The 66,635-nt window shown below is 43.1% G+C and overlaps 1 protein-coding gene across 1 annotated transcript; it reads left to right on the forward strand.

Annotated features, from left to right (window-relative positions):
* Nucleotides 1–24,345: 24,345 nt before the first annotated feature.
* LOC143958913 (uroplakin-3b-like) lies at nt 24,346–56,422 on the forward strand. The gene is made up of 6 exons (XM_077467897.1): nt 24,346–24,503; nt 36,472–36,615; nt 36,706–36,904; nt 39,850–39,929; nt 46,169–46,298; nt 53,358–56,422. Exons 1-6 carry the CDS (start codon nt 24,449–24,451, stop codon nt 53,491–53,493), a joined length of 744 nt encoding a protein of 247 aa, XP_077324023.1. The 5' UTR covers nt 24,346–24,448; the 3' UTR covers nt 53,494–56,422.
* The last annotated feature ends 10,213 nt before the right edge of the window (nt 56,423–66,635 follow it).

Raw genomic sequence — 66,635 nt, forward strand, 5'->3', positions numbered from 1 at the left:
CACCCAATAAACATAATATCTAACCCATCCAAATATCTCCATAAATGTCGTGACAAGATTTTGGAGCATATGGCCTTGACGGCCTTTTATTACCGCTTACCATAAAATTAAATAAATAACATTTTAAATAACTCTTAACCAACTTTTTATGTACTTTTTGGGGTCTTCAAAGGGAACACACACCACTGGTCACTGCGACAAACTTCTTTTAACTTTAGACCTCCAGTCACAAGCCCCCCCGGACTCAGAGATGGTACTCAACCTTTGCAGTGACCAACTTTTTACCCCTTCCTGGTAAACCCCTCATAACTGGAAGGTACCTGATAACCCCATACCACAGATGGGTACCAACCATGTTATATATACATATAACATCCATCTTCTTCTCCTCCAAAGACCCAACCACTGCACAGGCTGTCTTTAACGCCCCTATTATACTTAACCATAACTCGGGAGGGTGGGTGGGAATCTCTTCCTCCGCTGCTCTCTAGTGACATCACTCCCCCTTTCTTCCTCCTTGCCTGTTACCCGAGCGCCTCCTCTGCTCCGGCCACTCCCCCTTTTTTAAAGGGGACACATTTTTTTTCTACAGGCATGACTATGCGATCCACACCTGTCATGCTGTCCCTATGCTGATCCCCTTCTCTCCTCTGCTCCGGGACTCTCTATCTCAAGGATTCCTGCATGAAGAGAAGCCTTGCCGAACCTGCTGCAATTAATTTATGGAAATAAGAATACATTTCATATGTGTCATTGAAGGCAATTATTATGAGCAGGTATAGTTGTGTTGACTCACCGACTGCGGAATGTACACAGGACTTTTTTATTGTCAAAAATGTTTGAAAATTCTTTATTGTCAAAAATATTTGAAAAATGACATAATTATGTGACCTGGCACAGTATAGTACAACAAGTTGAAAACATACAAGTAGAAGAATACATAATAGACATTGACATGGATGACAGAATGGGGTTGATTTACTAAAGGCAAATAGATTGTGTACTTTGCAAAGTGCAGTTGCACTCTGCAAGAGCAGTTGTTCCAGAGCTTAGTAAATAAGTAGAAGCTCAGATGACTTCCATCATTCAATCATGTGCAAGCAAAAATGCTGTTTCTTTTTAAAATTTACCTTGCATGTGATTGGATATTCTTTATAAAGTGAAACTTTACCTAATTTACTAAGCTCTGGAGCAACTGCACTTTGGAAAGTGTACACTCTATTCAGGGGCGTATCCAGAATCTAATCTAGGGAGGGGCACTGCCAAAATGTATGCGTGCAATTTGTCGGGGCAATGGCTGATGTTGGCGCTTCAATCATCACCACACCATGGTTAATATGGTGTCAGGATGATTGAAGCGCATTATTTCTATTATTACATTGTAATATAAAATGAAATATTTCAACTCCCCATAATGCAGAATCAATAGGAGCCCTGAGCATGTCACTTGCCACCGGCGCATGCCACTAGATGCGGATTGTCACTTGCCAGTGGCCAGTGACAGTGTCCCTGTTGTCCCAGAGTGAAGGTGGGCAGTGAGAGGTGATGTCATGTCTCTGCTGCCTGTGCCTGCACAGTAATGTCTTTTTTAGATGCAGAAATGCGGCGATGCGGGGGAGGGGCGTTGAGAGACAGTGCCGTCTACAGCTTTCATATTTAGGGGGGCACATGGGGGGATAGGGACAAAAGTAGGGGGGCCAACTATAAAACACAATTGTATTATACACACACACACACACACACACGCACACACGTAAATACAGTGTCTTGAAAAAGTAACCATTATGCAAAAGGTGGGGAGGGGGGAATAATTCTCAGCCATGGTACCCCAAGGGAAAAACAGTGTTTGGTGGATACATTTAGATGTATATGAGGAGGTGAAATAGAAAGTGAGGGACTCTCAGACTAAGTTCACACATGTGTTGAATGTTAACACTGTTCCTAATGCACACTAATGCATCTATTGCGTTAATACAAAATCAAGTCGCATCAAGCAACGCTCCTCAAATGCCCCACTGTATATATATATATATATATATATATATATATATATATTTTTTTTTTTTCATCCTGAGCACTCCTAATGCTTTTCAACTACATATTAAACAACAGAAGTCTGAATTTGTCACTGATTTGCAAGCCACTATACATTTTTCAGGGACATACCTATCAACTTTTTACTGATCTATCTTAGCTCACCATCTCGAAGCGTCAGAGTTTGAAGCCACTTCTTCAAGTTCTACAGCGACATCAAATCACCTATCAATGCGGCTTTCCATTTTCAATTCGCTTCACCAACCAAGGATCTAAATATGTTTGCTGTTCTGTTGAAGAACTCCAATCTTCTTTACAAAACATCCAGCTTCTAGAATGCCCTCTCAACCAAAGCAATGCAAAAGTCGAATGTTTCTCCGTTGCCTGCAAAAATCAGCTGGTGCTGAAGGAAATAAAAGTCGCAAGGGGCAATCAAAACGTGGTTGTTTTTCTTCTTCTACGCCAACTCCTGAGGACTCTATGGACTGACTTTTTTCTTTTTGTTTGACTTGATGTCAGGTACTCTTATATCTTTAACTTCTAACTAACTAGATGTTTGGTAAACCCCACTTTTTTTATTTTTTATTACCAGTTTAGAACTCACTCAATGCAAATGTTTTTCTATTGTTAAAGTCCTTACTTTTATGCTGGTCTATATATATATATATATATATATATATATATATATATATATATATATATATATATATATTACTGACAGCAGCAAGTTGTTTGCTATATTTGTTTATTTCTTTCCGCCGACAGCTTCAAAACTGCTGCTCTGGGATGGCGGGTCTGCAACCCGCGATCTGGGCTTGCCAACCTGCCAGCTTAGAGCAGGAGGTCGAGGGCCACATTAGAGGGCTCCACGGGCCACATGTGGCCCCCGGGCCACTGGTTGAGCACCCCTGCATTACCCCATTCCTTCCATCTCTCTTCATATGCTTTCTCATAACACATGATGGGTATGCAACTTAAAGGGACAATGGTATCATTTCTATTTATGTATTACCTTTTATTGTTGGCAGCGTTCCCTTTGGTGGTGTTTATGCACAACCCATTTGCTACCCTCTGATTCCCATTATTATGTGGGCATCTGACGCTAGCTCTTTGGCCTCTGGTGGACCGATTTTCGCTCCTCCAGTACGCCATTCTGTTGAGCTATTAGCTTTCTTTATTATTTTACAAATCTTAGTAAAATCTGCTCGACGAGAGCCAATTACTTTCCTTTTCTTCCAGCCTATTCTTTTTCTTACCCCTATATTGAAATCTATGCGATCCTACTGACAGAACTTAACATTTTTATTATGCAACTCTTTAAATTACCAATATGGCCCCCTTAAACATGCACACTGGATGTTAAAATAACATTATAAAAACACCAGTAGCTTTGCAGTGAGTTTTTCAAAGTTTTTTAACATTTTTGTGATAGTAGTTTTTAGCGTTTATTAGCGCTTATCGGTTTCCACGTTAGCATTTTTAAAAAAAATTATTTTTTAATGGATTAAAAACTTTAAAAAACACTGGTAAACCGCGTTTTTGAGCGTTTATCTGCATTTATCAGCATTTTTTGACATTGGAGCATTTTTACAGCTGAAAAACTCCTCTCAGAACCCACTAGTTTTGGGCTTTTTTTTAAAGCCAAAAAAACGCCCAAGCCAACAACTACTAATAACAGCCTATGTGTGCATGGACACATAGGATAACATGATGGGGAGTTTATTGACTATAGAAAAAAAACGTCTGAAGCCAAAAACAGCTGCTGTAAAAATGTCAAAAACATCCAGTGTGCATGAGGCTTAAATGTCTTAGGTCTTAATCTACTACAAAAATGCACTAAAGCATTCTGTTCATTTGCCGCAGCTAAAATCCACATTCTTTGCCTGCAAGAGACCCATTTTACTGAACAATCTATTCCTACATTTTTCAGCTCCTCTTATCCACAGGTATATACAGCCTCGGCAGCTATGAAACAACGAAGGGTTCTTATAACTATTCACTGTAAAACCCCATTTGTACTTTCATCTGAAATTAAAGATCTTGGAGGTCGCTACCTCATTCTTATTGGGCACATTTCTGATGTTGCTGTAACATATTATGCTCCTAATAAACGTCCATTATCATTTAATTAACATCTTTTTCATGTAATTGATTCACACAAGTTAGGTACAGTGATATGTGGAGACTCGAACCAAGTCCTTTTTCCCTTCTTGGATAAATCTCCCACCTCCTGTTCCCCCTAAGCTTTTGTTTCAGGAATTTATCTCTAAGCATAACATGTTAGACTCTTGGCGTGAGCTCAATCCAGCTCATAAATGCTTTAATTCGAGGTACACTTATCCGGCAAGCATAATTTCTCAAACACGGGTCTAAGCTCCTTCACCAAAAATTTGAAAATTACTTCAATCTGTGTCATGATGCATTCCAAAATTCTCCCTCTCCTTCTACTAATGCTAAGCTTAATAGAACCTGTTTAGAATTCGACCTGTTTCTAACTGACTCTGCAGATAAATGAATATGTAAATCACAACACCTTTATTACCTCAAAGCTCGAACCTTACGGTCACTGCAAAAACTTATGACATCTGTGCGGCTCAAATTAAACCGTGATTCATACACATGTAAAAATTTTACATACATTCCACTCAAATCTTGCTAAACTATATTCGCTCAACCATAATTTTGACCATGCTGCTGCTGATTCCCTTTTTTCACAAATGACCCTTTCAACACTCACAAACTCACTGTGAACGACTCGAGTTTCCCATCTCTGCATCAGAAGTCATCGTGGCTATTATAGCTTTAAAACTTAATAAACGTCCTGGCCAAAATGGATTTTCTGCTTCCTACTACAAGAAATTTTATGATATATTATCTCCTATCCTAAATGAGGCCTGCAATACATTGTTGAGGGGACACTCTTTTCGTTCAGAATCCTAATGGCCATAATTTCCATGCTTCCAAAAACTAAATCCAATACAACCTCTTGGACAAATTGCTGTCCTATTTCGCTTCCTAATATTGACATTAAACTTTTAGCTAAAATTGTTGCAACCTGCTTCAATCAAGTATTAGACGAACTTGTTCATCAAGATCAAGTTGTGTTTATCTCCTCGCACCAAGCAAGTGATAATATTCGTAGAGCTTCTTGCCCCTGTCGCTAAATCCAGACGTCTATCTTCATGTTTTTTGTCGCTTGATATAAGAAAAGCATTTGACACTGTTTTATGGCCCGACTTAGAATATATTCTTCAAAAATTGGGGTTTGGACTGCATTTTTTTAAGTGGATTTCATCCTTATACGAAAAACTGAACACATTTATCAAATATATTGGTTTTAAATCTGACTCTTTCCTTATTGGGAGAGGCACCCGTCAAGGATGTCCTCTCCCCCCCCCCCCCTCCTATTTGCACTCCTCATTGTACCCTTGGCCCATTTAATTAGATCTGATCCAAACATAAAAAAGTATTGAACTAGCTGGATGTCATCATAAAGTATGTCTTTTTGCAGATGATATCTTACTCTTGATGTCATTACCCCATATCACAGCACCTAATCTCCTCTCTGTCCTAAACCATTTTGCACACATTTCAGGCTTAACAGTTAACTATAAAAAACCATCTGCGCTCAACATTTCTTTGCCTCCTTCAGACCTACCTTCAGTTTGCTAAATATTCACTTGCCTTCTCTTGGACACCTCATAGACTTCCATACCTGGGAATACAACTCACTCCTAAAATAACTGACATATACTCAGCTAACTTCCCTCTATTACTAAAATAGGCTACTGAATTACTATCACAATGGACCTCTAGCTCTCTATCCTGGATAGGCAAAATTAATGTAATTAAGATAGCTATATTGCCCAAGTTTTTATATCTCTTTAGCCCACCCCCGTTCCATCTCATTTTTTACGGCTTATACAGCACAGAATTATCTCTTTTATCTGGGGTAAAAAAAGAACCTTGAACCTCTAAATCCACTCTCTGTTTCCCACAATGCTGCAGAGGTTTAGGTCTCCCAAAAATGTCTGCTTACTATCATGCTGCACACCTTGCATATTTACCAAAATACCATGAGATCAAAGAAATTCCTTTATGGGTAACAATTGAGTCTTTGACCCTATTTCAGTATCTAACATGTTATGGTTAAGATTAAGACCAACTGATCGTACATTTATTCGCAATCCTATGAAAAAAAATAAAAAATTTCCGCCTGAGACAGATTCAAAACTTCTCTTGACCTTCAATCTGCTCATTTACCGCTCCTTTCTTTTGTTAAAATCCCTCTTTTTACCCTGCCTGGATCACTCCTAATTCTTTCAAAGCATGGAATAACAGCTAATTTATCTGTTTATATAATTTGATATCTGCCTCCTCCATATGTTATTTTCCTACTTTGTGTGATACATTTGGACTTCCTCAATTGGAACTGTTCTGATATTTGCAAATCAAAATTTTTTTCCAACCTTATCTCAATTCCAAGTCACAACTATCCCAGATGTCACGTTTGGAATGCATATGTATTTGTGACCCTCATGCTAGAGGACTTGTTTCCTTTCTCTAAAAGCAAATTTTAGGTAGTACTAGCACTGCCCCCCCCCCCCCCCCCCCCCTCATATGTCTCCAAATGGGAACTAGATCTTAAGACCTCATTTTTTTTTTTTTTTTTGCAAATCTGTTTATTGGAATTTAGACAGTGAACAAGCAACCAAAAGCAAAACAAAACAGACAAAGACAAAAACAAAAACACATACATTGGTCACGATTAGTGTTACAGGCGTGACGTGTAAAGAGTTGCAATATAAGACAGTGCGTTACATACAAAACATGTCGGAGAATTCAAGGCATCTCACCGGCCTCCATGTGCAGTAGGACGACTCGGGACTAAACCACGCTACTCAGATATATAACATTTCCACTGGTGCATATTCCTATTTATTAACAAACGAAAATGCGTTAAGTAGGCTGTGGGTCTGAGGCCGTGGAGGCATCCGCCAGCCAGCTGGACCAGACCTTGTTATATTTTTGCGGGCAACCTCTATTAACATAGCAGTCCTTGTAGAGAGGCAGGCTCTTAAGCCCTCATTTAATGCTACTGTTTTGTCTAGTATATGGTCCACCACTAAGTCTGCTTCTTCTAATGTTGTTGCTGTGGAAACTAAGTTTAAGGTGCTAACCCATTGGTATTTGGTACCCGTTAGAATATCGAAATATGCTTCTGATTACCCTGGAGCTTGTTTTCATGGCTGTTCAGAGTCTTGCACTCAACTTCATATTTGGTGGCACTGCCCAATTGGCCAAAAATTCTGGAAGACAGTTTTTGACTTGGCCTCCAAAGTCTTTGATACACCTATACAGCCCAATTCTGCTACAGCCCTATTAAACCTGATTACACAGAATCAATTTTGCCTTCTTTTACAGCTCCTAACAGCCGCAAAATAAACCATTGCTAAGGCATGGAAAACGTAATATTTATTTCTAGCTGAAACCATACACAGAACTATTAAAGCTCTTATTCATGGTAAAATGGAAGCAATCGAAAGAGATCGAATTGGTTAATTTGAAAAACTATGGCTTCCTTGGGTTAAGCATTGTTTACCTCCAGACTTTGATGACACACTATTATTTCCTTGGTACTTTTCTTTTATTTGCCTAGACTATACTTTCTATTCAATTGGGAGCGCATCACCACTTGGAACCCCCCCCCCCCCATTCCCTTCCCCCCTTTTTTCTACCCTCTTCTCTCGAGCTACTCCTATTTTTTGTTTTCTACCTTTCTTTTAATATTGTGTGGTACTAATAAACTCATTGTCTCTTCTGTTTTTAATATACAGGCATACCCCACTTTTAAGTACACAATGGAGTTTATTTACTCAAGCTAGAAAGCGCAAAATCAGGCTCACTTCTGCATAGAAAACAATGAACTTCCAGGTTTTATTACCAAAGTTTAATTGAACAAGCTGGGGTCAGAAGCTTATTGGTTTCTATGCAGAAGTGAGCCTGATTTTGTACTTTCCAGCTTTAGTAAATAAACCACATTGTGTACTTAAAAGTGGGATATGCCTGTATACTGTACCTATTGGATTGATCTCTTTATTACTGCTCTTGCAAAATGAACCAATAGTCAGTAGCTTACTCGTGTAATACTTTTTTGGTTTATTTGTTGCACTACTTATTACATTTTTACATCGTTATGTACTCATCCGTTCATAGATATTTTTAGCTTTATTGCTATTTTAATATTGTACCACCATCCTTGTATGTACTCAATCTCTCAATCTTTGTTATATTTAAAAAATAATATACAAATTTGATGAGAAAAAAAATGAACGTGTGGACCCAGCTTAAAAGAGAATTCAATTTTTTTTCCCGCAGAATTATACTTACCTAGGTGGATGTAGCATGGGACCGATGCTGCATCTGTCCCTCTGTGCCTCTGCACTGAGAACCAAGTGATCAAACACCACCGGTCGCTTGTTTTTCAGAGCTCCGTGAGCAGAGAGCTGTAGACTGTCAACATTGAAATGCTCAGCTGTGGAGGGAGAATAGCAGCCGTCTCAGGCTCTCAGCATCTCGCTGAGATGCTAAGCCGGGTGTCAATCCAGACTCCATGGTCGGGATGTCTCAGGGATGTCTCAGTGCCTGGACTGGTATAGGTGATGTCAGCAGAGAGCAGACTTCAGTACACTCTCTGCTGAAACTGAGTCACAGGAAGTACAGCCAAACAAGCTTTGGCTATACTTCTCCTTTAAGTGTCACCTTTGTATCTAATAGAGGAGATCTAGATGACAGTGGCTCCTTCAATGGTAGCTAAAGTCATCTTCTGTTTAAAGAACCAAAGATTTTTTTTTCTATGTTACCCCACAGAGCTTTTAAAAGCTGAAATAAGCTGTTTATGATGTGGTTTACACAGTGTGGGAATCATAAAGGGGTCCATGTGCTGAGGAAATTGTTAGTATTGTTTCATTTGTGTTTTTTCATATCCAGTTTATTTATACGCATAGGTTTATGGATAGTATGTTAGGAAAATTGCGTAATATGCAGCAGGAAGCAAAGATGCCCAAGTTGAAGTTAGTGGTTAATTGGATAGTCGTTTGAAGCAGGGCAAGCATTTTAAGAAATGTTTGCAATGTCTTCTGAAAAATGTTTAGGTGTATTGCCAGTTAAACTGGTTTTGCCAGCATACATTTAGAGCAGACAATGGGGTATGAAGTGGCTGATACTAGCTTTGCAATGCCAATATTTTTTATATGTATAAGCAGGGCAGCCATCAGAAATTGTGGGGCTCCTTACACAGCTTTAGCCCCCCCCCAGGGCCTGGCCGCCAACATTTCCCTGGGCCCAACCGCTGGCTGTCCCATCTGCCCACTGGCCATTCCACGTCCTCCTCCTTCTCCATCCCATGTCCTCTTCGTCCTCCTGCAAGCCTATCTCCTCCATCCCATGTCCTCCTCCTTCAGTCAAATGTTCTCCATCCCATGTCCTCCTCCTCCAGTCCCATCTCCTCCTCCTCCTGCAGGGGGGGGGGGGCAGTGGGTTAGGAGGGGAAGTGGGACAGGAGGGGGGAGTGTCACAGGAGAAGAGTAACGTGACAGGAGGGGGCAGCCAGATGAAAGGGGTGCAGCGGAACTGGAGGGGGAGGTTTCATGGGAGGAGGTCAGAGGGACAGGAGGTTGGTAGCAGGACAGGAGGGGGAAGTGTCAGGGAATGGGGGCAGCATCCCAGATTAGAGGCAGTGTCTCAGGTGGGGGACAGTGGGGCAGGGGAGAGGCAGTGTCACAGGTTGGGGGCAGTGGGACAGGTGGGAAGGAGTGTCACAGATGGGGCAGGGGGGCAGGTGGGAGGGAGTGTCAAAGGGGGGCAGCCCGGAAAGGTGGGAGGGAGTGTCGCAGGTGGGACTGGTACCTCAGCGGAGCCTGCCTGACTGTGACAGCAGGCCCAGACCTGCATGCACAAAAAAGGGGGGCTCCTCCACCTGACCTCCTCCTCCATGGGGCCCTCCGACCTGCACAAACAAAGGAGCAGGTGGTGCTCCTCCCCCTGATGTTCTCCTCCCTTGGGACCTCTGACCTGGCACCTGACCTCACCCCATCCCGTACAGCGCATAAAAGCATGCCAAACCTGCACACACGTGGGATCGGCCCACCTCTCCACCTCTGATGGTAGCTGTTTCGTGATGAAAAAGGCCTGGGTTGTGACCCATGGTCCAGGCCCCTTCATGGGCCCCTTACATGTGTACTTGCTGTACCCCCCTGATGACAGCCCTGTGTATAAGATATGTTCAACTGCTTCCCAAATGGACAAAATTACATATTAAACACAGTTGTCACACAGTGAATTTGAAAAGAAAAAATGGGACCCGAAAGTATCTGGATTTTATACAATCAGTGGGGTACCTATGGGGGGGTCAAGGTGCCACACTTTGGGGGGGTGTCAGGCCAGGTATCAGGGATGGGACAAGGCAGGAGGGTGCTCTGTGGCTGTCGATGGCTCTCTATATTCATGCGTGTCAGCAGTGGCTGCTCCGATGTGTTATTCAGCTCACAGTCGGGCTCTTTACTGCCACCTCTGGCTGCTTCCCACATGTGCATCCCTCGTGTGTACTATATTTTGTATGGCAGCTCCTCTAATGTCTCACAGGGACATGTAGAAAAGGGACCTGGGACTAGGAAGTCCACCTTAGAAGTGGGGGCTGTGAGTACAAGTGAAGGTAGGAGACTGTTAGGTAGAGGTGAGAGACAGAGACAGCGGAATGTATACAGGTGTGTGTGTGGGGGGGGGGGGTGCGGAGATTAGTGTGTACAGTTGTGTGTGTCTGAGAGAGTGGGGAGCTGAGTGTGTACAGGTGTGTGTGGGGGGGTGGGGAGCTGAGTGTGTACAGGTGTGTGTGTGGTTGGGGGGGCAGCTGAGTGTGTACAGCTGTGTGTGTGGGGGGGAGCTGAGTGTGTACAGGTGTGTGGGGGGGGGCAGCTGAGTGTGTACAGGTTTGTGTGTGTGTGGGGGAGCTGAGTGTGTACAGGTTTGTGTGTGTGGGGGGAGCTGAGTGTGTACATGTGTGTGGGGGGCAGCTGAGTGTCTACGGGTGTGTTGGGGGGCTGAGTGCGTAGACGTGTGTTGGGGGCTGATTGTGAAGACGCGTGAGGGGGGCTGAATGTGCAGATGTGTGAGGGGGGCTGAGTGCATATACATGTGAGGGGACTGAGTGCGTGAAGTTGTGAGAGAGACTGAGTGCGTAGAAGTGTGAGGGGACTGAGTGCATAGAGATGTGGGAGGGCTGAGTGCGTAGATATGTTTTGGGGGGCTGAGTGTGTGGACATGAGGGAGCTGAGTGAGCAAACGTGTGAGGGGGGGCTGAGTGTGCAGATGTGTGAGGGGGGCTGAGTGAGTAGATGTGTGAGGGGGGCTGAGTGCGTAGATGTGTGAGGGGGCTGAGTGTGTAGAGGTGTGAGGGGGCTGAGTGCATAGAGGTGTGAGGGGGACTAAGCGTGTAGAGGTTTGAGGGGGACTAAGTGCGTAGAGGTGTGAGGGGGCTCAGTGTGTAAAGGTGTGAGGGGGCTGAGTGCATAGAGGTGTGAGGGGACTAAGTGCGTAGAGGTGTGAGGGGGACTGAGTGTGTAGAGGTGTGACGAAGGGGCTGAGTGCGTACAATTGTGAGGGGGGCTGAGTGCATTCAGGCATTATCAGTGAAGGGGGGGGGGGGGTGCCAGATATAGGATCCACCCCAGGTGCTAAATGCTCTAGGTACTGTACGCCCATGTATGCACTTTATATGTTTGTTTTTACTTTTATAACTTTTCATTTTATATGGGTTTACACTGTATGTATTATTGAAATATTAATTGGGTATTTTTATTTATTAGAAATATGATGACAGACTGATGTGGAAATGAGGTACTAGAGATAGCCATTTCAAGACCACTGTATTTTTTGGTTATATACACATTATCATAGACCTCTGTGTTATCCAAGCAGGCCAAAGTAGACCTCCTCTTAATCAGACATCATTGCTTATTGCTCACCTATTCATTTGCCTGCAGGCAATGGTTCTTTCTATGGCCCCCATTTCTCAGATGAACGTATCTCTAATGTCAATGCAGATATCTAGAGCATTGCTGTAAAGCATATTTTATCTTTTGCGTGAGCCTCTCCCTGCTACCGTGCATAGTTGTGGAATGACAAATTTATCTTAGTTCATGTCAAACAGGTTAAGCATGTTTCAGAAAAACAACACAGTATTTGAAGCAATGTTCATTAGGGTAGTTAAGGTCCATGATTTCCTAGAGGCAACTATTATCTGATTAGACATCTCATGCTTACCCACTTGTAGTTATTTTCTAAAGCAGTAGCTCTTAACTTTAGTAAACCCGTTTTGACTTTTGACATTCAACCTTTTGCAAGAGAGGTTACCACAATGGACTAGGGATTTTAAGTGAAGACAGGTTTACCTCCTAAACCAATAATAACATATCCAGATATGAGATATGAATGGGAACTATAATTACAGTACATCTAAGGGCTTCTGTGTGGCAGTCCAAATAGGTCTCAAATTAATTTACTGCAATGCAAGAACCTTAATAATAACAAATTAAAAAACTTATTTTACCACCCTTGAGTCAGCCAATCCGCTTTAATTTGGGTCTTACACACTCCTCCTCGATAGAGGAGGTTAGATAGAAGTTGAAGGGTTTTAGCAGAAAAGTCAGTTCTGACAAACCAGAAAGTAGCGGGCAGGACACCAGCTGCTGATTGACAAGCTGCAGGCTTATGAATTTGTAGTGATGATGCTGATATTTACTCCCCCTGCAATATATTTTCATCACACTGTAGTGCAGGCAGTCACAGCCTACATGAGGGACAAAACTAGCAGCATTGTCCCCATCATAGGAAATTACATGGGGTAGACTTTACTTATGGGATTTGGGAGTTTTTTTTAGGGGGAACTAAGGGAAACTGATAAATGCAGATGCACTTACAAGTACTTCAGCATATATTTGAAGTCTTTGGTTTACATTTAGAGCATATGCAGCAGATTTTGTGTTTGTCCCATAGAAAACAATAAAAAGCAACCCTCATAATATGCTTTTTCACTTCCCCAGAAAAACCTCAAAAGGCATGTGTGAGCATGGGTGTCCGCAGCAGGGGGCAAGGGGGGTCAAGTGCCCCCCCCTGGAATCCCCAAGGTGTTGCCGCCGCTGCCATGCTGCCTTTTTTTTTCTGAGTCCGCTGGCGGCTGCATCCTCCGCTCTCTCCTCTGGATCACAGCACTGCCTCTGTGTTCGGCGGCCGCTCTGTAACACAGTCCCGCCCCCCCAGACCAGCTCGTATGATAGTAGAGAGAATCACGTTCCGCCTATCACATGAGGCGGTCTGGAGGGGCGGGACTGTGTTAGAGCGGCCGCCGAACACAGCCATCCAGCGCTGTGATCCAGAGGAGTAGATGCCCATCTGTGCCACAGTGCCTGGATAGGAGGATCGAGGGGGGGGGGGGGGGGCTGCAGTGCTCTCCTTCACCACCGCACTCTCCTGCCCCCCCAGTGCTCTCTTCCACCACCGCACTCTCCTGCCCCCCCCAGTGCTCTCCTCCACCACCGCACTCTCCTGCCCCCCCCAGTGCTCTCTTCCACCACCGCACTCTCCTGCCCCCCCAGTGCTCTCCTCCACCACCACACTCTCTTGCCCCCCCCAGTGCTCTCTTCCACCACCGCACTCTCCTGCCCCTCAGTGCTCTCCTCCACCACCACACTCTCCTGCCCCCCCCCTCAGTGCTCTCCTCCACCACCGCACTCTCCTGCCCCCCCAGTGCTCTCTTCCACCACCGCACTCTCCTGCCCCCCCAGTGCTCTCTTCCACCACCGCACTCTCCTGCCCCCGCAGTGCTCTCCTCCACCACCACACTCTCCTGCCCCCCCCCCAGTGCTCTCCTCCACCACCACACTCTCCTGCCCCCCCCCCCTGTGCTCTCTTCCACCACCGCACTCTCCTGCCCCCCCCAGTGCTCTCCTCCACCACCGCACTCTCCTCCCCCCAGTGCTCTCCTCCCCCACCGCGCTCTCCTCCACCACCGCACTCTCCTGCCACGCCCCCCAGTGGTCTCCTCCACCACCACACTCTCCTGCCACCCCCTCCAGTGCTCTCCTCCACCACCACACTCTCCTGCCCCCCCCAGTGCTCTCCTCCACCGCCACACTCTCCTGCTCCCCCCCAGTGGTCTCCTCCACCACCACACTCTCCTGCCACCCCCTCCAGTGCTCTCCTCCACCACCACACTCTCCTGCCCCACCCAGTGCTCTCCTCCACCGTCGCACTCTCCTGCCCCCCAGTGGTCTCCTCCACCACCACACTCTCCTGCCACCCCCTCCAGTGCTCTCCTCCACCACACTCTCCTGCCCCCCCCCACAGTGCTCTCCTCCACCACCACACTCTCCTGCCCCCCCCCCCAGTTTTCTCCTCCCCTGTTCTTGCTGCTCTCCAGCTCTCCCCATCCTTCTCTAGCCACCATCCCAGTGCTCCCCCCCCCAGTGCTCTCCCCCCTGTTCCCCCCAGTGCTCTCCACTCCGCCCAGTGCTTCCCCCCTGTTCTCCCCCCCACAGTGCTCTCCTCTCCCCCCAGTCCTCTCCCCTCCGTGCTCTCCCCCCGTTCTCCTCCCCAGTGCTCTCTCCCCTGTTTTCCCCCCAGTGCTCTCCCCCCTGTTCTTTCCCCCCCAGTGCTCTCCTCTCTCCCCCTGTTCTTCCCCCCAGTGCTCTCCCCCCAGTGCTCTCCCCCCAGTACTCTCCCCCCTGTTCTTTCTCCCCCCCAGTGCTCTTCAGCTCTTCCCATCACTCTCCAGCCCTCACCCCAGTGCTCTCCAGCCCCATATTCTCCCTACCCCTGTTCTTTTTGCCCCCCTGGTGCTCTTCAGTTCCCCCAGTGCTCTCTACCCTCCGTGCTCTCCACCCCTGTTCTTTTTGGTTCCCCCCCAGCACTCTCCACTCCCCACCCCTGTACTCTCCACTCCCCCTGCATTTTGCCCCCACCCATGTGCTCTCCACCCCCCATAGTGCTCTCCAGTCCCCCGTGCTTTCCACCCCTGTTCTTTCTGGGCCCCACTGGTGCTCTCAAGCTCCCCCCATTGCTCACCACTCCCCCCTGCTCTTTGTACCCCCAGTACTCTCCAGCCCCGTGCTCTCCACCCCTGTTTTTCTTCCCCCCCAGTGCTCTTCACCACCCCACACTCTTAGCCCCCCCAGTGCTCTCCACCACCCCACACTCTTAGCGCCCCCAGTGCTCTCAGCCTACCGTGCTCTCTACCCCTGTTCTTGTTGGCCCCCCCAGTACTCTCAAGTTCCCCCCCCAGCACTCTCCGCTCCCCAACCCTGTGATCTCCACTCCCTATCACTCTTTGCCCCCACCCATGTGTTCTCCAACTCCGCCAGTACTCTTTGCTCCCCCTTCTCTCCAACTCCCACTCAGTGCTCTCCACTTCCCCAGGACCAGAGGACAGGCTGACTGGGGCCGGAAAATGAGGACGACTGAAGGTGCAGGTGGCCAGGGACCACTCCATCTCACAGCAGACAGATCCTCTGGAAGGAGCACCGCCCCCATCCAAAACGAAAACAGACCCTGCCTGCTGCTGGCCGTCATGGATATCCTGCTGGCATGCAAGGTACTGTACTGAGCATCAACAACACACCTTCCCACAGACAGGGACTGCAGACTGGGATATGGGGCACAGGAGGGGCTGCAATGATGGGCACAGTGAGACTGCATTCACAGCACAGTAAAGCTGCATTTGATGGACACAGTGAGGCTGCATTTGATGGGCACAGTGAGGCTGCATTTGGTGGGCACAGTGAGGCTGCATTGGTGGGCACAGTGAGGCTGAATTTGATGGGCACTGGTGAGGCTGCATTGAGCTCTTGCATCAAGTCTGCAGTCTCTGTCCATCTCCTGTAGCATGTCTGCAGTCTCTGAGGGAGTCTGGAGAGGAGTCAAGAGTGGGAGCACCGCCAGGATGGGGGTCATGGGAGAAGTCAGACTGAAAGCACCGCCAGGCCAGAAGGTGCCCCCCCCCACGTTCTGAGTTTCTGGGGTCCCCCTTGATGATTGATCACTTACCACTATTAACTGGAATTTGAATATATATATATATATATATATATATATATATATATATATATATATATATATATATAAAGCCCTATGTGATTTCATATCTAATACTCTCTTCATCAAATGTGCTTTAAAATGTATGGTTTTTCCCTTTCATGAACAAGAAAATAATGACGTTATGCTGTTGGGCTGGTATAATAATGCTGTGAGGCTGGTATGAAATTTTTTCCAGGGCTGGTATTTGAAAGCATGGGCGTCCGCAAAGTTACTCAGGTGGCTGTGTACCATGCCCATATAGCCTAGAGAATGTACATCTTTTTACATTGCAATACATCTGTTGTTGCCATATTTTTATCTTGATGAAAACGGCCTATACAGTGACAATATGAGATAAAAATATGGCCACAACAGATGTATTGCAATGTAAAAAGATGTACATTCTCTAGGCTATATGGGCATGGAATGCAGTCGCCAGAGTAACTTCCAATACAAAGTAAAGATGAATTATCTGTTATATAACACATACGTATTACCAGTGGAAAGATTTTCATGAGATTGCCAAAAAGGGGAAGAGCATGAGTGGCCTTGAAATGATGCCCCCCCCCCCCCCTTGGAAAAAGTTCTGTGGACGCCCATGTGTGTGAGTTCTTCAGTTCACCAAAGCACAACATTCCAATGTAATAATTTCAGCACCATTTTAGATACAGGGAAACTGGTGCATTGTGTTCTAGGGCTTAAGCCCTATAAATGGGTCAAATCTCAGTCAGTTCATATACAAACAAAAAATTGTGGCGCTAAAATCTTGTATGAATTAAAGTAAAAGCATATACATACCAAAACTCTCAAGTGTATAAAAAGCAATAATAAACATTGCAACAAAAACGAAATAAATATAATGAATGCATAAGAGGGGTAATTGCATCGGTGTGCAACTACTCCCAAGAGTGAATAAAGTGTCCCATAAAGTGCCAAATGTTCAATGGATGTCTATAGGAGTCTCTATGTAGTCAAACGCCGACACTCGAACAGACTTGCCAGAAGTAGACTTCACAGACGGTGTCACAGTAAGCAAATAATGAGGTACTCTTACCAAATCCGTTGGACACAGCCACCCTACAGTGGTGTGTCATACAGGCTTATAGCGCTCAACCTCCTGCGCTAAGGTAAGGCGGACTCCAGGACCGAAACCAGATGTAAAGGATGATGACAACTCCCATGCTGATCAACGGACATCAGGACTGGAGGCTCACAGTACCATCGGTAGAATTCAGTGTATGGGGAAAAGAGATGCAGAAAAAAAACTGAAAGATTCCGATAGTGCAGGTCAAACTTAAAAAATTGGATTTATTCACATCAACATGTGACAATAAAAGAGATCTCAATGCATAAAAAGGCAATGTGAAAATCACAAGACAAGCTAGCCCTGGGCTAGCTTTTCTTGTGCTTTTCAAAATTAAATAAATATGTCTAAAATTAATATACCTGGCTCCAGCTGGGCGCATCCATTTCTTCCAGGATGGAAGGCCCAGGTTGTTCATCATCAGCCTCTGCTGGGGTTGAGGGAAGGGTGGAGGGAAGGCTACAGGGAATGGTAGAAAGAGATTCCCTGCCTTCAGTCTGGTCATCCAGAAACTGGAGTTTGTTGAAGTACCACAGCCTGGGGACATACACTTGCACTGCTGATGCTCCTGATCGGAGTGGTTTCTGGATCTTATTATGCTCCTTCTTATACATGTTCCTCAAGATCCCAATTTTCTTTTCCAAGAACTGGATGGTTGCATCTGGGACCCCGAGTCTTCACAAATTCCAGAAGTTTCTCCAGCGTTGACTTCCTAGCTTGTTTATTATAATATAAACTGTGTTTCACCTCCCAAAAATTCTGCATCTCCCTGTACTTGTCAATGAAATGGGCCATAAATTCTGGGTCCTTAAAGTGATTCATATTTTCTGTAAAGACAATACACAAGATAAAAACACTAATGTCAGCCTAATGTCTTATGATCTTATCCCAATATAGGGCTCGTTCTTGAAGCAGTGTAGGCCAATGATGTACCAAAGTTAAGAATTTACCTTCGTTAGAACGTTTGTCCTCCTTCCTCAGCACAACGATCATCCTTCCCAGCTGCCAGCAGAGTCACCCAATGCACAGGGAAAGATAGGTAACGTCCCTGTCCATGCCTGCTGCACCATGAGTCAGAGGTAATATGTACCTTACCACTGACTGCCCTGTCCAGTGAGGCCAAGACATTGCCTTCCACATGCCAGTAGAGAGCCGTAATCGCCTTCCGTGAGAAAAAGTGGCATTTGGGAACCTGCCACAGAGGAACCGCACATTCCACAAACTCACGGGGGGAGACAGTTGAATTGCTAGCAATTTAGCCAAGCTAGCATTCAACTGCTGGGCATGTGGATGGCTGGGAGTGAACTTATTTCGGTGGTGCAGCAGCTGGGGCAGGGAAATTTGCCTGGTACAATCTGACGTCGGTGTACCGATAGCAGATTGCCCGCAAGTACTTGGCTGTGACACACCTAATTCTACACCTTCATTCCTCTCAGTGTAGGTTTCAGAGGACTGAAGGTATAGTGGGGTTGGAGATCCCAGTTGATGAGGAGCAAGGAGAGGTCCCCTTTGTTCTTTGGTGTGGGTCTTTTAGGTACGCTTGCCAACAAACTGCATGGCAGGTCAATATATGTCTGGTCTAGCATGTGGTAGCCCAAGCGGCTGATGTTTTGGCCACGGGAGATACTCTTGAGACATATGTTGCAAATAGCAGCTGTGCGATCTGATGCACTCGTCTCAAAAAAGGCCCACACCAAAGAAGACAGCAGTGCCCTGCACATGCGGAGCTCTGTGGTGTGCTGCCTTTAAGCTGGCCCCTGGAGGGCATCCTGCCTCATTGGAGATGTGCCTCCTCTTCCTCCTCTCTCCTATCAGGCACCCACATGGAGTCAGTGACCTCATCATCCCCTCCCTCCTCATCAGTGGAGCAAATCTGGCAGTATGCTGCAGCTGGGGGAACATGACTGCCAGATTGCTGTCCTTCTTGGGCACCTCCTCTCTCTGGGCTCACATTACTGCCTTCTTCTAGCTACGTATCATCATCAGAGCCTTCAAAACACTGGGCATCCTCCTGGAGCATGTACCCAACACTGTGGTCAAACAGTTCGACTCCTCAGGAGGACATGGTGGGGCTAGGGAAGGAGTGACTGATGTCATTGAGCCGAGGGAAGAGGCCGTATTGACAGCTGCTTTTCCAGACCCTGAGCCTGTGTGAGAGAGGATGAGGATGGCTTGGTCATCCACTCTACCAAGTCTTTGGCATGTTGTGGCTCAACACGGTCAGCTGCCGAAAAAAAGGACAAGCGTGTCCCGCGGCCACTTGCTGATGAGGATGCACCGTGTATTTGTATGTGAACACTGGCAATTGTATTCAGGTAAGCTTTAGGTGCACACTGTGCAAAGGACACTAAAACAAAATACTGCATCTCCCTGCCTGTATTTGTATGAGAACACTGGCAATTGTATTCAGGTAAGCTTTAGGTGCACACTGTGCACAGGGCACTAAAACAAAATACTGCATCTCCCTGCCTGTATTTGTATGAGAACACCGGCAATTGTATTCAGGTAAGCTTTAGGTGCACACTGTGCACAGGGCACTACAACAAAATACTGCAGCTCCCTGCCTGTATTTATATGAGAACACCGGCAATTGTATTCAGGTAAGCTTTAGGTGCACACTGTGCACAGGGCACTAAAACAAAATACTGCAGCTCCCTGCCTGTATTTGTATGGGAACACTAGCAATTGTATCTAGGTAAGCTTTAGGTGTACACTGTACAAAGGACACTAAATCAAAATACTGCAGCTCCCTGCCTTTATTTGTATGAGAACACCAGCAATTGTATTCAGGTAAGCTTTAGGTGCTTTAGGTATACAGACGATGTTCGAGTCGAACATGGGTTCGACTCAAACTCGAAGCTCATCCATAGTCAGGAGCTTTTTGATTACAGAGTCTGCCCAGAGCAACAGTGAGAGAAAAGGAAGATATAAACAAGCTTGAAATGAGAGATATACAATGATGAGCAATGTAAAAATACCAATAAATGTGAGTTCAACTTTTTTCATTTTAATATTTTTAATAAAAGCTATTGCTCAAGGAGAATTGGTGCACTGATAGCTTGCATATACAGTATACTGCTGCAGAGACTGGACAATCAGAGGTCAATGAAGAGGGATCTGAAAAGAGTTAAAGTGGAAGTAAACCCACTTTTTTAACTTTTACCTACAGGAAAGCCTATAATAAGGCTTACCTGTAGGTAAAAAAAATATCTCCTAAACCTGTACGGTTTAGGAGATATTCCCCTCGGTATGCGCCGCTGACTGCAGCGGCGCATGCGCACAAGGGGGTTCTCTCCGCGAAAATCCGGCAGCGCTCGTCCGGCCGGATTTAAATCTCCCGCACGCATGCGCGGGAGTGACGATATCGCGGCTCCGGCCACTCACAGCGCCGGAGCCGCGATACCCGGAAGAGACGCCGAGGGAGCATGTCGGCTTCCTCGGCGTGGATCGGGCGAGATGTCGGGGCCTCGTTCTAAGGTAAGTATTTCATAATGAGCTAGTATGCGGTGCATACTAGCTCATTATGCCTTTTGCTTTGCAGGTTTTAAAAAAATAAAATAAAAAATGCGGGTTTACTACCGCTTTAAGTGAAGCAAAATGTCTGTGAGAGAGAATGATGCAAAGGATGCCAAGTGGAGCCTAGGAGACTAATCTCCTGTGTTTGCTTTTATAAATGAGGGAGAAATGATCTGGTAAGTATTAACAAACTTTTTGCTTCCCAGATCAAGTTCTTCTCTATTGAAATTTGCATTTACAGGCATTTAGACATATGCAAAATATCAAATTTTTGCCCCTTTTTTCTCTGGTGCAGTTTCTTTTCTTTATGTAATCTGCCCCTAAGAAAACATTCTAAACACAGCTAAACAGAATGTTTCTAAGCATAGTGTGAATTCTGACATTTAAAATCATTTTATACATTTATATGCATTCATAAATGCCCCAACACACATATAAAATCATTTCCAGTGTGAATAAGGCCTTAAAGTGGAGGTCTGCCCGCCTCTGCAAAATTTAAAAGCCAGCAGCTGCACATACTGTATTATAGGCTTACCTGTAGCAAAAAGTGGTTTTAAAGGGTTTCTAACCACTTTAAAGAGGGATTCCGCCCAAAAAAAAAAAAATATTAAAAGCCAGCAGCTATAAATACTACAGCTGCTGACTTTTAATAAATGGACACTCACCTGTCCCGGGTTCCAGCGATGCTGGCAGCCGAGGCCGATCGACCGATCGGGCCTCGGCTGCTGCCGCCGCCATTCGAGGTGAGGGAATCAGGAAGTAAAGCGAATCGGCTTCACTTCCCGGTTCCCTACTGCGCATGCGCGAGCCGCGCAATAGGAGATCTCCGCGCTGTCACTGGGACCCGTGTGTGTCCCAGCAGACAGCGCGGCAGGGCAGGAAATGGCGTAGACTCCCGTGGGAGTCTTTGCCCGGAAGTGGGTGAAAATACCTGTCTTTGACAGGTATCTCCACCCCCCTCCCCCCTGAAAGGTGTCAATTGTGACACCGGAGGGGGGGGGTTCCGATCAGCGGAGGTTCCACTTTAGGGTGGAATCCCGCTTTAAAGTGGAATGTCACTCAGAAATTGAAGTCCTGCTGGTTCACTACCTCACCGCAGCCTGTACATGAGTTACATTTGTTTTTGTTTTTTTTGGGGGGGGGGGTAGTGAGTATTGATTTTTATTGGCACCCTTTACCCATCTACCCCCCCCCCCCCCCCCCGCAACCATCTGGGAAAAGTCACATATCCCAGGAGGCTGTGGGAGTATTAACATGCTGTGTGAACTCGCACATGTGCACTAGGAACCTACAGTAAGGGAAAAAGGTATTTGATCCTCTGCTGATTTTGTACATTTATCCACTGACAAAGAAATGATCAGTCTATAATTTTACTGGTAGGTTTATTTTAACAATTTAACAATGGGAGACATAATAACAACAAAAAGATCCAGAAAACGCCTTTCAAAAAATGATTTTTGTTGCCCATTCCAGTCTTGTATGGTCTTGTAGCCCATTCCAGTCTTGTTTAGATCTACAATCTTGTTCCTGACATCTGGACAGCTCTTTGGTTTTGACCATGGTCGAGAGATTGGAATCTCATTGATTGCTTCTGTGAACAGGTATCTTTTATATAGGTAACAAGCTGAGATTAGCAGCACTCCCTTTAAAAGAGTGCTCCTTATCTCAGCTCATTACCCGTATAGAAGACACATGGGAGCCAGAAATATTGCTGATTGATAGGGGATAAAATACTTATTTCACTCATTAAAATGCAAATCAATTTATAACTTTTTTGAAATGCATTTTTGCTGGATCTTTTTGTTGTTATTCTGTCTCTCACTGTTAAAATAAACCTACCATTAAATTATAGACTGATCATTTCTTTGTCAGTGGGCAAAAGTACAAAATCAGCAGGGTATAAAATACTTTCTTTCCCTCGCTGTAGCTGTGGTTCCTCAGGAAACCACAGCTGACTCCTGTATCCAAGATGGTGGCTCTGGTGATCCACAAGATGATGGCTCTGGTGATGGTAAAAAGAACCAGCTAGGGGAAAACAGTCATGGACCCCAGACACTGGTAGGTATCTAATTTTTTAAATGTCAGCAGCTAAAGTATTTGTTCAATTCAATTTAAGTATTTGTTCAAGCTGAAGTTCTTCTTATTCAAGGGCATAGTGTGGCACAGCATTGGGAAAATAGCAGTGTGCACTAACAAATAAAAGTTTTCCTAGCATACTTGCCAGCTAGCCTGCAAAAAAAAATAAAACATGGCATTGGCTAACAATTTACATTAGAAAACAGTGGTTTTCGTTGCAGACATTTGCAAACATACAGTATGTGGAAACCCCACTGCTTTATCAAGGCCCCTCTGTAAAGTGTGGTCCTAACTCTTCTAACAAAATGAATACTATTAATGGCCATAAAATAAAAAAGGCAATTAAAAGTGCTGCTTATCCAAACAATGTATATCATGCCAATTAAAAAATAAATTAAATTAACAGGTGTACTGTGGCAAAACATGGGAATAATTGTAGTGCGGTTTGATAGTGTCAGGCCTTTAGGGGATACAATTATAGTAAGGTGATCGTGTAAACAGAAGTGATCTGATAATATGTAGTCAAAAAAAAAAGTCAATCTTTAAAATATATAGTTTTTTTTTATACAATATGCAGGCAATAAACTTTTAACTGTTACAATACATAAGTAGGAAACAAATAACATATTATGAGTATCGCCTCTGATCTATATCATTATAATACCATATAAAGTACCATCATCTAGGAATTACAATTTTAAAAGGAGGGCTAGAATGGGGATGCCGGGTAGTCGCTCACACCAAACCCATAGGCAGTTCCATTCAGCCATATAGTGAATTGGACTAAAATATCACTTAAAAAGAATACAGTAATATGCACATCACAGCTCTAGCTGTGATGTGCATATTACTGTATTCTTTTTAAGTGATATTTTGTCTTGTGTCTTTATTAAAATTATATTAATTTTTAAATTTTCATTAGTTTTTGTTCATTACCAAGTACCGGTATAATCCAATTCACTATATGGCTGAATGGAACTGCCTATAGGTTTGGTGTGAGCGACTACCCGGCATCCCCATTCTAGCCCTCCTTTTAAAAATATAAGTAGGAAACAGATGGAGACAAAGTAAATAGTGACACATTGGCCACTTTCTCTCCATACTTATCCATGCCACTCCTAAGTGACACACCTGCCGTGCATGGTGCCCTCACCCATCTCCTGTCACCATTGCCTGAAAAGCCCTGTGCCTGCACTCTTATGATACTTTGTAGCTGGCTTTGTACAGTTTTTAGGTTGCAAAGCCTCCTTTTTTTTAGCTAGTGTAAAATGAGTGTACTTTAAAATGTCTACACAAAAATAAAGTATTTTTCCCCTCCCCTAGCAACGTTCTTGGAACTGGTTTTGTCACATTTTAGTGGCAGGGAGGATAATAGGTTACACTTAGCCCCTTGTGGGTCTCCTTAAGACAATGCTTTGTATAGTAAAAAACAGGACTAACATGTTTTCTTAGGGATGAATTATAAGAAATGTGAAAAATGCAGTTATCTAAAGCATCTCATTAGTTATTGAGTGTTTCTTAGGGGGAAGCTTGTAATCACACTTTCCAAAGTCTTGTCATACTGATTCTGTTCCTCAACACGTCCAGTATTTTAGAGAGGACCACATCAAAATGATCATAAGCATCAAGTTATGGCTTCTTGTTTCTTTATCTTCTGTTGCAGCAGGTAAGTGAAGTTTACTAACTTGCTGTTGGATTTTTAGCAGTAACCATTTAGGACTTACGGACTTACGAAATTTGTTTTCAAAATGCAGTGCAATATGCAGAATTGTATCGCATGGGTGTGAACACCCATGCGATTTGATTCTAGTGCGGACAAAAAGAAAGGTCCTGCACGAGTTTGGTGCAAATGCGTTGCAATTTGAGCCATATAAATCCATGGCTCTAATTGCACCCCAGAGACGCTGCATGTAATTTGCACGGTTCCTGTGCGAATTACATGCGGTGTCCCGCAGCGCATCGATGTGGACCCTGCCTTACATAAAATCATTGTTAGAGACTGTCATGAACAGGGGCTTAACAACAACAGTCCAAAACGTTCTTTCTTGTTGGCTATTTCCTCTCTGGTAAAACACTGTCAACAGAACAGGAATGGGGGTGAATCTCTCCAGTGTAGCGTTGATAAACAGAGAGGGGTTCCAGATAGACATACACCTTTAACATAACATTTGCCTAAATCATAGTTAACCTAGTCAAGACTTCATGAGGCTCCATGCACACTGGGCTTAAAAAAACGCCAGTTCCCCTGGCAGAAAAAAATGTTTATATAGAGCATTTTTTGTAGACAGTTTAGGCGCGTTTAGGAGAGCTTTGCATTTTTTCTACCAGAAAACTCCAATCAGAAACCCAAACCAGAAGGGTTTTTTTTTTCCTGCCTCCAAATGTTGAACTTAAAATATGCCTGTAATCGTCCTAATGTGCATGGACACATAGGATAACATTGAGCTGGTTCTACAGGCAGAAAACAAAGCTACTCCTAGTAGCAGAGATTTTTAAACCAGTGTACATGGAACCAGTGTACATGCCTTGTACACATGGTCGGAAATTCTGACGGAAAAGGTCCGATCGGATTATATTGTTGGAAAATCCGATCGTGCGTGGGCTCTATCGGACTTTTTCCATCGGAAAAAATTTGAGAGCAGGATCTCAAATTTTTCAACAACAAAATCCGTTCGGACTTTTTCCGATCGTTTTTAGGGAATTGCGATCGGACAAAGTGCCACGCATTTCCCTGATCAAATTACGAGACCATAGCTATTGGCTACTAGCCTCAACGAAGTCCCATCGTAATGAACGAACGTCATCCGAACGATTGGATTTTCCAACAACTTTGTCCGACCGTGTGTATGCAACACCAGTTTAGGACAAAATCAGTTGGAAAAAATCTGACGGATTTTGTAGTCGGAATGTCCAACCATGTGTACAAGGCATTAGAGACCAGAGCTTTGGACAGAAGCTGTCAAATAAGAGCAGCAGTGCAGCAAAACAAGTTAAAATTTTGCTCAGTAGCTCACCAGTATTTTTCAACATCTACTTTTTTGGGGAGGGGGGGGGGGGGGTATAAACCCTTGCACCACTTAGCCATTCAACCATCCAAGTCACAAATAATTACCGGGTAGTGAGTAGGAGTTAAACAATTAATACTGAGCATTTTGTAGAAATCTGTAAATCAAAATCAGTAAATCAAATTTACTGTATTTGATCTTCCAGATTGCTGCAAAAATATGTGAAATTGCTGGTAAAAGTTCCTATCCTCATCTAAAATAACAGATCTTTCTATGTTTAAAAGGATATCAAGAGAAAACACAAGTTATCAAAAAAAATAAAATAAATGAATTTAAGGATAAAGGTTGGCAACAAGGTTTTTGGGACAATTTGCAGGACGAGCAAATACTGTATGAAATGTGTTATGGTATTAATGAAAGATGAGCAGTACTCGTTTATTACACTATGTACCATTTTACTTTCATATACAAAGAAAAGTATTTATATATATATATATATATATATATATATATATATATATATATATACACACACACATATATGTATATATATATATATATATGTATCTCTGTAAACATGTTCACATACTTTACATGAACAGTGTATGCAATACAACCAACACTCACTTGACGCCAGGGGCAGATCCAGAATCTAGTCTTGGGAGGGGCACTGCAGAAAATTTTGCGGGCAATTTGTCGGGGGAATGGCTGGTGTTGGCGCTTCAATCATCTTGGCGCCATGGTTGATATGGTGTCAGGATGATTTAAGCGCATTATTTCTATTATTACATTGTAATTTAAAATTAAATAGTTCAACTCACCATAACGCAGAATCAGTGGGAGCCCTGAGTGTGTCACTTGCCACGTCGCCTGCCACCAGATGCAGCATGTCACTTGCCACCGTCGCCTGCCACCAGTTGCAGCATGTCACTTGCCACCGTGGCTTGCCACCAAATGCAGATTGTCACTTGTCACTGTCTCCTGCCACCAGATGCAGATTGTCACTTGCCATGTCATTTGCCACATCCCCTGCCACCAGATGTGGATTGTCACTTGCCAATGTCGCCTGCCACAAGATGCAGATTGTCACCTGCCAGTGGCTGTGTCCCAGAGTGAGGGCGGGCAGTGAGAGATGATGTAATCTCTCTGCTGCCCGTGCCTGCACAGGATGGCAGTGTTCTGTCAGAAGCTGAGCTGCAGTGATGCAGGGCGGGCAGTGAAAGATGATGTCAGAAAGCTGCTGCCCATCAGAATATGCAACCAAAGTGACGTTGCAATGTGGCCATCTTGGTACACCCGCACTTGTCCACAGTAAGCTTAGAGTTAGAAGTCGACATCTTTATACACCTACCGGAGTCTTGCTTTTCACAGTTATTTTTAACAGTAAACTCAGCTTATATAGTGAAATATAAGTTGAGTTTACTGTTAAAAATAACTGTGAAAAGCAAGACTCTGGTGGGTGTATAAAGATGTCCGCTTACCGACTTCTAACTCTAGGCTTACTGGGGACGAGTGCGGGTGTACCAAGATGGCCACGACGCAACATCACTTCAGTTGCATATTCAGATAGGTAGCGGCTTCCTGACAGAACATGTGCCTGCTCGCTTAGTCACACGCCAGTCCACTCACCAGCCTGACTTCCCGCTGGCATGTTCACTCACTCACCGGCCTGCTCACCAGCCTGCCTGTCTGCTCGCTTGCCCGCCGGACTGCTCAGTCACCCACTGGCTCACCCACTCACTATTGTCTCGGGGGAGCAATTGCCCTGTTGCCCCCTCCTGGATCCGCCCCTGCTGCACTTGACTCAAGTGAGTGTTGGTTGCATTGAACGCACGCATGTGAACATTAGGAATGAGCTTCGAGTTCGAGTCAAACTCATGTTCGACTCGAACATTACCTGTTCCCCGAACAGCGAACAATTTGGGGTGTTTGCGGCAAATTTGAAAAGCCGCGGAACACCCTGTAAGAGAAATCTACAGTGCTAATTTTAAAGGCTTATATGCAAGTTATTGTCATAAAAAGTGTTTGGGGACCTGGGTCCTGCCTCGGGGGACATGTATCAATGCAAATTTGTTTTTAAAAAACTGCAGTTTTTTCGGGAGGAATGATTTTAATAATGCTTAAAGTGAAACAATAAAAGTGAAATATTCCTTTAAATTTCGTACCTAGGGGGTGTGTATAGTATGCTTGTAAAGTAGCGCTTGTTTCCCGTGCTTAGAACTGTCCCTGCACAAAATGTCATTTCTGAAGGTCATTTCTGAAGGTCATTTGAAAGCACTTGCGGCTACAGTCACTGAAAGTCATTGATTAAAAAAAAAATGTGTGGGGGTCCCCCCAAATTCAATTACTAGGCCCTTCAGGTCTGGTATGGATATTAAGGGGAACCCTGCGTCAATTTTTTTTTTTAAAAATGGCGTGGAGTTCCCATCAAAAATCCATACCAGACCCTTTATCCGAGCACGCAACCTGGCAGGCCGCAGGAAAAAGAGGGGGTGACGAGAGAGCCCCCCTCCTGAACCATACCAGGACACATGCCCTCGACATTGAGAGGGTGCTTTGGGGGTAGCCCCCCAAAGCATCTTGTCCCCATGCTGATGGGGACAAGGGCCTCATCCCCACAACCCTTGCCCGGTGGTTGTGGGGGTCTGCGGGCAGGGGGCTTATCGGAATCTGGAAGCCCCCTTTGACAAGGGGACCCCCAGATCCCGGCCCGCCCTGTTTGAAATGGTAATGAGTACATTGCACCCCTACCATTTCACAAAGAAAGTGTAAAAAAAACACACAGACACCATTGGGATAAGTCCTTTATTAAAAATAAAATACATTTAAAAAAAGATTCCAGCGGTGGTAATCCACACTCAGTATCCTGCGATGGGTGATCATCTCTCCGGGGTCCAGCGATGGATGATCTCTCCAGGTCCAGGGTCCAACGATGATGTCCAGTGCAGCACATCCTGTCTCCACCGGAGACACACCGTGGGAATCCCGGCAGCCTGACAGGTCTCTTAGCTGAGGACGGGGGGCCACCCGTCATGTGACCCCGCCCCCTCTGATGTAATGCAGCGCGGGGGTACCCGCACGTCACTGGGAAGCCCGGGTTTCCCCTTGCGTCAGGGGGGACAGGCAGGGTCACGTGACGGGTGGCCCCGTCCTCAGCTAAGAGACCTGTCAGGCTGCTGGGATTCCCGCGGTGTCTCCGGTGGAGACAGGATGCGCTGCGCTGGACATCATCATTGGACCCTGGACCTGGAGAGGAGAGATCATCCATCGCTGGACCCCAGAGAGATGATCACCCATCACAGGATACCGAGAGTGGATTACTATTGCTGGAATGTTTTTTTTGTTTTTTTTTAATAAAGGACATATCCCAACGGTGTCTGTGTGTTTTTTTAAATTTTTTTACACTTTCTTTGTGAGATGGTAGGGGTACAATGTACCTGTTACCATTTCAAAACAGGGGGGATCTGGGGTCCCCTTTTAAATGGGCTTCCAGATTTTGATAAGCCCCCTGCCCCCAGACCCCCACAACGACTAGGCAAGGGTTGTGGGGATGAGGCCCTTGTCCCCATCAACATGGGGACAAGGTGCTTTGGGGGGGCTACCCTCCCAATGTTGAGGGAATGTGGCCTGGTACGGTTTGGGGGGCACACACTTGCCCCCCCTCTTTTCCTGCGGCCTGCCAGGTTGCGTGCTCGGATAAAGGGTCTGGTATGGATTTTTGGGGGGAACTCCGCTCCATTTTTTTTTATTTGGCATGGAGTTGCCCTTAAAATCCATACTCGACCTGAAGGGTCTGGTATGGATATTTGGGGGAACTTTTTTAGAAAAATTTGATGCAGAGTACCCCTTAATATCCATACCAGACCTGAAGGGCCTGGTAATTGAATTTGGGGGGACCCCCACGCATTTTTAGTTTTAATCAATGACTTTCAATGACTGTTCTCTGTATTACTGGGAGCAGACAATTCATTATAGCCGCGAGTGCTTTTAAATTACTTCAGAAGTGACACTTTGTGCAGGGACAGTTCTAAGCACGGGAAACAAGCGCTATTTTACAGGCATACTATACACACCCCCTAGGTACGAAATTTATAGGAATATTCCACTTTGATTGTTTAAAATCACTTCTCCTGAAAAAACGTCTGTTTTTTTTTTAAATTGCATTGATACATGTCCCCTGGGGCAGGACCCAGGTCTCCAAACACTGTTTATGAAAATAACTTGCATAAAGGCCTTTAAAATTAGGACTTTAGATTTTTCATGTTCGAGTCCCATAGACGTTAACGGTGTTCGGATGTTCAAACTAGTTTATTGCATGTAATAATGCGCACCTAACTGGGGGGTGTTCGGCTCATTCCTAGTGAACATGGGATTTGTTGTATTATGCATTCTAACTAAGGTATGTTTTTCTGAATAGAAATATTCAAGCTCCTAAAGAAGCGTCATTCTAGGTTGCAAAACATGTAGAGCAGAACTGTTTTATATCAAGGAGGACAAGTGGAACCCACTCTGAGAGGAGTATATATATATATATATATATATATATATATATATATATATATATATATATATATATATATATATATATATGTGGGCATATCTCAATTATTGTCACACAGGAAGTATTATCTATTACACCCTCCAGGGGAACCACATTGAGTCCTACCTATTTTTTGTCACATTATTGTCTTATATGTATAATGTTATGAATTTTATGTAGATCAATAAAATATATTACTTTTATACATGCCTCTTAAAGTCCATCATTCTAATTCTTATTCATTTCAGACTATTTGGGATGTGGCACATTATTACTATGGGTGCCTTATTGCCACCTAAGGGCACTGCAATTTAATCTAGTATTACATTAAAGTGGTAGTAAACCCGCTATTTTTTTTTTTTTTTTAACTCCTGCAAAGGAAAAGGCATAATGAGCTAGTATGCACCGCATACTAGCTCATTATGAAATACTTACCTTAGAACGAGGCCCCGACATCTGGCCCGATCCACGCCGAGGGAGCTGACATGCTCCCTCTGCGTTTCTTCCGGGTATCGCGGCTCCGGCGCTGTGAGTGGCCGGAGCCGCGATATCGTCACTCCGGCGCATGCGCGCGGGAGATTTCATTCCGGCCGGTCGGCTACTGCCGGATTTTCAGGCCGGGAATCCCCTTGTGCGCATGCGCCGCTGCAGTCAGCGGCGCATACCGAGGGGAATATCTCCTAAACCGTACAGGTTTAGGAGATATTTTTTTTACCTACAGGTAAGACTTATTATAGGCTTTCCTGTAGGTAAAAGTTTTAAAAATGAGTTTACAACCACTTTAAGTCTGTAAATCTTTCATGTTTTTAAATTATAAACTGCCATGCCATCTGTAGTTAATGGTGTGCAATCATCATGCTTGTCATCTTGTTATTTCAATTAAATAACTTCAACTAATCTGTTGGGCATAGAAAAGTAAACAGTATAGTTGCATTTAAATGTGTTCTTGTGCCAGCCATTTTTTTTTATTTATTTACATTCTTAAAATGTACAGATTTGGGAGAGTTTTGCATACATATGTTTGTTCGCGGAACTTTTCTTTTTCTTTTTGAAAGTTATAACTTCATTGCTAAAAAATAAACAACAGTGAAACATTACAACACTTAAAACAAAGATAAAATAAAAATGCATTAGGGTCAAATAAAGGAAGTTTTATACAAAATTGTTCAGACATGAATCATTTCCACCATAAATTGGCAATATGTGTATGTCAGAATTGGCGTGCCCTTAAAGCTGGACAGTATGCTGGGAGTAAATTGAAAATGCCGCTGATTTACATATATACTGTACTGTTCACAAAAGATCATAATTTGTGTATGATTTTGATATGGAGGACTAATATTGTTATTCACCGTGAAATAAAAATGCTTTTTAATTTTAACCCAAGATAATGTAAAGGTTTTGTAGCCAAGTAGCGCCATCCCTCTATACATAGTATACTATTCATAATGTAGATAGCCATTCATTATATGCACACTTGTCATTGGAACATATAAGCATACCTCCCAACTTTTTGACATGGGAATGAGGGGCACCTATTAGCAAAAATATGTAGGCATAGGACACACACCCCTGCCACACCCCCTTAAACTAGAATTGTACCAAAAAAAGAAAAATGCAAAAAAAAAAAAATGCAAAAAAATGCAGCAATTTAGAAATTTGTTGAAAGGTTTAGCACTGGGAAACACTTTTTGAAAGATAAAAAGTGCATTTTATATCCAACTATACAGATCAGACCAAAATGAGGGAAAAATTAGAAGGAAAGAGGGACAGAGGGACTTTGTTCCAAATCAGGGACAGTCCCTCGAAATCATGGACAGTTGAGAGCTATGCCTATAAGATTAAAACCTTTGGCAATCACAGTAACACACCTCTGCTAGGATCCCCACTACTAAACAAAATCTTTTCATGTGTTACTGGTTATAACCTGATTCAGGATATTATCAACGATCTGACCCAGGGATAAAGATCTTTAGGTCCCTTTCACACTGGGGAGGTGCAGGCGTCGGCGGTAAAGCGGCGGTATTTTTAGCACCGCTTTACCGTCGTTTTAGCGGTGCTATTCGGCCGAAAAAGGGTTTAAAAAGCACTGCTGCAGCAGCACTTTGCTGGCGGTATAGCCGCACTGCCCCATTGATTTCAATAGGTAGGAGCGGTTTAGGAGCGGTGAATACACCACTCCTTCACCGCTCCAAAGATGCGGCTAGCAGGACTTTTTTTTACCTTCCTGCTAGCGCACCGCTCCAGTGTGAAAGCACTCCAAATTTCACACTGGAGTGAAAGGAGCTGCTTTTTTCAGGCGCTATACAGGCGCTATTTTTAGAGCTGGAGCGCCTGAAAAACGCCTCAGCGTGAAAGGGGTCTTAGTTTATATTTGTAGTTTACAAGTTTTATTTGACACAGCTGAAAACAATTGTAACTTTTTTTTAAGATAAAGATCTTTATCCTGGTGTGTTTGTTTTGTAAACTAAAGCTGTGTATACAGGTTGACTTTTTTTTTTTATTTAACCAGTGGGTTGAAGGAAAGAAAAAAAAACTCACAGATCCCTGCATGCACACAAGCAATGTGGAAGCAGGAATGTCCCCCCTTGCTCTATTGTATTCTGACAGTGAGGATTCCTGATCAGAATACACAGATCAGAGGTGCAGCCATTGGCTGCAAGTGCTGATCGAATTCTGGTTTTCCAGCATGATCGTTTAAACAGAAGCTGGTCGTTAGACTGGCTTCTGTTGAACAGACATCAGTAGACACATACTAAAAACCCATTTCAACCAGTTGCTATATGTATACCTAGGGTTGCCCCCTTATCCCTTTAAACCCGAACACATATTAATTACACAGGTTCTGAGACTTAGTGCAGATAAGGCACTAAGTGAGTTTAAAGTGGTTGTAAACCATTTACAACCACTTTAACCTGCAGGTAAGCCTAGATTAAGGCTTACCTTTGGTGCTTGAAAAATATCCCAGACCTGCAAGGTCTAGAAGATATTTGCAAATCGCTGTAAGGTGATTTCTTCTGCGCATTTGCTGAAGTTAGAAAGGGAACGCTGTGCCGTTTCTAGCTCGGGTCATGCCGTTAAAGGCGGCTCCGACACGCATGCGCGGGAGTGACGTCACACGACTCTGGCCAGTCACAGAGCCAGAGTTCGTGGCCCCGGAAAGGAAGAGGGGTGAAGAATGGATGCTCGCTACTAGCAAGGAAGACGGGGACATTTCGGGCTTCTAATGCAGGTAAGTGTCACATAATGGGCTACTGTGCTTTACCTCTGCAGGGAAACGAAGAGGAAGAAACACCCATCAGGGTTTACTTCCTCTTTAACAGTGAGTGACTTATCAAAACAAACAGGCCAAAAATTGTCAAGCAAATTAGCTTCAGGCACTACTCAGTGACATACAAGCATATCCCACTTTTAAGTACACAATGTGGTTTATTTACTAAAGCTAGAAAGTGCAAAATCAGGCTCACTTCTGCATAGAAACCAATGAGCTTCTAACCCCAGCTTGTTCAATTAAGCTTTGGTAATAAAACCTGGACGCTTATTGGTTTCTATGCAGAAGTGAGCCTGATTTTTCACTTTCTAGCTTTAGTAAATAAACCCCATTGTGTACTTAAAAGTGGGGTATGCCTGTATGGTGTGCAGATTCCTCCATCCCCTTTTTCCTTGTTGGGGTTAATTGGATATTTGAGACATAATTATTTGAAGGTGGATGTTTGTTCATTAAGTATTATTCTCAGAGGGTTCATTCCCCCTCCCATCTTGGCTGCTGGATCATGTCATATCTGTACACAAGAATATGGCTCTGTAATTTTATATTGGCTGGCCATTCTCTTAGATTCATACTAAGTCAACAGAGGTGGCTTCAGACAATTTTTTGGGGGGTTGCTGTGCTGGAAGTATGAGTGAAGAGCTAACCTACTGTGTAGCTGTGGGCTGGACCAAAACTCGTGTGTCCAGCACATGGGCATAACTAGCAAGTGGGTTTTTCTTCATAAAGTGCTTTACCAAGGACAAATAAAATAATAAAGCTCAAATTCCCCGAATTTACTAATGTTGCTGCTCACACTGTGCTGTGTTTATCAAATAGTGTGGAGCAACAGATTTACACTCAATGAATATACCCAACAACTTAATATTGTGTATAATCAACAAATCAATACTCAGATAAATGTTAAAATATTTACAAAAAGTTAATACATGAAAACAATCCCATATATTACTTTGCCACCTAGAAATTAATAAAAACAGTCCTATATATTGCTGTACTGTATGCACAAAAAGAAATGAGTAAAAGTTCTTCAGTGAATTAATGAGTTCCACCACCATTTTTAAGCTGCAATCATAATATGTGAAAAAGTTACAAAACAACTTGTTCAGATCTAATATGTCTTGCCCACACTCCTTGTTGTTAGCGTTATCCACTGAGTTATGGTTGTAAATAGGTCAAAATTTTAAGATGAGTGCAGATTGTGAATGGTGGGGGAATTCACTAGATAGCATTTACAACAAGGAGTGTGGGCAACACACTGTGCAGGGTTCCGGAGTACGCTATGCACAGGGTGCGGGGTACAGGTGTGTGCTGTGCATAGAGTAAAGGGCTGAGGATTGTGCAGTGTGCTACATACAGAGTGCAGAGTTCAGGAGTGCACTACTTTCAGAGTGCAGGGTTGAGGAGCGTGCTATATGCACAGTGCAGGGTTTATAAGTGTGCTACATTCAGAGTGCAGCATTCAGAAGTGAGCTACATACAAAGTGCAGTGCTCATAAGTGTGCTAAGTACGGAGTGAAGAATTCAGGAGTGCACCATGTACGGAGTTCAGGAGTACACTACGTACAGAGCACAGGGTTCAGGAGTGTGCTACGTACAGAGTGCAGAGTTCAGGAGTGCACTATGTACAGGGTGCAGGGCTCCTTTCAACAGTGGAGGAAACAGAGGAATTGCAGGGGCGCTGCCCCATGACCATCAAACTTTCTCCTAAAGAATTGAACATTGTTTATAAAACACATAGAGAAATCCTGGTTCTATCAAACATTGGGGTGGATTTATTAAAACTGTAGAATGCAAAATCTGGTGCAGCTCTGCATAGAAACCAGCCTCCAGGATTTATTGTCAAAGCTTAATTGAACTAGCAAGTTAAAAGCTGATTGGCTACCATGCACAGCTGCACCAGATTAAAAATTAAAATACCATAGATAGGTTACATTGTATGCTAAATTCGACCTGGAAAAAGGTTGTTGTTAACTTTGACCATTGTAAACCATTGAGTATTAGATAAAGGTTTCAACCTCAGTTTGCAATTTCAATTTTAATTACACTTCATGTCATGCAAAAAAAAATGTGTATTATTAGAAAATATTGTTTTATTTTGCACCAATTAAAAAATGTATCTGAAAAGTCCCATCAAAATGGTATATATACTGCTACTGCAAATATGAAGTATCATTTACACATAAAGTTCTCAACAATAGAGATCTAAAAAAAACAAAATGTCAAGTTAGCTATATTATCAAAATTTTTAAAACTGAACTCCAGGAAGCTATACAAATATGCAATATACAAATAAATGGGGCTCTGTAATAATAGATTTTATTAAATGTAAGCAAAATATATACCTGAATTTGACCTGGTGTCAGACTTTTGCATTCTACTGCACAGCAGAGCTTAGAGAGGGGATTGAAGAAGAAGCACTAGGAACCAATTAGGTGTGCTTCAGTACAAGGAGACTGCTAATAGTTGGAGATAACAAAGTAACAGAGAGATGAGCTCTTCAATGTGCTACTTCTGCTGCCACTGTCCAGATACAATGAGGGGGTGGGTAGGGGATTTGTAAGTGAAAGTGAAACTTCAGCAAAGAATATTCAGGTCTCCTTACCTGCAAGGACAGGTTTTGCTGTATGGTGGAACTGTGTAAATCTCAGGACTGAATGGTCAGAAAAACAAATCATTTGGTACGATTCAGCTCCTGTATATGTTTTTTGAAATTTTTTATTTAGCGGCTTACCCAGAGTTCAACTTTAAATACATCTAAATGTATAATATTTATCTGACTGTAAACACAATATTGCACAAAATTCTCTCTATTTTTCAGATTTAACATCTTATGTTCCACAACTGACTAACAGTCCCATTCCAGGGAGAGTGACAGCTTCTACATTTGCACTAGACCAACCCCAGTGTCTATTTGGGAGCAATTCATCTAACACTGTTTGGTTAGTTGTCGCTACTAGCACAGGTAGGGAAAACTGAAGAGATCTTAAAATTCCATTATGTAACATTAAAAATAAACCTCATTTAACTCTTTATTTGCTTTTTTCCCCTGAAGCTTCTGTGGACAATTTATTACTGCAGGTCATAAAATCCTACAGTGTTTTTAGTAGGACAGGATACTACCATACTTTTGAAAAGCCCGAGACATTCTATGGTTGCGATAGTACTCCTAAATATGTGAGAGTTGGCGATGATTCTGTCTGCAGTGTCACAGACACTTACTGTAATAAATATTTACCACAAGGAATTTACAAGTAAGTGACCATTTATGACTATTTCCAATCCTGTTTTCTTTTTAGTTTTAAAAACGTTATTGCTCCTATAGTAAATGTCTTGTTTAATAAAATAAAAACCTAATATTTTTTCTAAAGATTCTCTGAAAAAAATGGACTGAAAGCCAGATTATTTCAAAGTTTGGGAACCTTGGCTTTGTTATGCAATCTCAACCTTAGACTAGTTAACCGTCAGCTATCTGTAAACACCATCCTTATTGGTAGTTGATTCTGAGCCCCAAAGGGGAACCATCCCTCCCATCTCCTTCCTTCTCTCAACTTTCTCTTTTGCTTCCCACTCCTCTCCCTGTTTCCAGTTATCTCCTCAGGTTTCCCTTCCTGGAAGCCTTTTGCCTCTTCTTTAAGCACTTAAGCAGGCCATAGACGATTTGAATCTCGGCCGGTTCAGGAGTGGCCAGCCGAGATTTGAACCATGTATGGGCAGGGTTAATGTACCCAAGTTGATCAATAGATCAGCTTGGGTACATTCACATATTGTGTTCTCCTTCCCCACCTGGGGAACACAATAGCTCAACAGGCGGGATACCCCCATCAACACTTATTGTGATGATGAGGGAACCAAGTGATTTTTTTTCTGCCACCCATGGTGGCAGGAAAGAAAAACGCTCTGTCTATGGCCGGCTTTAGGAGCCAACATTCCCAGACATCTTCATACGTGGACATCCTTGGTGGACAATTGGACTACCCTGTGAAGATTTCTGTTGTACCTTGAACTGCCCTCCCAGTTTGATTCACATGCTCACACCTGGCATATAAAGTTATAGCCCTGTGTTGGCAACTGTTTCATTATTTCCCCTTTTGAAAACCAACACAATTGTAGCACCCCCCTTGGGAGTATAGCTTTGTGTTTCCCTGCCTACCAGGGAGGCTATTAGGTAAATTTAAGTGTTCTCTGCCTACCTGGGACCAGTGATTTTTTTTGTCCGCGGTGGTGAAAAACCTAGAACACAAAAACCTGTAAGTGAAGAAAAAATGTGCATGTGAGACACACACTAAAAAGTTACACTTAAGGGTGTGCTTTAGTCCACCACCCTGAAGGGGTAGGACCACTACCCTGACCCCTGGGGTGCAAGGCTCCTGACGGGGACATGGTCTGAATAACCAGAATGCCTGGCAAACCCTGTTCTTCTAAGACAGCCAAATACATCCTCGAATATTAGTTCAGGGCAGCTCTCCTGAAGAGAGACCCCCTAAAGGCAAGGGAGGAAGGAACCTGATCGCCACACATCCTCACCCAAGACATCAGGGTAAACCGAAGAATTGCAACCCTTATCTGTGAGAAAACACACAAAAGTGAAAAGTGACAAACAAGTGGGGGAAAAATAAAAGGTGAAATACATGAATTATATGTGTGCAATTTATCTGTCCCACTGCATAGCTAGTCCACTATTTTCTATTTTAGATTAACAGATTCATGATTGGAGAAAAGCCAATGTAGCACCAATCTTTAAAAAAGGACCAATATATATCCCTGGGAACTATAGACCAGTGAGCCTAACATTAATAGTATGCAATCTCTTTGAAGGGATGATAAGGGACTAGATACAAGATTTTAGTAATGAAAACGGTATTATTAGCAGTAATCAGCATGGATTCATGAAACATTGTTCTTGCCAAACAAATCTTCTGACCTTCTATGAGGAGGTGAGCTGCCATCTAGATAAAGGAAGGCATGTAGACATAGTGTATCTGGATTTTGCAAAGGCATTTGATACAGTTCCCCACAAAAGTTTACTATACAAGCTAAGGTCTGTTGGCATGGACCGAAGGGTGAGTACCTGGATTTAAAGCTGGCTACAAGAGTGAGTTCAGAAGGTAGTGATAAATGGGGAGTACTCAGAATGGTCCAGTGTGAAAAGTGGGGTCCCTCTGGGTTCTCGCCTGGGACCCATACTATTTAATTTATTCAAAAATGACCTGGAGGATAGCTCAATCTCAGTATTTGCAGATGATACTAAGTTAAGCACGGCAATATCTTCTCTGCAGGACATGGAAACCTTGCAAGAAGATCTGAACAAAATAATGGGATGGGCAACTACATGGCAAATTAGGTTTAATGTAGAAAAATTTAAAATAATGTATTTAGATGGCAAAAACATGACAGGGGCAGCAATGGCATGCAATGCCAAGCTGCTGCAAGCAAAGCATATATAATATTGGCATGTCTTAAAAAGGGAATTAATTTCAGAGATAAAACCCTAACCTACAAGACTCTGGTCCGGCCGTACATGGAGTATGCCATCCAGTTCTAGGCTGCAGTCCTCAGGAAGGTTGTGCTGGAAATGAAGAGAGTACAGAGAATGGCAACAAAGCTAGTAAAGGGACTGGAGGATATTAGTTATGAGGAAAGATTATAAGCGCTGAACTTATTCTCTCTGGAGAATAGACATGTGTGAGGGAATATGATTTCAATGTACAAATTCCATACTGGTGACCCCACAATAGGGATAAAACATTTCAATGAAAGGGCATTTAAAAATACTTTCGGGCATTCAGTAAAATTAGAGGAAAAATCGATTTAACCGGAGAGGGTTCTTTACAGTAAGAGCAGCAAGAATGTGAAATTCTCTTCCACAAGCTGTAGTTTCAGCAGGATAATAATTCAGCATAGATAATTTCAAAAAAACTATTAGATAGGCACCCAAACGACCACAACATACAACGATATACAATGTAATATTGACATAAAAGCACACACACCAGTTGGACTTGATGGACTTATGTCTTTTGTCTTTTTTCAACCTCACTTACTGTGTAACTATATGTGTCCAGTCTGCTCACTGGAAGGATGCATAGAATATTATACTTCTAATGTTTGTCATAGCATTTAGTAAGATTTTATTCATGCTTTACTATTGTTCTAAAATACACTCAATAAACAGTATTACATTTTTTTTTACTTACAGGGTGAAATTTGTGGTCTTCAATAATGCAAGTGCATTGATTGATCAAACAAGCTGGTCAGGTTTAATCACACTTAATGCTGGTAATATTACTAGAGAATTTTTTATTTACATTGCAAATGTAATCTATAATTAAAAATAATGAAAGGTAAAAATGTGTTCTTTTTGGAAAAATTTAATAAAGTGGTCACAATAAGAATTGCTCAGTCATGTAAACATGTGGAATTGCACTTTAGGTACTAACTAGACGATTGTTTTGAACAGAGTGAGAAAAGCATAGACCTCTGGTCATGTTTTTATTGTGTTCTGTGTTCCACTGGTGGGGAGATTTTCCTAACAGGGAGTGATAGGATATTGCTATAGACTTTTTTTTCCAGTAAAGTGGGCAAGGTTTAGAGGCTCTGTCAGGTAAATCCTCAAATTTTTTTGGCTGGCTGTCATAGGATGTCAGAGAGACAGGGAGTGAGGTGAATCCCCCAATAGGGTGATGAACACAGAAACACACATTTATTCAAAACTAAAAAAACATTTGATTGGAGCACACAAGAGACTGTTCAGTACTTTTTAAAAATGATGTTTTTTTTGTTTTTTGTGAGAGGCAGCAAGGAGTGCATTCTAGCTGTATCAGCAGTCCACAAACCACAAGGAAGGACTGGGTGTCTGGGTGAATAACTTGAACTGCTTTGAAGATTGGCTATACTCCCTCTATTTACAATGGTGATAGAAAAAAATCACTCTTCTTTAAAATAATCACATTTTGTTGCTTTGCAGCCTGAAATGAAGACAAACATAGTTTTTGTTTGACCCAGCTCTATATAAAATCCAAGTGAAAGATATAACACCAACATGGCAAACAAAAGTAATAGAAAATAAATAACAGAATCACTGAGTTGGAAAAAGGATCACCCCCTTGTGTCAGTACTTTGTTGAACCACCTTTTGTTTTAATTACAGCCTTTAGTCTGTTGGGATATATCTCTACTAACTTTGCACATCTAGACTTTGCAATATTTCCCCACTCTTCTTTGCAGAACTGCTCAAGTTCAGTTACATTTGATGGTGACCGTTTGTGGACTGCAGTCTTAAAATTATTTCACAGATTTTCAATGAGCCATTTGCAATGTGGTTATAGCACTTTATCCTTTGAGCACTTATGATTTATTTGATGCACCCCAGATGAAGCTCTATTTTTGAGCGAAACATGTAGGGTATTTTGCTTTCTTAGGATAGGCTTTTTGGTGCACAATCACTTTTACATGTGGTTATATTTTGGTGGGGAGGGGTTTTGATCAGCTTGTTTGAATTCCTATATCTCTTAGAGCAAGAGCAGGATTGATTAGTACTGTGCAGCGTAGGACAGTTTGTGGGGCCAGAAAGGATAGGAGTAATAGGAAAGTATTTTTAGGAGTCTTTGAATAAGGAGGGACACTTTGATGACTCCTTGATACACTCCTTTTACCTGCTGTAATGTCGATAGAGACATACAGCTGAAAGGAATCCTTTGATTGCACCCCTCCCTATAAGTGAAATATACACACTTAACAGATCAATTTAATAAAGTCCTAACATACTTTAGCCGTCGTCCCTAGATTTTATTGATGTGTGGGCATGCGCACCTTGTTTGAAATGTGTATTATTACCAATAAAAGATACAACTAGTTCAGATATAAGAGGCCATTGTTTAATTGAAAGCTCAGAATCCTCAAGATGATTTTTTTAAGCAAAGCTTGTGACTGTTGTGACTGCACGTGGCCTTTCTTGAGGAATTACTTTTTTCTTGTCACCCTCCCATACAAGCCACATTTGTAGAAAATTTGTGATATTGTTGTCACGCACACAGTGAACACTCTTTGTTATAAATTCCTGCAACTACTTCAGAGTTGCTGTAGGCCTCTTGGTAGACTCTCTGACTAGTTTTATCCTGGCTCTTTCATCTAGCTTGGAGCAATGTCCCAATCCAGGGAGGGTCTGTGTTGTACCAAATGCCTTCCACTTCTTAATAATACACTTCACTGTGCTTCTAGGCATTGATAAATACATTGGATTCGTAGCATCACAGAGTGGTACTGTGGTTACGAGAAATAAGTAAACATATGCCACGACCCTATATATTACATTTGGAAAAAAAGGTTTTTGGATGATGGACTTTATAGGCACAGCACTAACTACATTGTTTTGTAAAAACATATATAAATGTATTTATTTACAGAAACATATGAAACATTTTTTTGAAAACATTGACTATCCACAATTGTGCCTTGAAGCATAAAACACACCACCTATGTATCATAGAAACTAGAGTACTTAGTAGTGAGAAACCCAAAGGTCCCTCGCCAAGGATTTGATGTAGTAACGTAATTTAGGAGAGGCGGTGTGTCGTGGTTCGGCTCAGCTCTATATGTTACGTGTGCTCAAAAACTCTTTTTCAGGAGCTTAAAGCGGGAGTCCGCCGGGAGTTCTGCCGTTTTTTTTTTAAAAGCCAGCAGCTACAAATACTGCAGCTGCTGACTTTTAAAATAAGGACACTTACCCGTCCAGCGCGCCCGCGATGTCGGCACCCGAAGCCGATCTCTCGATCGTCTCTCGGGTGCTGCCGCCGCCATCTTGGGTATGGGAATCAGGAAGTGGAGCCTTTCGGCTTCATTTCCCGGTTCCCTACTGCGCATGCGCGAGTCGCGCTGCGCAATAAGGATGGACCCGCTGCCTCTGGGATCTGTGTGTTTCCCAGCAGGCAGTGGGGGACTTTCGGAAAGGGGCGTAGATTCACGCCCCTTTCCGCAGAGAGCTATCCCGGAAGTGGGTGCAGATACCTGTACTGTACAGGTACCTGCACCCCCTCCCCCCTGAAAGGTGCCAATTGTGGCGCCGGAGGGGAGGAGGATTCCAATGAGCGGAAGGTCCACTTTAGGGTGGACCTCCGATTTAAGGCATATTCTATGAATAGAGAATCACAATTACGTTTCTAACATATAATTATAATACACAGTATTGTTCATAAAATTATACTTTAATGCTATAGATTTGCTGCTCAGCTTCCCAATTGCCACAGAAGGACTTTGGGACTATGTGAACAGGCGTAACATTAGAATAGTGTTATCTATAACAGGTGGTATGTGTATAATTTGACAACTTATATATGTATACATGAGAGAGATAACTTATTTTATTGTAGTCAAAAAGCAAACAAGGGACAAAGTCCATAGCACAGCCAGAGATATCTCATCAAATGAATTCCCAGCTAGTCTGTATCTGTAAAGAAGTTTTTTTAGGGATGAATATTAGGTGTTTAATAAAAATAGCAGTGTATGCACTATAATAGTCTTTAAAGGGGAGGGGGGGGGGGCAAATGCTAACTTACCTGTGAAATAACAATCAGACAGGAAACTTATGGTGATTGAGGATTAATTGCATAGCCAGCAAGGAAAATAAACCGTTCAGGATATTTGGAATCTGGAAATGTAGGGGATTCCCCACTATTCACACATCTCTATTATTCATCTGTTTTTTGTTTCCATATAGTATCTATTTGGAGAGGTATAGAACAAACATTGAGGCACTTGATTAGAAATATATTTCTAATCAGCAAACACACACAATCCCCCTACATAATCCCTTCTCAAGCTAGCACATACCATCAGCGCTGAACATCTCCTGCAGGGCTACACTCTACAGGGCTCCACAAAGTGTGGTGAAAAATGGCTGTATGAGAAGCAGGCAACAGGCATCTTTTTGTGCACTTGTCCCAGTTATGACATTAGAGTGGCGCAGCCACTAGTGACACACGACGACCCGACTCGTAAGCCACTGAGAATACACTTGACACCAGAGCTGCCTCGCCATAGCCATTAGATGGCAGCAGGGCAGCCTGATACCAACTACATGGCGCAGAGTACATAGCAGCCAGAGGGGGCAAAGATACCCCCTCCTCCAGATGCTAGAAATTTCAAAGACTGCCACTCAAAAATTAGTCAAACAGCGCTTTGCGGCTGTGTAGTCACAATAATATTGCCCAAACCCACGAGCAGGACCCATGCTGGCCAGAGGCAGTTAGGAAGCTCAGCAGCAAATGAAACCGGTACAACACATAATAATAATAATAATAATAATAAAGTAAGAATACCAATATATTCTTTATATAACCTATACAAAAACAACATAAATAGAATATATCGTGATGTCTTAGTAATTTTTTTCCTGGAACGAGAGGGGAAGAGGGGGAAAGTAAAGAAAAGTAAAAGAATTAAGAAGGTAATCGATCAATTTAGAGTCCACCTAGATCTAAATTGTATACATGGCCACTGAACCAAGAACGAGACTTATAGTTGTAACTTGTAAAATGTATAGTGGATTCTTGTTGTACGCTTCAAGGCACAATTGTGGATAGTAAATGTTTTTTAAAACTGTTTCATATGTTTCGGTAAATAAATACATTTATATACTTTTTTACAAAACGATGTAAGTAGTGTTGGGCCTATAAAGTCCATCATCCAAAAACCCCTTTTTTCCAAATAGGCATTGATAAAGCCTTTGACATTTTTGTATCCATCTCCTGACTTGTGCCTATCCACAACTTTAACCCGGAGATTTTTTGACAGTGCCTTGCCATCCATAGTTGATTGTTTGCTTCAGTTGCATTACCAGGGACTGAAATGCTCCAGGAAAGCTCTTTTCATGCTGGGCTAAGCTAAATAACCACAGCTGATCACAGCTGATAGTCAAATGGCTCTGTGTGCTATTGGGAAGGTGACTAGCTACACCTAAATGAGTTTACAAGTAATTTTTAAGAGGGGGTGATCCTTTTTCCAACTTAATGATCCTGTTTTTTAATTCTTTCATTTTTTTTTACTAACATGTTGGCGTACTATGGTGCTGGGAGAAGAGCAAAATCAAAAATTGAAAATAAATGAAAACATATATAGATTCTAGACTCCTATATAAATCCAAAAATAACATACCCCACTTACAGTGGTATTGTATGTATCCAAAAGCTTTTAAGATCACAAATGAGGAAAAAGCTGAATCTACACAATCAAAAAACACAATAAATTAGAAGGCACTACAATAATTATAGTACTAATAAATCCATCCCTTCCAAAAACATAAAAGAAAAAAAGAAAGCCCATTGATCTATAATAATTACCATGTGTGAGCAATAGCTCCAGTCAGTTAGTCATTTAAATATGGAGCCCCATGGAGACTGCCCTGTCCACCACCCTAGGAGACAAATGACTGCCAAGCTCCTGGTGTGGTGGGGATGTGTTGTCAGGTATTCGTAGCTTCCCCATCCAAGATGGTGGCAGCCGTACATGTAAAATGCCATCAGCTGCTGGTAGCATTTAGCATGTGTGTGGCCACATGCCTGCAATATATAAAAAGGTGGTTCTGAAGCAACCAAACAACATCATTTTGACAAATAATTGATTAGCAATGGACAAAACACAAATAACTGAAACTCAGGGCTTTTTTTCTCAGAGAATAGGTGCAGAAACTCCCCCTTTCTGAGTCCCCCCTTTTGTCCACCTCTACCCAACTGCGAGCACCCTCTACCTACCTGCCATTACTGCCCTTTTAGAGAATACAGAACCAAGTATATTTTTGTGGTGATAAGTAATTTGTATGGAATTTGTTAATGACAATAAGAAAAGCAATAAAATAGATCCCCTGTAGCTAGTAACAATAAAGTCTCCTCTAGCAACAATAGATCCCCCCATAAACAATGGGCCACCCAAAACAAAGTCCCCGGGCAGCAACAACAGATCTCCTCAAAGCCAGCATCAATAGACTCTCCAGCAGCCAGCAACAATAGTCCCCTCCCTCAACAGTAGATCTCTCCCAGCCATAACTGATCCCTCAGAGATATAAGATCCACCCCCAGCAACAATAGGTCCCCCACCAGTAAGAATAGACCCCCCTGCAAAAAACTGATTCCCTCCAGGTAGAATAGATCTCTCATCAGCCAGCATCAATACACCCTGCAGCACACCCCAGCACCCCTTACCATTACATACAGTCTGTGCTGGAGGTGCCGATACTGCGTTCCCCCGCGTTCCCGCTGAAAAAAAGCCCTGCTGAAACTGATAACTTTTCTATGGGTTAGTGAAAATGTGGCCCATATTGTTGACACCGTCATCTATATTTACAATATGTATTTGCTACGGTAAGAACTCTTGAAAACTTTTTAGGTAAAGCATACTGATGTGAATACCCATCTGTTAATTTTAGAAGACAAATGGGACAAATATTATTGGATAGCTGACCCTATTGAAGAAAGTAGAACTGCAACCAGGGCTGTTTAGTAAATCCTTTATTATTTATGTTAACAGGAATGGATCCAGCAAGAATTGATACTTGGCCAGGAGCACGTAGTGGGTGTATGATTGTTATTACTTCCATACTATCAATCCTGCTTGCTGTTGTCTTTGCTGCTCTGATTGGGACTTTCATCATTGGAAGGTAAAAAAAAATACTTTATTTACAGAAGTCATACTATTTAAACAATGCAACAGGATACAATTTGATTTAGCTGGTTTAATTTCCAAGTGTGCATATTTAGGTTGTAGCAACCACTGTAAGTGGTAAGTTTTCATACTTAAAGCATTTTTCCGGTTTTCAGTCAAATTTGATGCACCTCATTATATTTTAATTTGTGATGAGCTGAACTGTTTCAAGCAGGGTTTGATGAATGTCAAAGAAGTTGGGATGGCTAATAGGCAATGAGGTGTCAAAATAGCACTGGGGGTGGGGGATAAAGTGGGCACTGCCCTGGGGAACATGTACCATTGAAAAAAATGTTTTTAAACGCCTATTCAACCAGTAGCAGTAATCCAGGCTAGGGAGAGCTGCACCTTTGTGATGTTCAAAAACATAGGGAAAAACTGTTTAAAACTGCTGGCACACATACCCTCCAATGGCCTGCTATGTATTTTGGGGACCTTTGGAGGGCTGTTTGTGCTGTTTTTTTGTTTTTTTACAAGGAATGCAATTTGCTTGAAATTTAAACTGTAAAATGTTATTTTTTTGTAATTTTAATTTTTGCTGTAGTGCTTTCTTCACCAAGAATGAAACAAATTCCATAGAGACCCCCCAAAATATGTACTAGACCCTTTCAGCCTGATATGGATTTTAAGGGGTTACCTCATGCAAAAAAAAAAAGCAAACACAAATGTGTGAACTCCCCCTAAAAATCCATGGGGGCGTGGCCAAGATGTCGGCGTGAGCAGACGTGCTTCCCGGAGCTCTGCTAGAGACTGATCCAGATATATCCTTGTACCCATGCTACTAGCTGCTGGCTGCCTGTCTGGCCCTCCCTATGCCGTCCCGTTCCTCGGTGGGACACAAAGGAGGTAGGAGGATTCGGTTTCCCCCTGGGGAACCGGCACTAGACGCTCCGGAGACTCATGGAGTGGGAGGCCCACGCGGCCATTCCAACATGGCTACGCAGACCGCGCCGGCGGAGGCTGATGCATCCCCTCTCCCGGGCATTCCTGAGGTGATGGCTGCTATAGCGGCATGCCAGACGGCACTGACGGGGAAGATGGAGGCGGTGCAGACGGAGGTCGGCCTGATTAGACAGGACCTGGACAAGATCCGTGCAAGGCTGGGAGTGGCGGAGCAGCGGTAGGCCAGGCGGAGGATGTGCTGGCGGAACACTCGGTGGCGATCCGGACCTTGCAGAGCAAGGTGAGGACCTTGGAATTTCATGCGGAGGATGCCGAGAACCGCAGCAGGCAGAACAACCTGGGGATCGTTGGCCTGGTGGAGGGGGTGGAGGGCCAGAACCCCACTGTGTTTGTGGAAGACCTTCTTCGCTCCCTATTCCCGGGGGCGCAGCTGTCCCCATACTTCACTGTGGAAAGAGCTCACCGGGTCCCTCCGCAGAGGGGCCCGGCTGGGAGCCCCCCGCACACCTCGATCCTACGCTTGCTGAACTTTAGAGACCACGATGAGGTGCTCAGAGCGGCGAGGATGTTGAAGGAGGTCAAGTATCAGAATTCCAGGCTGCTGTTCTTTCCTGATTTACACCATGGAGACCCAGAAACAGCGACGGTCCTTCGACGCGGTCAAGGCATCCATGAGGGCTAAACGGATCAAGTACAGTATCCTCTTTCCAGCGAAACTGCGTGTGGTTGATGGTGAGACTGTCAGATTTTTTACTAATCCCAGAGATGCTGCCTCTTGGTTGGAGACACTACCTGGCTGACTATCTAGCTAACCTACTCCTGGCTGATGAGTCTGCTAAGGATAATCTGCCTTTGTTTTTTCCTTTTTGAGCCAGGGTAGCTGAGTACTGCTCTGGTGGGGGATCTTCTGGTATTATTCCCAGCCTGGTGACTATTCAGAAGGGGTGGTCTGGGTGAGGGGCCCTGGCCTTTTGTCTGACATGGTTATTTGAGGTTTTGGATTGGTTTTTCATTTTTCCCCTTTTTTGTTTTTTCTCCTTTTGGTGACTGTTTCGGTACCTTTCCCATAGATGGGCCCCGGTCATGGGGTATTGCTGGCATATCCTCCCCACCATCATTATCACCTTTGTCTGGCTGGGAACCAGTGAACTGATGGCTTGTGCCTGCCTAGCCCTGTACACCCTGCATAATTGGCCGTGAAATCTCTGAACAGGACTGTGCCATGTGCAGTAGTTGGGTACATCCAAGCTACAAGGACTGCTGTGCTCTAGCAACTCTTAAGGGGGGGCTAAATGCGCCTGTGGCAGGTTAGGATAGTGGTCTCCCCCTCTGTGTATATGAGGTGAGGGGGGGCTGCGTCCTCCTGACGGTCTGGTGCACGCCTACCTGAGTAAGTTGCTCACAAGGACTTAGGGGTTATTTTTGCTGTTTGGTTTGGGGATCTATGCAGGACTCCACTGTTGGGGGTCCGCGGGGTGGGGGAGATCGGCAATTGCTGATTAGTTATGGTTTTGGTTTTGTTTAGTTCTAGTTTTTGGGGGGGGGGGGGGGGTTTTCACGGTTTATTGACACAAGTACAATCCTATTTTGGGAGGTGGAGTATGGGCTCAAGGTTTAGCCTTCTGAATCAGGGGGGCCCCGTGGCCTATGGGTATGTACGAGATGGGGCACCCTCTGGGGTGGGTTGGTTGTTTTTTAGGGGAGGGGGCTGTGAGACTGAATCCGGGGACATATTTCCATCTGTTGTCAGGTATGGCTGAATTCTCTGTTCTCTCCTGGAACGTGAGGGGTCTGAACTCTGCGGTCAAGCGCTCGCTGGTGTTTAATTTTCTACAAAGATACTCTCCCCATGTCTGTATCCTTCAGGAGATGCATTTGGTGGGCTCCCAAGTGCTTGGCCTCAGAAGAGCGTGGATTGGCCATCACTATCATGCCACCTACTCGAGTTATTCTAGGGGGGTGAGTGTGCTTGTTCACAGATCCCTCGCGTTCCAGCTCCATGGTTGAAGACGGATCCAGGGGGTAGGTTTGTTGTTTTGCATGCTACTATCGCAAATGTGGACTATGTCCTGGTGGGTATCTACCTGCCTCCCCCTGCAGATACTGACCTTTTGTTTGTCATTATGAACTTAGTTATAAGGTATGGCGTAGAGAATGTTCTGTTGATAGGGGATTATAACATGGCCCCATCCCCAGAGCTGGATAGGCTCCACCGGCCCTCCCGTGAGACTCCGGGTCTGACACGTTGGGCCGATACTTTTGGGTTGGTAGATGTCTCACGCCACTTTCACCCCTCGGGCAGAGAGTTTACTTGCCATTCTTCCACGTTTCGCACCTTCTCCCGTATAGACCTGGGGTATGTTTCGCAGGCTATGCTGCAGCGAGTGGTGAACGTGCGGATTCTGCCCAGGGGGGTGTCTGATCACGCTCCCCTTCTCCTTGGGGTTTCCCTTGGGCTCCCTTTGCAGAGGGGACTGTGGAGGCTGTCGGGGTATTGGATAGCAGGCATTGGGGTTCAGGAGGATATGCTCCATGTCAATACTGGTTGGATAATGCGGACTCTGCTGAGCCCCTGGTGGTCTGGGATGCGTTCAAGGGCTGGCTGAGGGGTGAATACATTTCCCGAATTGTCAGGTTTTGCAAACGGTCTGTGCAGTTGCTGGAGGAATTAGAGGGGTTGTTGAGGGAAAGGAGAGTAGACACGTGGCGGACCCCACCCCCCCTACCACTGGCCAGTGTTATGAGTTATCGGTTGTTCACGAAGCGGCGGACAGTTTCCCAGCCCTCTCCTTAACAACCAGATATTGTTAAAGACACCGGTGGTCAACGCCTCTGAAAATTTGCCTCTGAACCATATGTGGAAACAGCTGCTTTGGAAATTCACAGTGAACAGGGATGGGGAATTCACATGTGTGAACCTAGCCTAAGTATGTGATGGATGATGCTCCTCTATGCCCCTGATGATGTCACATATTGTCACATATTGACAAAATGCATAGGGAGGAGCTAGATGTGCTGACATGATCACACACATCAGTCGTATGACTAGGACTTCCACGTTTGATATTCCATATGCAGATAAACGCTATCTGTTCTACACTGTAAGTGTTGAATTTATCAGGAGAAAAAAACAAAAGGAAAAAAACGTCTTAAAAAGTAAAAGCAATAAAAGCTGCCAGCACAACGGAAAATATATATAATGAAAACAATTGGAAATAATAATCAAGTGTGGCTTTAATTGTGAAATATATGTAAAGTACTACAATCAGTGATAACTGTATACAATAATAGGGTATATGTTTGAATGTGGTAAGTAGTGATCAAAAAATAAAACTCAATCTACAATAATGTATATTATACAAAAAGTCTCATGTGTCCACACAAAATCAAAGAAGGAGCTGAAAAGGTAGGTGATTAATCTGAAGAAATCCACCGTATCAACAGCAATATTGTGTGTTATACAAAAAGATTAGGTCCCATAAATCCGCAAAGAATACAAAAAGTGCTGTGAATACTTTGTCTGAATAAATCTGCCACCTTATGGAATGAGGCTTACCGGAAGCAATGGACCCAACTAGGCATATGCCCACTGAGTCACAAAGGCTTGATGGTGTAATCACACCTGGGTATGTAGTACCTCCAAACTTCCATATACATCAAACGTTTAAATTGGATTTCACTGTGAATCTCTCCAAGGTTACATATACCAGAAAAGGAGGAAATGGAGCCCCATAGTGTATTACCGTTATATAAAAAACATTTATAGAATCAAAAATGGGTACTCACATGTGAGAAGACATAAAATGCATGTACATTAGAAATCTGGCTATGCAGTGGCATCAGCAAACCTCTACCTATGCGTTTCACCTTAATAAGGCATCATCTGGATCATCCCCAGGTGATGCCTGAACTCGCACAATCAGCTGAACTCGCACAGTTTCATACCCACATGTCAGTTCAGACTTCGGGGGCAATTTCAGAGACATCTGTGTGGGTTCCTACACAGGTGTCTATTGAAATTGCACCCAAAGTCACCAAAAGTAGTACAGAAACTACTTTTGGGAATCAGTGCGGCGTCGCAAAGTGGGCGTTGCACCAATTTGGATGGTGCCATTGCCGGAAAAAGCTGTCGATTTGGCATGCAATTTGACATGTCAAATCGCATCAATGTGAACTTAGGCTTAATGTTGCAATCCATTACAACAGATCATGAAATTGCTCTGTCTTGAACTAAAGCAAACTTATAAAGATTAATATACATATATTAATCTCAATATCTTTATTTATATTTATATATCTCAATCATTAACTCCTTTCTTCCCATTTTCTATTTAGCCTTTTTTAGTAAATACCATTTTTTTTACCTTTTACATGCAATCATTAGGCCCCTTTCACATGGGATGGATTCCATCCCCTGCTGATTGGAGGAAAGTTGTCAGATAACACATCTGTATCTACTCAGTTTCTTCAGAATGGACATGGACAGAGCCTGCCCTGCTCTATGGGCGGCCAGAAATAAATCTGAATCTATTTACACCCAACTATCCTCTGATCCAATCCACCTAAATGGAAGAGGATGGATTCTCTTAAATTTTTTTAGTGGAGCTGGAGGTTGGCAGGTGTAAATGGACACAAGTCTATGCACAGACCTTCCGATCAGGTCCACCTGAAAAACTGACAGGCAGACCTGATCGGATGATCGACCTTGTGAAAGGGGTCTTATATATTTTGGAGATCACTACCACTAAAAATCCAGGTTTTTCTCCAAAAACAATATATCTATTGTAGGTGATGAAAAGGTTATTTGAAAATCAGTAACTAATCTTAATTTACTATCAGACGCACAGAGCGCAGCAGGAGAATAGGCATCTGACACACTGAAAGAGTTTTGGATGCTGAAAAACATTAAAATTATATTAAATTCAAACATTTATTTTTGCTAAATGAGCTCTAATAGTAGACCTTAAAGTGAAGTAAAGGTTTGCGTTTTTTTTTTTAAATAACAAACATGTCATACTTACTTGCACTGTGCAATTCTTTTTGCACAAAGTGACCCCTAACACCGACTTCTGGGGTCCCTCAGCGGCTCTTGCAGCTCCTTCTCTTTCAGATAACCCCCCTAGGAGAAGCGCTCTCCCAGGGGGGTTACCATACCATTTCACCTTAATGCATAGGATGCATTAAGGTGAAAAAACATGAGGGTTTACCCCTTTAAATGTTCCTGGTGTTGTTTTTATATTTTTTCTCCTCTGAGCCGAAGCATCCACTATGGGCAAGCTCCCATTTAGAATTACAGCCTTACATACAGCCATCCCCAAGAGGGACACAGAGCCACGCTGATTGGAGGCTGCTGTCAATCCCTGCTGTGGTAGAGGAGGAGAGGCATGGCTTTGGCTCTGTGTGGTTCTCTGTCTTCCTGTGTGTGAGATGCTGGGAATGGTTGCACATAAGGATGCAGCTCTAAACAGGAGAATGCATATAGTGGAGACTCCAGTGGGAGTGCCATAGGTCTCGGCAAGTAGGAGAAAACTCAAAGGGGAAAAAAATGATAAAAAATATCAAGTTCTGATATCAGCAGCTCATTAAGCAAAAAAACAAAACATAATTATATTAATAACTTAAATACTTTAATATCATTTTAAGTCAATAGACTCACAAATGCAAAGATGGCAAAATAAGAAGCGAGGCAGGGAAATATGAAGATTTCCTTTCCATACAGTGTTTCTTTTAGCCCTTGTACACACGGTCGGAGATTCCAACGGAATGTGTCCTATCGGACCGTTTTGTCGGAAAACCCAGACTGTGTGTGGTCTGCATCGGACTGTTTCCGTCGGAATATCCGACGGACCAAGTTTTCCAACTTGCCGGTAAAATTTTCCAACAAAATGCTCCTATCGGACATACTCCGATCATGTGTAGCCTACTCTGATGGACAAAGTGCCACGCATGCTCAGATCAAATAGGTAAAGTAAAAGTAAAGTAAAATTGTGTTAAAGACAATGTTTTATATATGTTTTTTATATGTTATTTCAAATATATACAGTATATATATATATATATATATATATATATATATATGTTAATTTTCTATTATTTTTTTCTCTTCTCTTAGCAAAAACCTTCCATGTTTTACACCGAAGACACCAAATAAACCGATCCCCATCCCTCAAGAAATTGATATGAAGAATTATAAAACACACCATGTACCGGTACCTGATACTGTATTTTATGACCAGCCAACACATTAGCTTTTAGCTTCACATACTATGACCCATTAAATTACCCGACGATGTGCTAATTGTTTAATAGCAATAAAGTTCATAGTAACATCACAGTCCCCAAGAGGTCCTTTTAAAAAGAAGTAATATGGTTGTACCACAGCCATACTTGTTTTTTTTTGTTTTGTTTTTTTAAGTTTTGATTATCAGTGTGCTGTATAAATGTCAATTGCTTGCCCTGGCTTTGGGAGTCCAGAGCTTTTGGAAGGCATTATATATGAATTTACATTTTACATAAAAAAAAAAAAAAAAAGCCACCTAATACAAAGTAAAAGCTTGGTGTGACGGAGGAGTGGGCTGAACAGAACACCCATGGTGGTTTTAGGACAGCTGTTCAAATGGGTTCTTTATTTGGAAGGGGAAGCTAAAAAAAGCAGGGAGTCATATAAGGGCAATAATCCAAACACACTGAGGGACAGGAAAAATATATCAGGGTGGCAATAGAGCAAATCAGGGGATAAGTTCAGAAGCACAAAGCAGCAATCTGGTACATCAGGGACTTAGTCAAAGGTCACAGGGCAACAATCCAGGCACAGTGAGCACCAGGCCACATTCTGGTGCAGCAGGGGTAAAGTCAAGGGTCATAGGACAACAATTCAGGCACAATGAGTACACGGCCACAATCTGGTACAGCAGGGGTTGAGTCCAGGGCCACAATGCAGGCACAACAGGGGCAGACAATAACCTGGTACAGCAAGGACCTAATCCAGGGTCATAGGGCAATAACCCAAGCATGATGAAGGACAGGCAGCAGTAGGCACAGCAAAGGTTCAAGGATTCACCAGCAAGTCCAGGCAGTGTAGCAGGGTAAAGAAGGTCCAGAGGCCAGAAGTCCTTCACAAACCAATTCCGGGTCCTCAGAGGGCTGTGTGTCCCGACCGCAACTTAAGGACCACACTGGTAGCAGTTGCAGGAAAAGCAGGAGGGAGAGTAGAGTTCCAGTGTCCAGAAAGCCACACAGACAATGTTTAACTAGAAGTCCCAGCAAAGCACATCCCATATGGAAACTGTATCTGTCTCAGCAGTTCCATGCATCTTCTAGCCCCATTCTAGTGAGACCTGCAGCCATGAGCTCCTCTGTCCATCAATGAAGTAAGCTATGAACAGTCAGACACTTTTTTGTTGTCTGATATGTTGAATTCAGCCAGAGATCTCAGCTCCAATTTGTCAGTGCTGAGGTGTCTGGCTCTATCCTAGAACAGGAAACAATAATTTATATGCTACCTGCTGCCTTGTCTCATACCCCCTGTGGGGACTTAGGAACTCACAAACCAAATTATGCAGATAAGTTGACTTTATTACACACTGTATCTTTCTTTCCTTCCACCCATGGTCGTTTGCCTTAGTGAGTGTCCATTTCAAAGAACAAAAAAAGGAAAAATTCAATATTTCTGACTTATGTTATACTTGGCGACATTGGATGTTTAAAAAACAGTCTCATATGTTTATGTTATTGTTATAGAGATGCTCTGTAATACATATTACTGTGCAAAAGTTTTAGGCAGGTGTATAAAAATGCTGTAAATTAAGAATGCTTTCAGAAACAGAAGTGCTAATAGTTTATTTTTAGCAATTAACAAATAAAAAGTAAATGAAAAGAAGAAAAATACAAGTCAGATTAATATCTGGTGTGACTACTCTGCGTTAAAACATCATCAATTCTTCCAGGTACACTTGCACACATTTTTTGAAGGAACTTGGCAGATATTTAATCCATCATGCCATACTATGAGGGAGGCATGTGATGGCCCTCAAATTTATCCTGCAGCAGGACAACAACCCCAAAAATACAGCCAATGCCATTAGGAACTATCTTCAGCATAAAGAAGAACAAGAAGTCCTGGAAGTGATGGTTTGGCCCCCCACAGAGTCCTAATTTCTACATCAACAAGTCTGTCTGGGATTACATGAAGAGACCAAAAGATTTAAAGCGGAGCTCCACCCTAAAGTGGAGCTTCCGCTCATTGGAACCCTCCCCCCCTCCGGCGCCACAATTGGTATCTTTCAGGGGGGAGGGGGGTGCAGGTACCTGTACAGTACAGGTATCTGCACCCACTTCCGGCATAGATATTTGCAGAAGCTACGCCCCTTTCCGCAGAATCTACGCCCCTTTCCGAAGGTCCCCCGCTGTCTGCTGGGAAACACACGGATCCCAGAGACAGCGGGGACCATCCTTACTGCGCAGCGCAACTCGCGCATGCGCAGTAGGGAACCAGGAAATGAAGCCGCAAGGCTCCACTTCCTCATTCCCATACCCAAGATGGCGGCGGCAGCACCCAAGAGACGATCGAGAGATCGGCTTCGGGTGCCGACATCGCGGGCGCGCTGGGCGGGTAAGTGTCATTATTTTAAAAGTCAGCAGCTGCAGTATTTGTAGCTGCTGGCTTTTAAAATAAAAACGGCAGACTACCACTTTAAGGCAACCTACATACACAGAAGGTCAATGGTTAGTTCTCCAAGATGTTTGGAACAACCTATCTTCTGAGTTCCTTCAAAAACTGTGTGCAAGTGTACGTAGAAGAGTTGATGATGGTTTGAATCCAAAGGGTAGTGACACCAAATATTGATTTGATTTAGATTTTTCTTCTGTTCACTCACTTTGCACTTGGCAAATTGATTAATAGAATACATTAAAATATATATTTTGAAAGTTATGTCTATTTAAAAAAAAAAGGAGTAAAATGGAGGTGTTGTCCAAGGCAGCAAATCAGATTTCAACTGCCATGTGCCAGATTAGAAGACGTATGTGGATTTCTAATTGGTAGCTATGTGTTACGCTTATACTATTTGATTTTAGACATGAGGCTATAAAATGGTAATAGTTTCCCTCAAACCTGCTGTGCCTCATTAAATGTAAGGTGAAAATAAAAAATAAATATAATTCGTTGATATTCTTCTACTTACCGTATTTACATTTTTTTAACAAGCTATTCTGATAAATCCACTTACTTAAAAAGGCTTCATGGTAAATACTGGTCTTGGGTAAATTATATGTAATTGTTCTTTTATATAGTTTATACGTTTTTCACTGCTGTTTTGTGTTTTTTTAAATATATGTATGCAGTCTTTATTTTACAAATAAACATTTATTACAAAGACGCCACAAACCTGATAGGAGACGGAAATGACTAGGGTGACCACTCTTGTATTTCTTACTCAAACACCACAGGATATGGGACAGAGAGTGCCAAGGGACTAGAAGTGCCAAAACATGTTAATTGCAGAAGCTTGAACTGGAGATCAGCAGAACCATGAGGGGAACCAGCAGAAGTTAAAGAGGAACTCTGGTTGGGCCACAGGTTCAGGATGGACAAGTCCACCAGGGATTCCAATGGCAGGTGGCAGGGATACGCATAGACGGCTCTAGCTGGCTGCACAGGAGTCCAGAGCTGGCAATAGGTGGGTGGAACATAATCAGAGACAGTAGCAGAGACAGAAAGCCGGGGTCAGCAACAAGTGGAAAATGCAATACAAAATCCCAAGCTGAATCAAGATCAGGCAGTAGTATAGAGCAGGACCTAAAATCAGATGAGTCGAGAGCCAGCTTAGTAACAGAAATCATAAGCAGGATAGAGCTCAGAACAAGAAGAATAAGCGGAATACCAGTCATCGCTGATACTGAGTTAGAGCATCCTTAAATAGGTCCCTACTGGAGCCAATACTGACTGTGGGCATACACATACATTCCTGCACATACTGCACGTGAACGAACATGCGCTCTTCTGCATGCAGGTATGCACCTAGTCACAACTCAATCTGAGGACCTGTGAGTAAAAATATGCATGTGAGTGTGTTTCTGAACCAGCTGGATAACAGGAATTCCCTGATAAAGGATTCCAAATTCATGAAGGGTTAGCTAAAGAGAACTTATAGAAGTAGATGCCTTCTTTTTGTCTGATTTAAACTATCAGAAAACTGCCATTCACAATCACTTGTATTTGTAAACTTCAGTTTGAGTCAAGCTGTTGTCACGTAGGAGGCACTAGGAGAGAAAAGTTTAAAAAGAGTGAAACACTCCACCTGCTTGTAGAAAAAAACAAAAAACCTTACCGAATGTTATTGTAGCGGATGACATTTTGGACAAAGTGTCAATCACGTGAAAATTTAGTTTTTGCCTCAAAACAGTAGGGGTTCTGAGGGTTAATTATGTAGGTTAACTTTGACATCAGTTTGGCTGGGCTATGTTAGAAGTTCTGCTTAGTCATGTGTACAATGAGGTGCACATGACAAGCCAGAACCAGGCCTGGTTGGACGTTTTGGGTATCAGCTTCCTTGGAACCAATCAGTGGGTGTGCTGGGTCCCCCGCTGAGGAGTCTGGGAAAGGATACTTAAGATGTTGAAGTCACGTGTTCAGTAGGAGTTCTTGAGGCCCTAGCGGTCTGTTCTTGTTTCCTGGACTGGGGTAGCCCCGCGAGGGGTCCCGGTCACGGGGTGTTCGACACCCAGCAACGTGCTTCTGTTGGATAGCCCCAATAGACCCGCCTGGTCTGGGGTAGGGATCCGTCTGTTCTTGAGTCTCGGACCCGGCTGGTCCAAGGCGCAGTAACTGAGGGAGGATTCAAGGTGTCCGGGTGTGCTCTCAGCTTAGAGGGGCACCGCAGCTTGTGAAAGTGACTGGGGAGGACTCTTCGGAGGAGGGCCGACAAGTGGCATCATGAGAAATGCCTGGTTACTTAGTTGGGAAGGACATTGACGAATCCTCGCTTTTTCCAGTACTATCAAGGAGACAGAGAACGTTCCAGGTACTGAGGATAAAGGTTCCTGTTCACTTTCACAGCTTGTTCAAGGTCAGAGATTTTACAAGTTCTGAATCACGTGCTGACTGCCCTGATCTCTGGCTAGAGATCTGTTCAGCCTTGAAGTGCCCAGCTGCGAGTGGCTAATCTCTGGGTGGTAATAGAGACTTTGTTATGTCTGCAGTTCAAGGTGCCTGAGTTCTTCACCCTTGCCCTCTGTTCCCATATGAGACTGTGTTGTTGGATGTTACCCCTGCAAAATAAAACCTTTCAAAAGGACTTTATTGGTGTCAGCGTCCAAAGTTGTTGGGTATAAACCCTGGGAACCCCTAGACGTGAAGGACAAGCCAAGCGGAGGTAACTGGTAAGCCCATAAAGTTAAGGTCGCCCTACAAAGGGTTATGGCCGCTACATTATCATGCAGTATTTCATATTTATATATTTTTTAACCTTTACTATGAATGGAAATATATACAAAACAACAATATATTACTTTAAACAACAGAAAGTCACTATGATAATTGAGGCACTACTTAGAAAGTGACAATGTTTTGTAGATTTCTCTGGCATGTCATTTCTTAAAAAGCAAAAGGAAACTCTATACAGAATCAACAAAGCTGTCCATCTGTAATCCAAACACCAAAGGAACAGCAAAATCAGGAAATTACCATTTTATATGCTGGGTACCTTTAACATTTTTAATAATATTCATAAATGCACTCATGACTATTATTTATAATTATAGTTAAAAAGAAAAATAAATAATAATGATAATTTTAGTTGTATTGTATCAGGAATAGGAAAATGATATCCCCTGTATATGACACCATGTCCACCTACTTTTTGCTGAGATAGAGAAAATTCCCAGGAAAAATGTAAATACTATTTTTGACGGGTATATCTCTGTGTTGCACAGTTCCTTGCACAGTTTGATGAACTTCTGCCTGAATAAATTCAGTAATTTGATTGCAGTATCAATTTATTGTATGTCTGCATTAAATACCAAATACCATGAAATTCCAAAATTTTCCAACAGGCAAAACTGCTATTTATAGCTTTCCATCAAAGTTCCTTTATTTTTATTTTTTCACAATATATGTTTATTGAAAAGGAAGGGTTGAATACATGCATGGTATAGTATGCAATAATCAAAAGAAAATAAAGTAAAAAGAAATATAATATAAATGTAACCAGTTTCTAACTATTATCTATATGGGCAGAACAACTTGTGCCTAAAACAGTTACCTTGTGATCAGAAGGTTTAAATTAAAAAAAAGTAAAAACAGTTGCTGAAATTCTTCAAGCTTCCTTGGGAGTGTTATAGTTTTTCCCAACCCCCTATAACTGTTACTTTAAGGCCCCTTTCTCACCTTTCTCTTAAAGGCCGCTTATGCAGAGCAGACACAGCTCACCCTCCTCTATGGTTGGTTGGATGTAAACGCACAATCCATCTTTTTTTAGTGGATCTGATTGGATGTAGACAGGTATAAACAGGCATGTGTTTGATTGGGTCCATCTGAACAACTAACCAATCAAACCTCTAGTGTGAAAGGGAGCCTAAGAAAAAAAGTTATAAAATAAAGGAATTCATTAATGGAGTACTATCACTGTATGTGTTCATTGCAAACAGCTATCAGAATACAATGTTTTTCTCCAATAGTGTTTTTTTAATTGTAAGTGTAGGTCAAGATTTTATTGTTATTTAGGTTACGTGTTAAGCTTCAGCATTCATGGGCCATTTAGGTGTTTTGTGTTAACTTAAGTAGGTAGGTCTAATGTTGGGGTTGTAGGGAAATATGGAGGTAAATGTGAGCATTAGAGCCGGTTCACACAGGGGCAACTCAGGATCCGACTTCAGATCGCCCCCAGTCGCCTCAAGTTGCGCTACTTGTAAAAAACAATGTAAGTGAATGAGAGCCGTAAAGGAGAAGTCCAGTCATCCCGACTTCCAAGTCTGAATCCACCAGCTGTCTCAGCGTCTCAGACAGTGTCTGGAAGACATATGCTCATCTATGGACAGCCTCATTGAACAAACTGCTGAGCTAAAAGCATGAACAGCCTAATAGACTTATACCCAGAAAGTAATGATTTAATCACTGTATCTACAAGCAAGAAGGAAACAGTGTGCATATACACTATATTGTCAAAACTATTGGGACACCTGCCTTTAAACACACATGAAATTTAATGGCATCCCAATCTTAGTCTGTGGGGCTCAATATTGAGTTGGCCCACCCTACCCTTTTCAGCTATAATAGCTTCAACTCTTCTGGGAAGGCTGCCCACAAGGTTTAGGCGTGTTTCTATAGGAATGTTTGACCATTCTTCCAGAAGTACATTTGTGCTGTGAGGCCCTGATGTTGGAGAAGGCCTGGCTCACAGTCTCCGCTCTTATTCATCCCAAAAGTGTTCTATTGGATTGAGGTCAGGACTCTGTTCAGGCCTGTCAAGTTCTTCCACCCCAAACTTGCTCATCCATGTCTTTATGGACCTTGCTTTGTGCACTGGTCCAAATCATTTGGTTTGGTGTGGTGTTGTTTTTCAGAGGTTGGGCTTGGCCCCTTAGTTCCAGTGAAGGAAATTCTTAAGGCGACAGCATACCGAGACATTTTGGACAATTTTATGCTCCCAACTTTATGGGAACAGTTTGGGGATGGCCCCTTCCTGTTCCATAATGACTTTGCACCAGTGCACAAAGCAAGGTCCATAAAGACATGGATGAGTGAGTTTGCGGTGGAGGAACTTGACTGGCCTGTACAGAGTCCTGAACTCAACCTGATAGAACACCTTTGGATAAATTAGAGAGGAGACTGCGAGGCAGGCCTTCACATTCCAATATCAGTTACCTGACCTCACAAATGCATTTCTGGAAGAATGGTCAAACACTCCTAAACCTTGTGGACAGCCTTCGCAGAAGAGTTGAAGCTGGGAGACTGGGATGCCATCAAAGTTCATGTGCGTGTAAAGGCAGGAGTCCCAATACTTTTGACAGTACAGTATATATCCAGCAAATATTAATACCCATAATATCAGATACTGATACATACATAACAAAAAAGCTATGAATGGCAATTTTTTATCACATTAACACGTGCTTAAATTAAGCTGGTCTCATATGGTATATACATACAGTATACTGGACATTTGAAATAGAAAGAAAGATATTGAAAACGCAAATATTATTATTGTTTTAAACAAAAAACAGCATAATTGACATTGATTAAAAAATAAATAAAAGCGGTCCTGTAAGTTGTTGTGCTACTTTCAAAGGACTTCTAGGAAAATGAAGGTAAACTGTTTTTATTATCCAATCAAGTGAACTCTGATGTCATGTGTCCTGGATGAATGGATTCTGTGATATACACCTCCATGTTTCAGCACACTATTTTATTGCATCATGCAAATATAATTGCCTCATAAAAATTCAAAGTGTATCGCAGTAAAATAAATTACTATATTTAAGAGTAATTGTGGTTATATTTTACAACCTTGAGAGAGCTTGAAGCAAAACCAATAAATATTTGATGATTAATTGCCATAAATGAGGACATGCTTAAGTTCTCTGGGAGTATCGGCAAATTCTAAGGATCCATTGCTGTCACGTGTAACGAGGAGACACCTGAAGACAGATACTAATAAAACACAAAGATTATAATCAATGCACAAATACAAATATGTTGTTTTTAGCATAAGAAGACTACAGCAATCCATTCTTCAAGAATACACACAGTAAATGCAAGTAACAGGATTATACCTTTGCCAACTGCATTATAATAAATAATAATACCAGGTTAAAGAGCTGGCAGAACATGTTGCTGTGTGGTCAATGAAACACAAAATTGGGAGATCTACAAAAGCCAAAAGCAGCTTTAAGCTGCCTTGAAAGAAATATATTTCATTGTCAAACTTTCCCGTTCTTAAGACAAATAGGACTCCACAGCTGGCATAACATGAAAATATTAATATATTAAAATTATAATAAATATGAACTGTATGAATTTCTTGCAACTTAACAATATCTAAACTCTAATTAATAAAAGCTTAAAGCATTCTGGATCCAGAGAATTATTTAGGCTGTTCCTGAGAGGGGGGGGGGATCAGGAAATATATATATATTTTCTCTTTTTTCCAAATTGGAAAGCTCTAGGTTTTGGTTTGCTTTTTTTATGCAATGTACTAAAGGATCCTCTTAGTGATGCTTGTAGGCACACAGTTTGGTGTCCAAAGCAATATCATTCTTTTAAGATCACATCTTTAATGCAAAACATTTTCTTGTTTTAAAACCACTTCGCGGCCGCGCTGTAGCCAAAAGATGGCTACAGCGCGGAAGCTAAATGCTGGGAGGGTGTCCCTGGACGTCATCCTGTTTACTTCCCCTCTGCGCTGCCGCGGGCATGCATCGGGGAAGTTCTGTGTTGGCCGTGTCCCTTGGACACAGCCAATCACAGATCGTGCTAAATGGCCAATCACAGCGGCTATTTAGCACTTGATCGGTGTGTCCAATGGGAGGTGATCTCATATGTAAACATATGAGATCATCTCTCGTCGCTGGCTCTCCCTCCTCACACAGACAGCGTGTGAGGTGGGAGAGATGAACGGCTGCAGCTGCAGTGTCAGTGAGAAGTAAGAACGCACGCACGCATGCACACACACTACGCACACACACTAAAACACACACACACACAATAAAACACACACACAGTAAAACACACACACAGAGTAAAACACACACACAGTAAAACACACACACACACATGCCCACCTGTCCCCAGTGCCACCTATCAGTGCCATCTGTCCCCTGTGCCACCTGTCAGTGCCATGTGTCCCCAGTGCCACCTATCAATGCCACCTGTCCCCAGTGCCACCTATCAGTGTCATCTGTCCCCAGTGCCACCTATCAGTCCCTCCTGTCCCCAGTGCCCCGTGCCACCTGTCCCCAGTGCCACCTATCAATGCCACCTGTCCCCAGTGCCACCTATCAGTGTCATCTGTCCCCAGTACCATCTGTCACCAGTGCCACCTATCAGTGCCACCTGTCCCCAGTGCCCCTTGCCACCTGTTCCCAGTGCCATGTGTCCCCACTGCCACCTGCCAGTGTCACGTGTCATCACTGCCACCTATCAGTGTCACGTGTCATCAGTGGCACATATTAGTGCCATCTGTCATCAGTGCCATCTGTCATCAGTGCCACGTATTAGTGCCATCTGTCATCAGTGTCACATCAGTATCACATGCCATCAGGGCTATGTATCAGTGCCATCTGCCATCAGTGCCACGTGTTATTGCCCTGGGCCTTCAAAAGTGTAATAGGTAGTCAACAAGTTAGATGTGACCTGTAGCCACATTGGCCTGAGACCTCACATGTTCTCCTGGATCTTCTCCCTTTATCGGAACCCCACCGCCCAACTCAAAATTAACGGTACCTTGTCGGAACGGGTACTTATTCACAATGGCACGAGACAAGGGTGTCCTTTGTCCCCCCTCCTATTTATTCTATCCCTAGAGACCTTTATTCGCACCATCAATAACACCCCCTCCATTGAAGGCTTCCAGGTTGACCCGAAGACCTACAAAGTAGCTGCGTATGCAGATGATTTATTGTTTTTCCTGGTACAGCCCCAAACCTCAATCCCCAATCTACTTAAGGCCTTTTCTATCTTCGGTTACATATCAAATCTTAAAATGAATTACACTAAATCCAAGGCGATGAACCTTTCGTTGCCCCCAGCTACACTTCATTTGGCCCAACAGAATATCTCCTTCAAATGGGTTACAGATTCATTGACTTACCTAGGGATTCAACTCACCCCACAGCTCCCCGCCATTTACGCCAAAAATTTTGTACCCTTGTTGCGCCGGTTAGAAATAGATTTAACCAAGTGGTCCCTTAAACACTTTTCCTGGTTTGGCAGGGCAGCCGTCATTAAAATGGTGACACTACCCAGGGTATTGTATTTACTTCACACTTTGCCTGTTGAACTCCCAGCTAATTTTTTTAAACACCTACAATCTATTTTGCGGAAATTTCTATGGGCCGATAAGAAACCCCATATTCCTTTACGCACTCTAACGCGCCCTAAGACAGAGGGAGGACTGGGGTTCCCCGATTTTAAATTCTACTATTATGCAACGCATCTCGCGCGCATTATCGACTGGCACTGTCACGCTAACAGAAAGGACTGGGTCTCCCTAGAGGACATTTCTCGCTAACACCTCTTAAATTCTCGCCTTGGATACCTTGGAACAAATGTCCAGTGGGTTTTGCACAACACCCCCTAATCAGGGCCACTCTGAAAATTTTCCATAAACTTGCTGCCTCACACCGGATAGCGACAGTACCAGGCCCTATGTCCCCTTTGACCCAAAACCCAGACTTCCCCCCAGGCCTAGAGCCTGGTTCTTTCTTATTTGCGGAATCTTCTCCCATTCTTGCCATCCACTTTATATCGGCAGGTCAGACGCGTTCGTACACCGATTTACGGGACGACATCTCACTCCGAGCGCTATCCTTTTGGAGCTATAGACAAGCTTGCCACTACATACTGACGCCCACAAGGAAACAGACCATGTTGGGGGATCTCACCACCTTCGAATCCTTATGTCACAAGGGCGAACCAGTGGCGAGAACCACCTCCATCTTATACGCATTCTTACACGACCTTGAGGACCAGGAAGCACCCAGATTCAGGGTCCAGTGGGAGTCGGCTCTCCAAACACAGTTTACGGACATGCAATGGCAAAATGCTTGTATACTAGCGCATAAGTGCTCTATTAGCACTAGATTGCAGGAGAATTCATATAAGCTCCTCTCACATTGGTATGCCACTCCGGATAAAGTGAAGAGATGGTACCCGCTGTCCTCAGACTTGTGTTGGAGATGCGGCGAGGCTAAGGGCGATATGCTACATATCTGGTGGAACTGCCCCAAGATAAGTAGCTATTGGGATCAAGTGTTGGGACTAGTTAGACAGAAACCAAGATGACTCTCTCCCCGGCCTGTTGCTTACTTCACATCTCTGACCTCTCACTGGGGCGATATAAAAGATCCCTGACCAAACACCTTCTAATGGCAGCAAAATCACTGATCCCTAAATATTGGAAATCCCAACTAATACCGACAGTGAAAGAATGGTTGGGTCTGGTTAACCTTATTTATACAATGGAGGAGACGCTCGCTATTGCCGATGAAACGGCTGACAGATTTCACACAACCTGGTCCCCGTGGGTACTTTTCAGGTACTCGGATGCTTTTTCTAGACTCACTAAGGGGTGATTGTGATACACCTACATTAGGTGGAATGTGGCTCTCCGGTTCCCCCTCCCTTCCGGGCTCGGTCGGGAGGAGCTGACGGACCCCCTCCGTTGAGAGGGGATCGCTCTCCTTTGTCGCCTTGCTCTCTCTTACTCTTCTCCACCTTTGTTCATACCTGCTTTTTCTTTTCTCCTTTTATTCTTTTCTTCATCTCCTTATACCTACCTCCTTCTTTGGAATTCATTGCCAAGAACTACAGATACCTGGCTACTGATTCTTATGTACAATTAGTTTTAATTGGCATGATTTCAATGTGTTTGTGTATACACCTGGATTACGTCTTGAAACCGTTCTTGTAACGGATTTGCTGCTCAGGTGACAAATTTATTTCTTCTTTTCTTTTGAAGACAAGCTCAGACTTACTGTTTACCTGTTGGATATTTTGCTGTATACGGTAATATGATGTAACCCTTGTTTTCTACTGTATCTGTTTATCGGCTTAATAAACTCTTTTAAATTGAAAAAAAAAAAAAACAAGTTAGTAATTTATGCTCCTAGAACATGTGACGGCGCTCACGGCATGTTGGGCCTCTGTATGTGGCCAGGCTGTGAAAAAGTCCCACATATGTGGTATCGTAATACTCAGGAGGAGTAGCAGAATGTATTTTTGGGGTGTCATTTGTGGTATACACATGCCGTGTGAGAGAAATAACCTATTACAATGACAATTTTGTGGGAAAAAAAAATTAAAAAATCTTAATTTTGCAAAGAATTGTGGGAAAAAATGACAACACCAAAAACCTCACTATGCCTCTTACTAAATACTTTGGAACGTCTACTTTCCAAAAAGGGGTCATTTGGGGGGGTATTTGTACTTTCCTGGCTTGTTTGGGTTGCAAGAAATGAGATAGGCCACCAGTACATCAGATGTGATACATTTTTTATGATTTGAACCACAACTTTTAGACTCTCTAACTTTCACAAAGACCAAATAATATCCACTAATTTAGGTTATTTGTACCAAAGATATGTAGCAGTATAAATTGTGGCCAAAATTCATGAAAAAAAAAAACAATTAGCAAAATTTTATCGGTCTTTTTTCTTTTATAGCGGAAAAAATTAA

This window comes from Lithobates pipiens, unplaced genomic scaffold (genome assembly GCF_037356315.1).
Source record: "Lithobates pipiens isolate NorthernLeopardFrog02 unplaced genomic scaffold, aLitPip1_a1.2 Scaffold_64, whole genome shotgun sequence".
NCBI lineage: Eukaryota > Metazoa > Chordata > Amphibia > Anura > Ranidae > Lithobates > Lithobates pipiens.

Bases quoted from the DNA above. Each gene is read 5' to 3' on its own strand.
- LOC143958913 (XM_077467897.1), top strand. From the start codon at position 24,449: ATGATCATAAGCATCAAGTTATGGCTTCTTGTTTCTTTATCTTCTGTT. The intron at 24,504-36,471 runs GTAAGTGAAGTT...TCTATTTTTCAG, and splicing joins TTTATCTTCTGTTGCAGCAG to ATTTAACATCTTATGTTCCA. The intron at 39,930-46,168 runs GTAATATTACTA...TTATGTTAACAG, and splicing joins TTTAATCACACTTAATGCTG to GAATGGATCCAGCAAGAATT.